This window comes from Tachypleus tridentatus, chromosome 8, assembly GCF_004210375.1.
Source record: "Tachypleus tridentatus isolate NWPU-2018 chromosome 8, ASM421037v1, whole genome shotgun sequence".
NCBI classification, from domain to species: domain Eukaryota; kingdom Metazoa; phylum Arthropoda; class Merostomata; order Xiphosura; family Limulidae; genus Tachypleus; species Tachypleus tridentatus.
In genome coordinates, this window is record NC_134832.1 from 83,148,709 (window position 1) to 83,203,671 (window position 54,963).

General features: G+C 32.3%; 1 protein-coding gene across 1 annotated transcript; it reads left to right on the forward strand.

The window, feature by feature from the left end:
• The first annotated feature begins 25,786 nt into the window (after positions 1–25,786).
• Positions 25,787–52,426, forward strand: LOC143224201 (uncharacterized). The gene is made up of 5 exons (XM_076452633.1): positions 25,787–26,054; positions 42,356–42,453; positions 44,659–44,800; positions 49,167–49,478; positions 51,116–52,426. Exons 1-5 carry the CDS (start codon positions 26,006–26,008, stop codon positions 51,328–51,330), a joined length of 816 nt encoding a protein of 271 aa, XP_076308748.1. The 5' UTR covers positions 25,787–26,005; the 3' UTR covers positions 51,331–52,426.
• The last annotated feature ends 2,537 nt before the right edge of the window (positions 52,427–54,963 follow it).

The following is a 54,963-nucleotide window of genomic DNA, read 5'->3' on the forward strand; positions in this document are numbered from 1 at the left end:
GTTATAATGTTACGGTCAATCCCACTATTCGTTGGTAAAAGAGTAGCCCAAGAGTTGGCGGTGGGTGGTGATGACTAGCTGCCTTCCCTCTAGTCTTACACTGCTAAATTAGGGACGGCTAGCACAGATAGCCCTCGAATAGCTTTGTGCGAAATTCAAAAACAAACAAACACACTAACAGCGTTGTTAGAACTATTCACACCTAGTGGCACACATTAAAGTTATTTCACTATGATGTCACAAGTAATGTTACTTGATTCACTAATCAACGTCCAGCATCCTATATGAATGTAAATTTGTTATGTAGAATGCCACCAGAGGGAGTCCCAGATGTCAGCATGTCTCAGTCTGTTGCTACGTGTTATAATAATCCTAGACGAGTCTCCGATTTATTTTGTAACGTACTGCTATTTCAAATAGCCGGAAATTTTATTTTAATTGAGAAGTTAATTGCATATCGATATGTATGAAATTTATGATATTTACCAACAATATTGTTACCCACAATTTTCTTTCTTAACACAAACAACAATAAAACTTATAATAAGAGTTATTACAAATACTTATTACAACTCATTAGTTGTAATAAATCATTATTTATATACAAAAGTTTTGCAAACTTATAAACAGTACTGAGCCTTCTGTCTGATCTTGAACTTCTTTCATATCTTATCGACGGTTCACGAAGAACGAATTAATTTTATGTTGATATGTTTACACTTCGCTTAATGGCCACTTTCACGCCATTTAAAAGCTGACATTTTTTCCGACGAAAACATCTAATGCTCTCGTAGAAATTCTTACGTCCGAAGTTAATTCACTGAAGCTAAATGGCTTATAATAATCAAAATATTTAAACGTTCCTGCAGTTTCCGATTAATAAGCGTTTTTAACGATTAGATCTTCCAAGGTTTATTACTTTGGTTTGTTTGTTTTGAATTTTTATCCTATTCTTATCTCTTATCCTACTGGATGAGAGAATAAATGTAATAATAAACATTGTTATTTCCTTCGAGATACAAGATTTAATGTAATAATATACATTGGTATATCCTATTGAATACAAGATTAAATGTAGTAGTATATATTTTTATATCCAACTGTATTGACGATTAATTGTAATACCATACTTTGTAATATCCTACTTAATGCAAGATTAAATGTAATAATATGCATTCTTATATCCTACTGAATACAAGATTAAATGTAATAATATACAGTTTTATATCCTACTGGATACAAGATTAAATGTTATAATATACATTGTTATATCCTACTGGACACAAGTTTAAATGTAATATAGATTGTTTTATCCTACTGAATGAGAGATTAAATATAATAATATACAATGTTTTATCCTAGTGGATGAGAGATTAAATATAATAATATACATTGTTACATTCTACTGGAAAAAAATATTAAATGTAATAATATACATTGTTATATCCTACTGGATACGTTTTAAATATGCTATAGATTGTTGTATCGTACTGGGTGAGAGATTAAGTGAAATAACATACTCCGTTATATCCTACGGGATACAAGAGTAAATGTAATATAGGTTGTTACGGCCTACCGTATGCAAGATTAAATGTAGTCATATATATTTTCATTTCCTACTAGAAGAGAGATTAAAAGTAAAATATTTATAGCTATATCCTACTGCATACAAGATTAAATGCAATATAGATTGTTGCATTCTACTGTATTCAAGATTAAATGTAATAATATACTTTGTTATATCCTACTGGATATAAGATTAAATGTAATAATATGCATTGATATATCCTTCTGGATTCAAGATTAAATGTATTATAGGTTGGTATACCCTACTGGATAAAATATGAAATATAATAATATAAATTGTTATATTTTATTGGACGCATGATTGAAAGTAACAATATACATTGGTATATTCTACCGGATACAACATTCAATTTAATAATATACATTGTTATATCTTACTTTATAAAAAATTAAATATAATAATATATTTACTACCTACTGGTAGTCTTACTTAACTATAGCACTGTGTGATGTATTCACGATGTATTATTAGGGTATTGATGTTAATACTGTCACCGAATGAACCAGCTTTAGATTGTGAGGGACTATATGTGTAACTTAAGACTGTCACATTTTAAGTGAACCAAAGTGTGTCTCAGTGCTCAGCTTTGAACTTTAAAAATTGTGACGTCAGATAAATACAAAGCCCACATCATGTAATGTTTAACATTAAAAATTTATGTTAACTTAACTGGACAAGGGATCACTAAAATATTAGTGTCTAAGTAGCACCTGAGCGTCCAAGATCCCGAAAAGGATCCTCATCTCAAACAAAATGAGTATTCATAGTGCCATCTGTCTGTGCTTTGTGCAGTCTTTTGAGAAATATTCATATAAAATTCTTGATCTACAAAATCTCTCATCCAGTAGGGTGTAACAATGTATATTATTAGGTTTAATCTTGTATCCAGTAGGATATAACAATGTATGTTACTACATTTAATATCTCATCCAGTGGAATATAACAATATATGTTATTACTTTTAATCTTGCATTCAGTAAGATATAACAACCTATATTACATTTAAACTAGTATCCAGTAGGATATAACAATGTATATTATTACATTTAATCATCCATCTAATAGGATATAACAATATATATTATTACACTGAATCATTCATCCAGTAGGATATATCAATGTATATTTTTACATTTAATCTTGCATCCAGTAGGATATAACAATATGTGTTATTTCAATTATTTTTTATTCCAGTAGAATAAAACAGTGTATACCATTAGATTTAATCTCTCATCCAGTAGGATATAACGATCTATATTACATTCAATCTTGTATCCAGTTGGATGTAACAATGTATATTATTACATTTCATCTCTCATCCAGTTGATCACATGTTTTAAGGCGGTTGTGTAATTGAGTGTAGGAATGTAGAGGGTGTGCTTAAATGTTGGATTATATTTATTAAAAGGGATATAAAGATGTTCTTATGTATTGGTTTAATTTGAGTTTGAGTTGTTGTACAAGTAAGGCTTCTTTAATTTTGCGTTTGTTTATGTTTGTTTCTTTATTTAGTGTTTGAATGTTTTCTATGATTATGTTGTGATATTTGATTTGCAGTGTTCGAAAACGTGTGAAGATGACTTTTTGTGTTCTTTGAATCTGGTTTCCATTTTTATACTTGTTTTTTCCAATGTAGAAGTCGTGGCAGTTATCACATTCTATTTTATAAATAATGTTTGTGTGGTGTTTGTTAGTGTAGGTTTAACACAGTAAAGACCTTAGTTTTGTGCCTGTTTTTTGAATAAATCTGGTATTAACTGGAATATCATATTTTGTTACTAGTTTTTGCCTAATTATTTACATTGTTATATTTTACTGCATACAACATGAAATGCAATAATATACATTGTTGTATTATATTGGATATAAGATTAAATGTAATATAGGTTGTTATATCCTACTGGATAAAAGATTAAATGTAATAATATTCATTGTTATATCCTACTAGATGAGAGATTAGGAGTAATAATATACATTGTTATATCCTAATAAATACAAAATTAAATGTGTTATAGATTGTTATATCCTACTGGATGAGAGGTTAAATGTAACAGTATACATATTTATCTCCTTCTGGATGAGATATTAAACATAATAATATGCATTATGATATCCTACTGGATACAACATTAAATGTAATAATACACATTGTTATATCCTACTGGATGCAAGATTAAATATAATAATATACATTGTTATATCCTACTGGATACAACATTAAATGTAATAATATACATTGTTATATCCTACTGCACAAAAGATTGAATGTAATATAGATTATTATATCCTACTGGATGCAAGACTAAATGTAATATAGATTGTTATATCCTACTGGATGAGAGATTAAATATAACAGGTGGATCGCCTGAGGAGCACGGTTCAAAATCCGGATCAGTTTCACTGTTTCCTGTCACCAGGTACAAAAATTTCTGTTTTTCGAAGCCACCAAGATGATATAATCAAATTCTTTGCACAAGTTGACAGTTTCTGTTTCTGTGTTGACATCGAAGGATTGTTCTCTGCTTTGAGTTGTGACTATGGCCCGCAAGAGTGGCGTCTATTTATTGATTCATCAATGTTAAGCCTCAAAACTGTTCTGTTACACAATGACAACGTTCACCCTTCAATACCTGCAGCACACATAAAAGAAACCTACGAGAACATGGAAATGTTGCTGAAGAGCATCCAGTACAGCAAGTACAACTGGAATATCTGTGGAGATCTGAAAGTCATTGCTCTGTTACTGGGACTGCAGCTCGGTTATACAAAGTGCTGTTGTTTCATCTCTGAATGGGACAGTCGTGCCAAAGAGTCACGTTATTCTATACAGAGCTGGCAACTCCGTAAAAAGTTAGTTCCAGGATAGAAAAATATGGTGCGTGAACCGCTTCTCGAACCACCAAAGATTTTTTTTTTGCCTCCTCTTCACATAAAATCGGGACTTACGAAGAATTTCGTGAAAACAATGAACAAATAAGGCGAAGGTTTTCGTTATTTAAGACAGATGTTCCCAAGAATAACTGAGGTCAAGACCAAAGAGGGCATTTTTGTTGGCCCTTAGATCAGACATGTTATGAGTGACAAGGGGTTCGAAGATCTGTTAGTTGGGCTGAAAAAGATTGCCTGGAAAGCTTTCAAAGACGTTGTTGACAATTTTCTTGACAATTACAGAGCCCCACATTACATTCAGCTGGTAGACAAACTTCTCAAGCCATACAAAACAATGAAGTGCAACATGTCACTCAAGATTTATTTACTCCACTCACACTTGGACACGGTAAAAGGTTTCACCAGGACATCGCTACAATGGAAAAACAATATCAGGGCAACTGAAATCAATACTTGCTGGCTACTGTTGGACACTGCAACGTGATGCACTGGACATTGAATACGAACGAAAATCAGGAGCAAAACACTTTTAATTGTGTTGAACTTAATAGCGTATTAGAAACATAAACGCAATTAAATACGTTATTGCCGGTAAACAGTTAACTGTCTATTTCTCAGAGTTCCTATGTGATGAAGCAAAACCAAAACTATATTTCTGCATATTCACCAGATATCTGTCATAATCAGCAAAAACTTTTCAGGAAGCAAAACTTTTCAACAAATTGTTGTGCAGTGTAATACATCGTGAATACATCATACAAATGATATAGTTAAGTAAGACTACCAGTAGGTTGATGTTTGCTATACTTATAGTACGTATTGACAGGGAAGATGAATTATTTTCTATTATATATGATATAGCTATCTAGTAAATAATACTAGTTCGTTTTTTGTTTGAAGTTTAGCATTCTCAACATGAATCAAGTGGCACTCTAAATTCGTGTCTTATAACCTGCAAGGTATCAGTTCCCCTTTACATTTTTTCATTGTCGGTATTTAGGCCTTATAGACGTGGGATGTGTCAGGTACATTTGACTTCTTCCTCCTAAACTGGTACCTGATTTCTGAAGAATATTAATTGAATTACTATACAAGGACCAGAATATCCACTACTTACTTCGACTCCTTTTTAAGGCAATGTCCTTATAGGTAATTAGTATAACATTCTTTTTTATAAACTTATTGTCTCTTCATTCCTTCTCGTGAAAGCTCTACGCATGACGAACAGTTCCACGTGTATTTATTCTTGTCACTAATTTCTAAACTCCTCGAGAACATTTCACATAAATACCCTATTAGAGCTGTCACAGTTACTTAAAACTATACTAATATAGGTTTATTCGTCTATCGGTGTGTGACCCTATTAAATGTTTATTTTTAAAAAAGAGATACTTAGAAATATCCTCATCATATATTTAGTAACAATTTAATTCAAATAGTAGGTCTTTGTTTTCCTAATTTTGCGCGAAATAATTTAGTGAATTATATGGGAATCTATCGTATAGTGTTTACATATTTACAGATTTGGGCATAACTTTGGTTGAAGTAGATCTGGGTATTTTGTGGGTTGTAGTTAGTAACGAATTTTGTTTTGCTTATAATTTATCGATAAACTTTGGTGCTGTTATAATCCACCACCGGCATGCCTATCCAGTCAGCGAACGTGTTTATATTTTGTAAAGTTTGTAGGTTTAAGTTCCGTTGTTTTGCCCGTTAGGATCTTAACATAGTACGTACGTTGCTAGGATATTATTTATATGTTTAGCCAACGTTAATTTAGAAACGTAGGTTAATCTTAGGAATTTGGCTAATGGCTGATTTGCACGAGGAGTATCTGCACTACCTGACCCTAATGACAGACCGTTGACCCACTTTTCTACCTGCAAATAATGGAATTGACCCTAACGTTATAACGTCTTAATGAACACATTTGATGACCTGGATTCAAACCCACGACCATCAGATTGCGAGTTAATCGCTTAACCATCATGTCTCGTGACAAAAGGACTTTTATTACTGATGATAATTATAACTGAATGTGCTCAGCTGGAGCATTACGTTATCGGTAGTATAGATTATATATTATAGTATTAAATTATATATTAATTTGTGTGATTAATATCGCCATGGGTTGATATTAAACTTCTAAGTAACAATAACTTAAAGTTATCTATTGAAACAAATATTTAAACAATTTCGTGCCAACTATGGTGAATTGCAGTCTTTATTCAAATCAATAAAAACTTTAAGTAAATCCTATACAAAGACTCGTTACGTCGACAAAATACGGTTTCACTGTACAAACTGTGAGATAGACATTTTCAAGAAACCGAGTGATCCTCTCAGACATAACAAAGAATGGGCATAGCCGATATAACTAATCCTACAGTAATTAGATGAAGTATTTACTTACTGGTATGAAGTTATTTTCTAATTATCTTTAAATTCTTCCACTTAGAGATAATAAATAACACTATAAGATAAGACCTAAAACTCCGTAAACTCATGACGAATTCTAAAACAGAATTTACTGTCCCAACCTTTTTTGAAAGTTATTTTTTGCTACATGCAATGAAACAGAAACTTCTGAAAACATGTAATCGTGGTGTTAAAAATTAAATGGTGACGTTATTCTACACGTCATAGAGCACAAGTGTCTGAATTACAAAACGTAGTCATCACTCTTGTCGTACTAATAAAATGAAACTTATGGAGATTCATTCTATTAATCTTTAAATTCCATAATGCAGCACATTACGGAAGGACATATGCCTGAATGGACTGGTGAAATATTTACCATTCACCAGAGAACTGATAGAAAGTTCCTTGTGCAAAAATATCTTGGAAACATTTTAAGTGGAACACTTGCTGAAGCTAAACCACAACTAGTAGCCAAAGGCCACAACGAAATGTTTGTTATGAAAGAAGGGCTAAAACCCAGTATTTTATAGAATATAAAAGTTTTCTATTCAAGTTTAACAACTACGTATCATAAGTAGATACGAGTAGTTTATAAACATTAAGTTTATAGTATAACTCGTCTAATCTTTATTAACTTATCGTGGATGAATCGTCTGTAACGCCACCAAGTAGTAATATAAGGAATTGTGTCATTCAGCTTCCGAAAAGTATCGACCTTAATAATTCGCAGGAAATGTCCTTGGATGAAATACAGTAATCACATAACTTGCGTAATGTGGAATTCTTTCTTCTGAAACTCTCAATTTACTATAGTAATCAAACAACCCTGAAGATGTAATTTGGCACCTAAATACAGTAGAATACATACTTCCTAAGGTCACAACAAACCTACGTTTTTACGATTCATTAAACAGAAAAGTCAGTGTGAACATGAATAAGTTAGGATTAATATAGAAATTACTTATTCTGACTGAGTTTCATTGTCAAAAGTATCAGTATCAGAGTATCATATGTTGTTTCAGTCGTCTACAACAAATACTACGTCTATACATTGGGACATAAATTATTTTATTATAAAGTGTGTTCGGAAAGTCACTATGCACTTTTATATTTATTAACAGACAAATCTGCACAGTGACTTTCCGAACACTGTTTTTTTTTGGGAATTTCGCACAAAGCTACTCGAGGGCTATCTGTGCTAGCCGTCCCTAATTTAGCAGTGTAAGACTAGAGGGAAGGCAGCTAGTCATCACCACCCACCAAAACTCTTGGGCTACTCTTTTACCAACGAATAGTGGGATTGACCGTCACATTATACGCCCCCACGGCTGGGAGGGCGAGCATGTTTAGCGCGACGCGGGCGCGAACCCGCGACCCTCGGATTACGAGTCGCACGCCTTACGCGCTAGGCCATGCCGGGCCATTTTCCGAACACCCTGTATTAAAAGTCTGCGACAACAAGGCAGTAAAATAGGCAATGTGTTGATTCATTTGTTTTGTTCAACTATTTAATTTTGATATGAGGAGTTTTATCTCTCAACAAAAAGTTGGTTTTTTTTTTACTCTGGTATAAATTTAACATCCAAGATATATATAGAATATCATTTGTCGAAGCTGGAAAGCACGAGTCATATAAGGTGACTAGGGTTTTGTTCATGATGTTAAACAGGTTGTGAAACGTTCTGTTCATCCTAGGAAAAGAAATAAAATATCCCAAAACCTCAAAATATAAAATCTTGACTTTTACGAAAAGTCAATTCAGATCATTGACTCCGAGCTTGACCTACATTCTCTTCAATAAACACAGACCGTGATATAAAGTGAACAACAGACTAAATACTGCACATTAACTTCAGTGACTGACAAAATAACTATTAATTTCCTATATTAATGTGGAGAATGAATACTTACGTCTTTTAAATAGCTACGTACAAAAACTGTCCAGACTGATGGAAATGATATACGAAGGAGGAGGATATATAAGTTTCTTTCTTCATCCTTTGGTCTTCCGTGTAAATGATAAATTCGTTTATTGTTATTATATCGGCATCTGTATAAATACAAAGCCTACGTAGAAACTTAAGTTTCAGTATTGAAGCTAAGAGATGTAAGCTCTTCTCTGTGGTTAAGGATGATCCTAGCTGTAATTAATTAGAGAAGGAAAGGATCAAACACTGATACATAGAAACAAGGGATATCCACACAATAAAAAAAATCGGTTGTCTGTTCTCATATGTATAATATTTTTGCAGAATAATTTATTACCTGATAGTTTGATGTAAAGATTTATTCTGCATTACGCCCGATGATTAAACCAAATTCAAAGTATTTTTTCTGTGTATGTAAACACCAGTCTTTGCATTATTCTGGTCATGACAAAGTATTTCAGGAAGATCTGGTTAGATAACTATTTACATACATATAACTTAAATCATTTTCCGTTCCACTTCAAAACATAAAGTCTACTACTGATAACTTATTTTTAGATTAAATATCTACACATCCAGTTACAGGAATTTTATAGGCATTAGTTAAAGAAACATATCATCTCCATTTTAAACATTACAATATCAGATTTATGGTTATCAACATGGTTGGCAAACGTATTTCTTCTCGACGTTTACAAATTAATGTTAATGTTCACCAGTGAGGACAAAAACTACTTTAGTACGTTTAGTGCAATGGGGCAACAGTTTATACTGACCCAAAATGGCGGCAACTGGTGTGTCTTCCAATCATGACTCATTTGGTAATATAAAAAATGTCTCAAAATAGCCTTTATCCTTCTGGATTAGATGCTGGGTAAATCGGATCAGGGAAATACGCCATCTACCTTCTGAGGCTAAAATGAAATTGACGAAGCACAAAAAGACAGATTTTTCAATAACTTGTCCTCACAGGTTAGAATTGATGAAACAATTGACACAAGTTACAGTGTCTTGTGTGAATTTCTCGACAGTTTCACTCTATTGTGAATACAGAACAGAGTGAAACCTTTTTGACTGAATCTAAGATTAATTGTTAGATACTAAATTATTCTAATAAAGTTTTTCACTGATTTTGATATTATCGTAATAGAATCATAATCCGGGTTTTAGAGATCAAACAGTTTCCTGAAGCATTATGTTATTTCTCCATAAAGATTATATTCTTCATGAGCTTATGAAAGTCATAATAAATTATCCATTTATGTGCTTAAGTTTGTTGAATGCAATTAATTCAATTTTAAATAGACATAATTAAAGATGCAGATACATTGGAAGCATGTTGTACAAGCCACAACACAATAAGTACACAATTGGCAACAGAAAATACATTATTTCTAGACATATTTTTCTCTCATTGTTTAAAAAAAACTAAAACGTGTATTTCTTATGTTGGTTTTTTACTTCATTAGTGATATGAATATTTTTTAAGATGCCTAAGGTTGTTGTATACCCACAGTCTCACAGCGGTTAAAACACTAACTTTTATGAAATGGGCTCTACTCTAATGTCTTCTCAGTGTTCTTATTGACCTTTTATTGTAAGATACAAATTCAAATCTCGGAGGTATCAAAAATGGTTATTAAACAAATTTTACTTAGACGTTAAGCTATTGTACATCATAGTATTAATGAATTATATGGGTGTATTAGGTTTGATAAATAAAGAAATACATGTTATTAAGACAAAAAAATTACAACTTTTATTAAATCGATTACTCTCTTATTTATTTCTTTGACACTCGTGTTGTTCATACCTTAACTTTTCATAGACTTACACATACATCAAACGAGTTTCATCCTCCGGTGGGTTGACGGTTTATAATGCTAAAATTTGTGTTTCGAATCCCCTTAGTAGGAAAAAGTGCAAATGGTTCGTCCACTACATTGCTTTGGGCTTGACAATTAACCAACATGACCCCAGCGACATAGCGGTATGTCTGTGGACTCACACCTCTAGAAACAGGGGGTTCGATTTCCGTGGTGGGCAGAGCACAGCTTACCCGTTGGGTAGCTAGTGTTTAATTCCAGATAAATCGACAAACGTTAAGCGAGCTTATCTCTCACACGTGCTGCCATATGTTATGCACATCTCGTAATATGAATAATGTCAACATATTTATCTTGCTGTTCAAGAAATGCTTATTTTCGGACGTTTCTCATTATGCAAAGTGCAAGAAAATAATAACTGGATCGGTAGGATTAAGGATTAAAGAATTCTTTATTAAGATTTATTTTAATTTCCATAAATATTTCTAGTATTAATAGTTCTACTTACAGTTTACATTAAAATGATTTCAATATTTTACGTTTTGCAGTCCACTTAAGTGAAACCAATATGAACAAAACAAACTTTGAAGAAGAAACAGGAATAAGCAAAATATATCAGAAATAAATATATGCTCATGAGAGGGATATCACGCTGTTATACATATATCACTAGGTACGATTGTTGAAATTATTATTTTTTTTTTCACAAGCTTTCTCTTATAATTTCAAAAGGTGCTGGTCATAAAGAAAAGATGGAGAATTTAGACCCTGAACTTTATTTTTTAACATCCATAAATTTTACATTTTACATTTTAAAAATTATTTTACTGAAATGTTTAGATATTAGCATAAAGTTAATCTAGAGTTATCTGCGTTAACGTTATCGATAATATTCAACTGATACACTAGAGTGAAGGCAGCTGATCGGCAACACACACCTCCAGCTATTAGGTTAATTTAAACGAATCGTAGGATTCGATTGTCGGTCTTACTGTCATCACTCCAAAGTCATAACGTAATTTTACGACAAAGGGATTCGAGTATTAAGCTGGTGTATTAATATTCTGGCTTGCTAGACGCACTAAGCTACGTCCACCGTTTCGGTTTTTCTGGACTGACCTCTCGTGACTCAAATGCTCAACACGTTGTTACTTATACGGTTCTATTACTTATTCACTGTTGCCTAATTATAGACGATCCGATGTGGCACATAAAAAAAACACGAAATGTTCAAATTTGATTGTTATACACTCAGTAGGATTAATAATTATTTTCTTTGGTTTTATTTTTCTCCAGAGTTAATATTTCTACTTTTAAATGTTTTGAAACCTTTAAGTTGAAAAGAAAAAAAGTTTTGTAAACCGAGTAGTCAAATAATTGTACAAGTAAAATTACGTTGTTGTTGTTTTTAAGTTACACTTACCCTTAAACGTAAAAGCTGTGAATTTTGGTAGTTTTAACCGATTTGAAAAAGTAGAGTGCCAAAATTGAATGATAAAAAACCGGGGCGCCCCTGGTGTAATTAAAACTAAGCATTCAACGTAATTTAGCGATAGAATGTAGTTTCGTTCAATCAAATTTCACATTATATATATGTTTAATTGATCGAAATGACAAATATAATATGTTAAACACACTATAGTTTACAGTTGTTGTTTTTTACAAAATGATAGGGAATAATCGTTTCTAGTGTTTTTCAGTATTGGTTGTCCGTCTAATTCATAGTCGTCATTACACAAAATAAATTGCTTATTTAACTTAAACCAACTTTTGACATTGCAAAGATAGTATCTAAAATATACCGATAGATGGCAGTTGTTTCTCCAAGCATGTTTGTTTGAAGTTGAGCACATGAGTCATGTATTATGAGTAGCAGTTATTTATCAAATACAATAATCAAAAAACGTAACATATGTTAATGACATCGTCTTGAATAGTGTTTGCTGTTTCGATATAAAATATTTTTTTGTATCTATTGCTATTCAAGTTAGTGAAATTTCGATATAAACTGATATTTATCACTGCCCGTTAAAATTATTATCGAGTGTTATATCCTGTAACGTCTCTCATTGTCCACTCAGGGGTCAGTTAATCGTCCCCCGTTTAAAAACAAATTAAAATGAATCGTGTTCCTCACTTTAAGTTCATGGATACATTAAAAGAGTGACAGTCAAATCCTCCTATTTGATTAGAGTAAACCAAGGGTTTTAGAAGTGCTAACGTTGAAGTTCATTTATTAGCTGTCTTCTTTCTAGTTTTTCCCATCAATATTAGGGTCGAATAGTACGCATACGCTATGCAGTGTTTGTGTAAATATTCGAAGAAGGTCAAACAAAACGAAAGACCTCAAAATGAAGAAAAACAAAACTCAAGCAGTAAATTTCCAAAGCTACTTGTTAATCTACTAAAATGAATATTTTGTTTATCAAATTAAATTTCTAAGACATGAATTATAGCACCATAATAATTTAATATGATAATATAACTCATTCGTTTACGCTAACTCTCAAAGAGATATGAAATAAGCCCCCTAGTGGCACAGCTGGATGTCTGCGGACTCACACCTCTAGAATCCAGGTTTAAATACCCGTGGTAGGCAGAGCACAGGTAGCCCATTGTGTAGCTTTGTGCTTAATTGCAAACAAATAAACCATAAAATAATTTCAAGTGTTTGCTTAGAGGTAAAACTTGCGAATCATATTTGTATATCATTCACCCTTTAATAGTTTTTAAGCCTAATTTTGAATAAATTTTGTTCTTTAAGACTTTTGAAAAATAATGTTTTGTTTTGTTTTTAATTTGAAAACGTTATTAAATAAAGAGAAAGGAGAAAAGTTTTATGTGATTTATTTTATACAAGCTGAGGTACCCGTCCTTTGTCCAGATTATGAACTTAGAAATAAAATGCGTGAGTTGATGCTATAATAAACAACAGACAAGGCCAAACATTCACACAATTTATTTATAACATAAGATATTATTACATTTCCCTTTATAATCTCACCAAAACTGTCTATAAGCTATGATAACTCAATATGTGTATCTTTAAACAAGGTATACACTGTGCGATAGTCAGTGTGACTTTGTAGGAAGTAGTGGCCAAAGTTTTGCCGGTAGGTGCGGTTTCTTTCAACACCGAGACCTCAATGTTCTTTCACAGTGTTTCATGTAATTAATTAGTACAGGTCATTGGCTGAAGAAGTGTCTTACGGACCGAAGTTGAAAGGTCACGGATCAAAAAAGGTAGTTACCGTGTTTCTCCAAAAATAAGACAGGGCTTATATTAATTTTCACTCCAAAATATGACACTAGGGCTTATTTTCGGGGGATGTCTTATTTTGATATATTAAAAAAATGAAGTTACAAAGTAAAACTATTAAACTAACCATTTAAAATAAACTATTATTAAACTATTAAACTAACTGATTAATACTTAAACAAACTAATTAACTAACTATTAAACTAATTAATAAATTATCTTTTTTTATTTCTTTCCTCTTCCTGCCACTCTTAACTAGGGCTTATTTTAAGGGTAGGGCTTGTATTAAAACTATCCCCAAAAATCACACTAGGTCGTATTTTATGGGTAGGTCTTATTATCGGAGAAACACGGTAATATACCTCAAAGGCTATTCTTATCAGCATTGTTGTGGCTGTTCAAGCAGAAATTTCAGTTCAGTTCACGTATTATTGTGATAACGATGGCCATTTTTTTCCATTTAATTCCTCCACAGATGATGCTAGAGCACTGTCCGAGACATATAAGACGTTTATACGGCCTTCCATACACTGCATGTATGATGTGTTATAGAAAATTTAATATTCTTTATTTTGTATTTGGTTATATATAAGACGTGGCGCCATCTATGAATATAGTTGACGTTAACGTACATCAAAAGTTGCTGGTCTGAATTCCCGTCACACCAAATATATGGGCGTTATAACGTGACGATCAATCCCCCTATTTATTGGTAAAAGAGTAGCACAAAAGTTTATGGTGGTAGTGATGACTAGCTACCTTCCCTCTAGTCTTACACTGCTATATTACGAACGAATAGCGTGTAGCTTTGGCGAAATTCAAAAAACAAATAAACAACTATTAAAATAATAACCAATCTTTAAAGGTGCTTGTCATGAATTTTGAGTGCTCTTAAACCCAATTACTTATTTGCTTACTTATTCAATTCGTATTTCAAAGGTTGTGAGTTGAGATATGTTATTGTATATTAGTCTAAATGAATACGTTTGTTTTAAATCAAAATCACATTGGGCTGCTTGCAGCGTCCTCTGCAGGGAATCTGCCCCCGGATTTTAGTGTTTTACGTACTAAAACTCATGGTTGTATGTTATTTTTACATTATTAGTCTATATACAGTGTAAGTGTTCTTCTCTTCACGGAAAACATTCTGAAAATCTTATTGGAATTAAACTCCTATTGTTGTCTCTTCTTTCAATAAAGTAATTTTAATGTGAGTGGTGATAGCAAACTAGGGCTAAGTATTATGAAATGTGTCATTTTTTTGTGGTATATTTTCTCAGAAACTTAGAATTAAACGCAATTTTGCGTTGAATATGAAACTTCCGTCAGATGATCTAATTTTTAAGATGAATCAGAAACATTTTAATCGAAAACTAATATCCTGCACTTTAAAAAGTGAAATGTTAATTTTAGGTACACAAAGCAGAAAGAGATGTCGTTCCAAATTGTCATATTTGTTTCTTTATTATTTTCCTATCCTTTAGGACAGTTGTTCTAATAATGTAAATCATACTAGTCAAATAAAACAACGTTAAGTCTTTTAACTCATGTTTGTTTTTGTACTTCGTGCAAAGCTACTCGAGGGAAGGCAGCTAGTTATCACCCCCAGCTCTTGGGCTACTCTTTTACCAACAGATAGTGGGATTGACCGTAACATTATAATGCCCCCACGCCTCAAAAGGCGAGCATGTTTAGTGCGACGGGGATACAAACGCGCGACTCTTGGATTACGAGTCACACGCCTTAACACGCTTGGCCATGCCGGGTCCCAACTATAATAAAAAAAATCAAATCGTCTAAATTATTAAATGTTATGAGCTTATGATACGATCCTCCACAAATTTAGTTTCGTTTTTATGGACCTCAGATGTTTAGATATGACTCGAAATATGCTTTCTTATTGTAACTTTTATTTGTTCTACAGGTTAAGGTAGACTTTTGTTTTGTTTTTTCGTTTCCAAAATCAAAATGCAAAGTCAAAACATTAGTAGCAAATTAGTCAAATTTGAATTTGATAGAATATTTCATGATATTTTTACAAATATTTCTTCCTTGAACACAACTAAATTCGTAGAAGCATAATGAATTTCTAGATATTTTTAACCCAAAATGTATTGGCCCGAAGTGTTATTAGTAGTCATGTCATATCATAGTTTATAAAGAATTAACCTTATTTCTTTAGTCGAAAACGAGAATTATTTTTAAATTTGTTTGATATTTATTAATATTTATAGATATGCATAACTTCATATAAACAAGATAAACATTTTCTACAAGAATTATTTACCACATATAAACATGTGTAACATGATCATTTACCGTATACCAACACACATTAGAGGATCATTTACCACATGTAAACATGTATAAGAGAATCATCCATTATATGTAAACGTGTGTAAGAGTATCATTTAGCACATGTAAACATGTTTAACAGAGACATTACACTTGTTTAAAAGATAATCAACGTAACATTTTCTTCTTTAATTAAGAAAAAAACACTATAACTACTTACAATTTGTATTATAACAATGATTAACTTCAGTAATGAACTCCTTCACATGTTTTTGTCCACTTTTCCACTTTTACTATCTGCACTGTTTAACTGGATAAGTTAACAAGTCGAACACCGACATGTGATGAAAAAGAGGAAAAGGTAAACATATTTTGATTTATTTTCAGACGTTTTCCTCGTTAGGTTGTTAAAAGTTTCAGTCATGAAATCAGATAAATGTAGTTTCATGTTGAACAGTTCCCTCCCATCCAATGGTTTAGTGACAAGTCTAAACGCTTATAATTCTATATTCGGGTTTCGATGCCCTCGATAGACAGAGTAAAGACGGTTTACTGTGTAGATTTGAAGTTAACATCAAACAAACAAATTATGTGTTTTAAAAAGGCAAGATGTTAATTGAAATACTAAGCAAAGCCTTACTAACAGTGGGCGGATCAAACTAGTACTAAGTTAATGTTCAGTGACAAGTGTTTTGATGAGTTAGAGCTGATCGAAGTTTTAAAATTTAAATAAAAATTCTTCTAGATCCTAAATTTATTTTAAAAATACTTAAAAGTTGTAAAATTGACATCTGCATACATGTTTAACCTATTGGCATAAAATGAATTTGATAATGTCTAACTACTGTTTTTTGGTTATATGAAGGTGAATTTGATCACATAGTTTGATCAGACACTCATTCCATCAATTTGATCATAATTATTGCCATAAACATAAAATATACCTTTATTGCAGTCAACTATATAAGATTTAAATGACACATTTAGGTTAGCCATTTACAATAATAGAACAAGAATTCAACTAAGTAAATAAATAGATTTTTTTTTTCCATTATTAAGAAATTATTATTCTGCTGTAAAAGTTGTAGATGGAATAATTCTTGATTAAAATAATAGTATATGTAAATAAAACTTGTAATAAACTGTTAAAGCTAAGATAGTTTCAAAAATTCTATGTTAAAAGGTAGTTTTATATGAATAATCAATTTCTCAGTAAGTTTTAATAAGGATTATATATCTTGTCTTTAACCAAAAGTTGGAGCGACATATTTAATTTTAAGAAAATTTAAATGTCGATATCTCAATTCATAAATAAGTTTGTCATATGGTATCAATAGTTCCACTTCATAAAAGCCATCAGTTATAAGGTGATAATACAGTCAAGTAAAGTCTGAAATTATCATTCTAGGTAGTAGAAATTAGTATTAAAAATATTATTAAATTATTCAGAGGACAGTATGTCTACAGCTTTGAAACACTAGATAGTGAGTATCAATATAGGTGGTGGGCAAACTACAAATATCTCCTTTTATAGCTCTGTGCTTAACTACAAACAAGCCACCAAAATTATCTAATTTCTGAAGTTTATGCAATCGGTTTCATCTGCAGAACCTTTAGAAATTTACAAGTCACAATTATCTATTTTTCTTTACTTTGTTTGTTTGTAGCTAAACACAAAGCTTCACAATGTTGTTCTCAGTACGGGTATCGAAACCCGATTTTAACGTTATAAGTCCATAGACTTACTGCTGTGTTTTCTTCTGTTACGTTTACCTTCCAACATTGCAAGATAAATTAAGACTAACACCTCTACCTGAACCAACATGTGTAACAAATGTCATAGAAAGGTGTCACGATATTTCTCTGTCATAATAAATGACTGCCGGTGCAAATAATTATGTTCTGAAAACAAAACACTTTCTTGTACAACAAACGAGTTTATTCTAAAAAAAATTACAAAAATGTAATTGAATAAATAAAGTAACTGAGTAATACTGCTGGCAAAACAAGTCTATCGATCTATGACAAGTAAGTACACTATTATTATTTACTTACACTTTTATTTACGTACACTATTATTATTTACGTATACTATTATTATTTACGTACAATATTGTTATTTACGTACACTATTATTATTTACGTACACTTTTATTTACGTATACTATTATTATTTACGTACAATATTGTTATTTACGTACACTATTATTATTTACGTACACTATTATTATTTACGTACACTTATTATTTACGTACACTATTGTTATTTACGTACACTATTATTATTTACGTACACTATTATTATTTACGTACACTTATTATTTACATACACTATTATTATTGACGTACAATATTGTTATTTACGTACACTATTATTATTTACGTACACTTTTATTTACGTATACTATTATTATTTACGTACAATATTGTTATTTACGTACACTATTATTATTTACGTACACTATTATTATTTACGTACACTTATTATTTACGTACACTATTGTTATTTACGTACACTATTATTATTTACGTACACTTATTATTTACATACACTATTATTATTTACGTACACTTATTATTTACGTACACTATTGTTAGTTACGTTTGTAGGGGTAGCAATTTTATGACGTAATTTTCTTGTTCAAGGTTTTTGACAAGATAATAGTTGCTTTCATAATATTCCCATAATATCATTCCTATATTTACAAAAACCCTTATAATGGAATGATTATTATGGCATATTTTTGCCGGTAGTAAAAATGCACTGGCAGTCATATGTCAACTGTCAAATGAACAGCAGTAGAATTTAGTAGAACCTTAAGCAAGCACCGACTGCTATAAAAATGGCCTAACGGTTAGCGTATTAGACTAAAGCATGTTGTCTAAGTCCATTATTTCACTAGAGTAACCCAAGCGTTGGCGGTGAGTTCTGCTCATTGTATGTTTTCCCTAATTTTGAAATGGTCGACCAGAATTAAAGCACATAACTTTACATAATTTTGAGAGAATTTTCGAAATATACGCTTTACGAAGTTGAAACGAAGTGTACGAGATTACAGATTAGGTATGCTACGGGTGTTCTTATGACAGTTATTTTTCTGAGGTAATTTGTTTTTTAGAACACGTTAAGTAAAAATCTGTAGATACTCCTTGATACTCATGCCTAATACCTACGTATTCTCCTTGAATAAGTAAATTATGCTCTTTTTAACTTTCTGTAAGCATTGCTGTTAATTTAAGAAATGTTGTATCACTCTAAATAATGTCTTTTTTTCTCTACTTGTGTGATTTTTCCAACGTAACGTGTTATTTTGTCAGGTTTTTGTTACTTGGATTTTTCGGCACCTGAGTTTCCATTTTATTCAGTTTTCAAAACACGTGCGATGGGTTAAGAATACTAAACTGAGTCGAGGTTATTTCGCTTGTTTGAATTATAACATCACAAAAGACACGTCTGCTTCTAAATCTTTGTAACAATAACATCATATTTTAATTGTTTAGGTAAATGAAGTTTCACGTTCTGTTTCACTTAACGTACTAAAGTTCTTTATACGTCCATGACCTTGTTGTTTACGGGTCCACAATAGCATTTGGATAACACACACGAGAAAATAACATAAACTGTTAATTAATGTCACTGATATCCTTAGTTCACCTAGAACAATAATGACTCAGTTCCTTAGTCAGTTCGTGAACCACCGCCCATAATGATAGGTTTCAAATAAAATTGATAATTTGAGAGTTAGAGATGAAAACTATAATAATACATTAAGGTTCCCAATGTGAATCATTAGTATCAATAATTTATTAGAGTGAACTTTAACCAATGGCCTATGTTTGCGTAAAAGTTATTATAGATTCGGTTTTTATGGAAGCTATTTCTTGTAGAAAGCTGAACTAAATGAAACCTGCACTTTGTGCTAGAAAGTGTACTTTCAGGATAATAAGAAAACAAGTGCAATATATTGGAGTTGCTGGACCAGATTCAAGAACCATCTTAAAAGGTTCTATTAGTGTTTCAGAATGAGCCTTAGTTTGTAGCCCAGGCCTTACGAGTGACTCTTCCGCTTCGATTCAGCCGAGAGGGTCGACAGTCATTTGAAGGCGTCAATGTTTGAATACTGTCTGCTATATTTTGACCTGTAGGGCGGTGTAATGCGAATAAAGCTAAGCAGAGTTTCTATATATAGAAGTTTTATTTTAATTTTGTGTAAACTGTCAAACTGGCCTGAGGCAGGTGTTTATTTTATTATATGCAAAACCTTATATATTATGTCCTCTTTATTTCATAAAGTTAAACCTAATTGGATAATAAATAAGGATATTCCATTAAAACCTACCTCATTATTAGTTTAAAATATCTATGGTAATCAATAAGATATTAAGCTTAAATTAGGCCATTTAAGTGTTGATTCCATGCATTGTAACGTTATATGTAGTTTTCATAATGCTTTCTTATTAACATTCAATGTTTCGTATATATTTTCGAACATGAACTTCGCTGCAGTATATACATATCTTAGATGTTTACTGCTGCTTAAGAAAATTCAAATGAAGAATGAACAAAAGCACAACTTGATACCGTCGTTCTAAACGAATCCTAGAATATAAGATTAGCTATTCTTTATCTTATCGGTTACGAGTTGTGATATAATGATAAGTGTATTTCGAAATCATAGCCATAAGTTTAACTTACCGATTAGATATAATCTTATATCTTTTCAGCTGAATATGGACCAACAATGTTACTGGCATTTTCCGATAATGTAACACTAAATAACTCGTTTATTATAAAAAACTTTATTTCATTCGTACAATATTCACTTTTTTAATTTTTTTTTGCTTGAAACCTTTTAATACCGACAGTGAAATATTTACTAGTAGCGATTACATTTTTCATTTTATATTTGTTACTTGTATGCTTCCCAAAGCTGCGTAGAAACTGGTAAGAAATTTAAGCAAAATCGCGAACACTTGTTTCTATAACAAGCTCTATACAATGAATGTGATTTCTCTACTTTACGTTTTTCATCGTAAATCAGCCATCTATAATTTTGTCCGGTAAACTAGAACTCAGAAGGTCGTGTTTTTAGAATTCAGCACAAAGCTATGCCCACCACGAGTATCGAAACCCGGTTTTTAGCGGTATGAATCTGCAGGTGGCAACTTAGAAGAAAGACAGTTAGTCTGCACCACCTACCACCAGCTCTTGAAGCTATATTTTCTTTCTTTGGCGATTTTGGAGCTACAAGTCTCAGAAACGTTAACAGTACGCAGAACCCTAGTATATTTGGACACTGCTATGAGGATAAATTTATCAATTACCAGTTTAAACCACACACATTAACTACTTTAAAATATCGTTATTATGAAAGAATTTTGTAAACATTTAAAACTATAAAATCGTTTAGAAAAAAGATACAGAAGAGAGAAAAAATCGGTTACCACTCAAGAAAATAATAGATAAAACAATAAAATAATAAAAAATGTTAATTATTAGATGAATATTTTTTATAACCCGAGTAAAGCAGTCACCATTCAAATAGTATCAAAGTAATATCCTGATATTTATTTGATTTTCTATACATTCTATACAATATAAAATTATCTTTAGCTTCAGGAATTTAACTTAACCATAAACTTCCATGGTAGCTATACGACACAGTATCGATACTGTATATATACGATCTTGTTATAGAATAAGCTAGCAATCTGCACGTTAGCTTACCGTAGCCCCACTAGGGGCACAGAGTGATGAAAGTTATATTTACTGAAATTATCGATTAAATTGTATGAAAGTTTATTAGATGTGAAACCATGACAACAAGATACGTAACCATACTTTGTGCAGAAATTAATATTGATTCCATAGTAGTAAATGTGACCCGATTTTACACATCAGACTTAGAAAACAGATCACTGAATTTTATTATGGTAAATTCACAATTTCTTTTTCCATAAATACGCATTGTAGTTACAAACACATTTGATTAGCAGCATTACTATCTATCGTTTAGTTTCATAGGTACGGTAATATTATAATAACTGTAGCTACGTTTCCACGTTATATATATAGGGATACTTTTGTACCAACGGATAGTGAGATTGACCGTCACATTATAACGCCCACATGGCTCGGGGGGGGGGGGCGAGCATGTTTGGCGCGACTCGGGCGCGAACCCGCAGATTATGAAGCGCTCGCCTTAACGCGCTTGGCCAGGCCGGGCCCTTGAAATAACACTTAAATTTCATTATTCGATTAAAGAAATCCAAGAGTTTCCAGTGAGTGCTGGTTTTTGTTGTTGTTGCGTTTTTTTTTAATCTAACAACTCAAAATTGCAAGCACAGATACCTCTTGTGTAGTTTTTCACATATCCAAAAGAGACAAATAAAATATACGTTTGTATATTATTAGTAGTGCTAGTTGCCACCTAGCTATAGTTGGTAATCCAATACTTAAACAATGATAATTTGTAGTACACGCTCTACCAGATCGAGAAAAAAAGTGAAGATGACAATATAAAATTAAGTAATAGAAGTATGAGACGTAGACGTATCAGTGGTAAGAAATGAATATCAAAATGTAAATAATAAAGCTATTGGCTTTAATACGGTTCGAGTTTGTTTTACTGTCATACAACTTTGACGTAAAACAAAATTAAAAACGACAAATGCATTATTGGAGAAACACCTCATAAAGAAACAGGAAAACAGTATTTTAAGAATGAAAGTTTGAAATTGTGTTAGAGAAGGTTGTGATGTTCCAAGATAATTTATATCGTGCTGCAAAGAGTGATCAGATGGTGGAATACTTGGAAGTAATTTACTGGAATTTGTTCTTTTTGTATTCTGGCTCTATTTTAGCAGTTTCAAAAACTAATTATTTTCATACGTTACGTTTTAAAAAAATATGTTTATAATTTCTTCATGTAGCCGTGGCTACACTAAGTATGACAGTTAAATACATCAACAGATCAGTCAAGAGTAGTCTAAGAGTTTGGCGATACGTTCTGTTAGCTTATTGCCTTTTCAATGTTCTTTAATGTTCCGAGCCAAATGAACTTTCTGAAAAGACAAGGGTTGTAATAAACAATGATTTTGTTTTTCATTGAGGTTCAACTTTATTTATAATTTATCAATAGTATATATGTATGTAAAACATTTAATAGATTTTAGTATACTTCCCACCGTCAGCCTCAGTTGTTATTTTATTACATTTGTTTGCTCCAGATATTGTTCATGTTTTGCATTGTTTCTTGATGTAATTCCTCAAATTATTATAAATTAATTATTCTAAAAATTACACATATTTTATATAAACACATGTACTTACCACATTTAGCCATCAATGTGTTAGTTAATCCATCAGATATCAATATAATAGGGTTTGAGTAAAATGGTTGAGGTACTTTTTAACTTACAGACGATCACAACATGTACGGTTTGAAGGTCTGTTAACTGTGTTAATATTTGGTAACATAACGGAAAAACAAGTACGCCAAATTAATTTACTTAATTCATGCTATCGTAACTTAAAGATTCTAGCCTTTGGTCCGTGTTATTGGAGATGTGTGTGAACTTGCACAATTCTGGATACGGAAAACACCAGCTTACGATATTATAAGTGGGAGACACTGTTAGGGTGTCAAAAACACAAAAACTATTATTGTCACCAGCAAATGAGGCCGGACTTCCCTTTTATGTTGTCATTCTTTCGTGCTTCATCATTCTTCGTGCGACGATGAAAGCTGGAAAATGACCAAAATGGGCACCAAAAACGAGATCTATATGCAATAGCCTGCGATTTTATCGTCAGGCGAGCCGAGATCATAAACCCGGAAAGCAGCTAGTTGGCTCGGAACACGAACTGAAGCTACTCACAATCCAAATGTACCAGCAGAAGTTAATACCACCAACCGACAAACCGAATTCACCCTACTATGAAACCATGAATCCCGTGTCATAATATTTCTCTGTTGTTCGTGTGTGTATGTGTTTAAATAATTCTTGCTTATATAGTTAAGTTGGTAATGAATTTCTTGGCGAATTTTGCTTCGCAAGTCAAACAAAATGTGTAATTAAACAATGTAACATATGAAATGTTTCTGTCAGCTCTAGTCATTTCATTTTAGTTTAAAATTTTAGATAATATTTTAGTTTTACTGCAAAAATTCAAATAAAAAATAAAATGTTTACAGTGTTTTACGTCTATCTTTAGGCCCGGCATGGCAAAGCGTGTTAAGGCGTTCGACTCGTAATCCGAGGGTCGCGGGTTCGAATCCCGGTCGCCCCAAACATGCTCGCCCTCCCAGCCGTGGAGGCGTTATAATGTGACAGTCAATCCCACTATTTGTTGGTAAAAGAGTAGCCCAAGAGTTGGCGGTAGGTGGTGATGACTAGCTGCCTTCCCTCTGGTCTTACACTGCTAAATTAGGAACAGCTAGCGCAGATAGCCCTCGAGTAGCTTTGCATGAAATTAAAAAAAAAAACAATTGAACCTAACATTACCTTCACCAGTCTTTAGAATAAATCTATAACTTCTGAGTCATTACACTTTAAAGCAAGTTGAAAATCTGTTGGTCAAACAACTTAAAACAATCATTGTTTACTCTAGAATTAAATCTGGTCTCAACATTTTGGCCCCCCGCTAGTACAGCGGTATGTCTCTCGATTTACAACGCTAAAATCAGGGGTTCGATTCCCCTGGGTGGGCTAAGCAGATAGCCTGATGTGGCTTTGCTATAAGAAAAAATACACCCAACATTTTGAAAAGTCGATAATGTTGTATAATTACTTTGATATAGCAGATTGTAGTTTTATTTTGTTACGTTTTGGTTACCATTAATTTTGTACTTTTTCTATCGTGTAGTTAAACTATGAATTTTTAGTTAAGTTAAAGTGCTAACTCACTTTCTAGATACAGCACGTTAATTTTGAGTTTGCATGTATTATGACAAGTTCCCCTAGCGGTGACGTACAGATATTAATGTTGTGAAAGGTTATGTCGATTTATGGTAATAACTAATCACATGAGATGCAACTTCGTGGTCTAATCAGTAGATAGAAATAGCTAAACGAGATAGTTGAAAAGAATTATTGCTAAATATTATTACTGATATAAGAAATGGTTCATTTTGGGGATTATGTTATTCTCTGGTTCTTTTTACTTTTGTTTTCTTCTTCTAATTCCTTTGATATTTGTTGATATTAATCTAACAGACATATATACACCTAGACCTGGCCAGATACTGGCTTACTAACTGTTGTTTTGTAGACAATAAAATTCGGATGCTAGTTGTTCTGGTTATCTGTTGTTATAATTTAATAAAATGTTGTTATTTTACCCCAGTTGAGCGGCGTTTTGGTTAATTACATTTTGAATTGATTCTCTGGCTAAATTATGACGAGAAAGATGGGTTTCTACATAAAATGGTAAATAATTAAACTCACTTACAAACCCAATGAATAGATAGGAACTAGAGCACGTGACTGAGTCTACCAATGATAGATTGGAATCGCACAACAAAATGAAAGTGCTAGAAGCTAGTTCTTTATTATCACACCTGGACAACATAGACTTCACCTGACGGATCGATGAATGAACCAACATTTATAAGAGCAGTCAATTTTTTTTAAAAAACAATATTTTACTGTTTAAACTTTTGCTGAAGCTATCGTCCCACGTGGCTTGACGTCATTGACGCGTAAACTGCTCTACAACCTTCAATAACGAGAAAATACACGGTGAAACTTTCACATTCCAAATCTTATTATATCGTGACTGACTTTAACATCTTGTATGTATGACTGGATATTTCTGTTGTTTTTGGCAACCCTGCAGGTTCCACGTAAGTAAACTAACACTCTTTTTACGAATTACTTAAATCTTATGTAATTACATGCTTATTAACACTATTAATTTTTTTATTTCATGCTTTCGGAATGACACTTAGCGGTAATTTAAATATCAACATTTAACAATAAGTTTTTAATTGAGTTAAGGCAAATTAAGCAATGACCTCATTCGCTAAAATAAAGGTGCATATTAAAACGTAAATATTTTTAATAAATATCAAGTTATTTTGTACTTCTGGTTAAGTGCTAAGGTAACTTCGGTCATTAGGTTCATAAAACCAACATAACATGTAAACAATCAGGCATCTGTCTAAGCTTCTGAGGAATATACAGCCAAAAGGAATCTTTGTGGCTAACGTTTGTACTTGTGAAACAGAAAAGCATGGAAGCTGTAAGTTTTGTATGTTTGTGCATAACACGTGTAATTGTTTAAATGTCTGTTAAAATTAATTCAATTTCCTTCCAATACTGAGTGCATACAAATATTAATATTCTTAGGTTTTCATATTTAGATAAAAATACATATCTAACTGAACTTTTGTGTTATGCATTTATTCAGATTTTGTTTTACTTTATGATATTCTGGATCATAACACGATAAAAAAAGACATTTTTTTTCAAAATAAATAGGATGGAAACTTTTAATGTAATTATGAATGATGTAGCATTTGTAACAACAAATATAAACTAGTTTATCATTTATTGTAAGAAAAAGAGCGATTTTTAGTGTTAATTATAAACAGTAACAAACAAAAGGGTAATGAACCCATTTCCTTTTAGTCCTTCATATTTTGTTCCTGTAATCTGCCTTCAGTAACTGTATCGTATAAAAGGAATAAGGATTTTATCCACTTCCTTTTTGTCTCTCATTCTTTGTTTTTCTAGTCTGTCTTCAGTAGTCCTATATGTCTGTGGACTCAGACCGATAATAAATCGGTTTTTGTAGTGGCAAGAAACCCACTTGAAGTTAAAATGTAAGAAAGTCGAAACGTTGTTCTCCGCTTTATTTTGGTAAAAGTGTTAACACCATACCAGCCGTCCTGAAACCGGTTTTCGATATCCGTGGTGGTCAGAGCATAAGCAAACAGTAGTCCTATCGTGTAAAAGTAATATGTTCTGAAACATTTTCAATACACATCCTGAAGAAAATGACGTTTCATAAGTAAATATTTATTTTTTCTTACTGAATACATTCAAAGTAAACTTTCAGTTTTTCTTTTATCCTTTCTTGAGGTTAATTATTTTTATAATTAAGCAGAAATCACAAACTCAGAGTTAAATTTTTAAAGGTTTTCAGAATCTAAATGCAAATAATACATGATATGTGTTATATGATATTGTTTATTCTCTGACTGTTAGGACGTAAGTGTCTTTTCTAATCTAGCAAAGTGTGAATTTAATTAAACGCACTCTTCACAAAAGATGTAATATTAAAAGTACGTTAGGCCTAATACTACCGTCTTGCGACCAATATATTTAATTAAACTCATGTTTTGCTGGCTCAGAAAAAAAGTTCAAAATTAAACTGTCCTGTATAGATAATATAATAAATATAAAAGTAAATAATTATGCTGTCCTTATAACTGACTTAGAATTAACTAATTAAAATCTCCAAAGTTGTTGATATGCAACGAGGCTAATTAATCATATTTCTTGATTAAATTATCAACAACGTTGTTCAAAAACTTTTATATTAATTAGTCCACGAATAAATAATCTTTTCAAAGTGTATCTTTATTCAAAGGTTTTAAATAATTCGTGTTTACTTTAAAATCTAATAAAAAACACCTTAAGTGGGAAAAAAAGGTGTAGCCAAAAATGGATTGAGCGTGCGAATTAAAGAAATCAAATCAAATTTGGAGGCCAAATTTGTAGCTACATTTATGCCATTGAATAATAATTTTACAGCTAATATTCGTTCGTTAGTCAGTTTGGCCGCGTATTATATTTTATGTGTTTTGTTTTACTCACCATCACGCCCAAAGCTGAACGAAAATCGCAGAATGGCTAACTAATGAATGTATGTTGGCTGTAAAATTGTTATCAATGATGTAAATGTACCTACAAGTTTATCCGCCACTGGTGACTTTATTTAATACTTTTCAACCGCACCTTCTTTTCACACCTAAGGTGTGTTTGATTGGATATCAATATACACTAACGAACCACACCAAATTAGAGAGTGACACTTTATAACTTTAGAATCGCAACCCTATTATATGGAAGAAATTTATATTTTACAGAACCAACCAATTTCTTTAAAATATATAGGGATAATGTTTCTCTTTTATAACAGTGTTAATGACTTCCTTTATAGTAACGCCATAGAATACAGATTAATAATTTATTGTCATAAACCGTATGTACTCGGTACAACCGTACCAAACAGCGTCATTTACGCTTATTGTTCTATAATTAGGACAATTTTATAAAATTGAGCAAATCTGTGCTTAAACGGTGGCAAAAAATAATAACTTTTCACTCTTAAGATTTTTTTTTAAACTTCAGCTAGTAACGTTTAAACAATACTAATACTTACTATATTATTTAAACAAAACTAATATTTACAATATTATTTTAACAATGCTAATATTTATTATATTATTCAAACAATGCTAATATTTACTATATTATTCAAACAATACTAATATTTACTATATTATTTCAACAATACTAATATTTATTATATTATTTCAACAAAACTAATATTTTTATATAACATTACGTGACATGAAAGTATTTCATATTTGAGAAAAACGTTCCTAATGTGTAGATATTCCTTTTCCAAAACATAAGAAAAAGCTTTAAGTACTCTCAATGTATTGCTTTGTAGTTCAAATAATAGAAAAAGGTTCTTTCAGTCGTATTTCAAGTTTAATTATTTCCTTTTATTTTTTAGAAAAAAGAGGAAAGTCCCTCTCTATTTTAAGTTTAGTTTGTTTGTCTTTTCGCAGAAAGACGTATCTTAAAGTACTTAGCGTTTATATCAAGAGATTGAGCGCAAAAACGTTTTCTTCTCTTAAAGTTATAAACTTCCTAAGTTAATTACTGTCAGTGAACTTAATGGTGTTCCAAAGACAAACCAAAGGCTTAAATGCGGCAAATATTAAAAAAGAAGTTCTCAAACTAAAACTTAAAAGCGATACTGCAGTAAAACCATAATTTTCGAGTAAACATGGATGTTAAATATTCATTTAATATGCTTTTATAACAAATTTTTCTCTAAGGTTTAATTTTACACATTAACTTTTGATGGAAAACTCCGTACAAATAAGTGGATAGGAACATAGCTAAATAAATTTAGGAAAAGGATATTGCTACTAACATATTAAAATGCATAAATCGGTCAAAATATAATTATTATTGTACTTTCTACTTGAATAGAGTAAGATAGAAATTAACGTATGGATCTTAACCATATTACATTTCATATATAGATAACATAGACTAAACTCTAAACACACAATCAGGTTATGTTTCATAACGAGATTTTAGGAATTTATTCAGTATGTAACATGTATAAATAAATTTGTTCAAATGAGCATGAAATTCCTAGGATTGATAGGGTTCATGTTACAGCATTATTTTCTGAAATCGAGTTCAAGTATGAACATTTACCTATCAACATAAAAACTTGATTTAATTTTAGGTTTCGTCCAAGACGTTTTTTATTAATTCTTTAGTCGTTCCACCAAAGTCGTTCATCATCATTATTAGGTTTGATTCTTTCACTGGAATTTTAAATTTATTATTGTCATATTTAGGTTATTTTTTCGAATAAACGGTACTGTTAGGCGTAGAGTTCCATAGCTAAAGTCTACATGGTGCATCAGTCCCTAAGCGTACTTTCAAAATAGGAGAAGCATATTAAAGTTAATTAACAGAGCTTTAAAGATTCTGTGTGTGAATTATTTTCAAAGATTATAACTGGTTGTAGGGTTAACTATTAACAGAATGTGTACACGTCATCATTACGTTTCTCATTTTTCGAAAGTCTTGAACAAAATTCATTCAAAATTAGGCTAAAAACTGTTATAGGGTAAATGATATACAAATATGATTCGCAGTTTTTACCTCTAAGGAAACACTTAATATTATTTTATGGTTTATTTGTTTGCAATTAATCAAAAGCTACACAGTGGGCTATCTGACCTTTGCCCACCACAGGTATCGAAACCCGGTTTTAGCGCTGTGAGTCCGTAGACATACCGCTGTGGCACTGGGAGGCTTACTTTTATTCTTCGTGTTATATTAAGAATACAACCTATAGTTTACTACTATAGCTCTTTCATCTGTTTAGTAGAAATTAATGATAAATAAACATTAATAAACAATATTGCTGACTTACAAAACGCTTACAAAACAAGTATATGTCTCATAACTGTTCTTTCCTTCACTTCACACGATTTTAATATTTATATAATACGACAGTAATTATTCTCTCTCGAGACTCTTGTGATTATATTTAACTTATTTTGAACATAATGTAATAAAGAAATATATTTTAAAAACGATTTTTTATTATTATTCTGCAGCAGAAATTTATACAATGAGATATTTTGCCAACTTCAATACCAGCAGGGAAGCTTAGGACTAAAGTTTAGTTCAAAGGCTGTTCAGGATAAACTTATATAAAAAGTTTTGGTTCATTAAAATTAGAAAGTGAACTATTGCTGTTCTTTTCGTTATCTGTATAAAATTTTCTAAAATCGTTTAAGAAGGAGTTTGTTTCCGACTGTTAAAAAAATGTTATGACAAAACGAATTTACTGAATGATGCAAAGATAGTTCTAACAAACACATAGACTCGGCACATTTTTATTTTAGATACAAATCCACAGAACTGTTATTTAAATGATTATGGTTCATCCTATATAAGTAGTTAATGTTGTGTAATTCGAAACAAGTACGTGTGTTACAAAAGTCCTATGATCAAGGTTAAAACCCCGGTTTTTAAGTAAACTCTGATTTGTTTGAGCACAAGCGAATAAGTTAAATTTCTACCCATCAACCAAATGAATGACTGAAATAATTTGAATAAATTATCTTGCTCAAGAACACAACAAAAAAATATTAAACTTGCACTATCCGACTACAATTCCAAAGGACAAAAACAAATAAGTCACAATGCCACCATATTTATTTTATTTAAAATCAGATATATAACACACAGTCATAAAGTATTGATTATATTTAATAGACAGTACTATCAAGTAAACGTTATTTTGAGGGTGTTATTTTAACATTAGTCTCTCCATTGGTGTATTAGCAGTATATGATGACCAATTGCAGTGGTTGTTTCATCTAACTAAATCTTTCATTTAAATCTAAAGGTTTACCTGAGGTTGGATACGTTATTTTAAAGCGATTTGGGAGCCTTAATATATAGTTGTTGTTCACGTCGCCACGTTCAGTCACACTTTATATAACGACTGTGAATGTTAGCGATAGTCCTACACCTTAATTTCATTGCAAATGTTCAAAGCACACTACTCCTTACTGAATGCTTTCTACAATCTAGTAGTATACGAAGGCTACGGTCTCCTTTTTTGTATTCGATAGCATGGATATTCATGTCATTATCCAGCAACTTGAGACATGCGATGTCCACATTTTCTTGAATTCGTTTTTATTTTAGTGTTTCCTATTTATCTTCTATGATAAAAAATTTCTGATTTATTAGAAAAAGAATACAGATTTTTTTTCTTAACCCCTTTGTAACCGGCACACTGTATACAAAGTACAAAGGTTTAGGGTGTTTTATTTTTTATCATGCTTCGACACACATGATTAACTTCATGTTCAAAAGAAATAAAGTATTCCTGCTCATCTCAATCTGTATTGTATAATCAGAGATGTTGCTAACGTCAATGTTTCTTTACAATGAATATGTTTGGTTGTTTGACTATTTGTTTTAGAGCAAGGTTACATTGAGCTATCTGCTTTGTCCACCGCGATTCGCCGAATCGCGGATTATAGTGTTCTAATAAATCAAGATGAAAACGTTTAGCTTTAAACTGGTTACATTACAAAGATAAAAACAGTGTTAAAATTTGAAAGTGTCATAGCATATGTGACTTATAACATCGCAATTACAACATGAATACAGTGATATATTTTCATAAGAATAACTTGCAGTAAGAGCTGATACATGTATATAAGTTGTAAACATATATGTTATTATATAAAGATACTAAGGTTTCTATGCTTTACACAATTCACTGTAGTTGTCTTTGGATACATTAAAATTTCAAAGTTTAAAAACTCATGACAAATAACTTCCAATGCTGTAGCTTAAAGCCCGAAAGAAAACATAATTTTCCATATACCTACATGTATAACGTTCTAAAGTGACTATTAGCAATCTTTTCAGGATTAACCTCATGTTATTCTTATCTATACAATACTTAAAAAGTAATAGCTCACTAAGCTTAAGTGTGTACTAATTTTATCTCTAAGCTCGTTTTCCTTGTCCAACAAGTGAGAACAGTGTAAATATACCCATTATAACAATGTAGCTGATATCAGACAATGCTTGAATATTGTTTGTACACTAGGCTTAAGAATACATGTAGAAAACCTAAGAGTGAACGTACTGTGTTCATTACTTAAGGATCCTATTCTAACTAGTGACTCTATACAAGTTTAGAACTCTTATTAACTGACAATAATAGGTTTGACGTTTTCCGTAAGTCAGTACAAGTGTGGGTTACAAAGGTAACGTTTCATCTAGCAAAAATTCCAGTCGTTCTCTCTCATGTCATTGTTAATATTTTATAAAACAAACACCTAATCGCTGACGTTGCGAAGGTATAGTGTATAGGAAACAGGCGTTAATGTGCTTATATTATTAATGTTGTTTACGAAGAAAGAAGGCATTAAAGTTTTGATATTATCAAGCGTTTAATACGTAAGCGTGAGGAAATTAAAGGTGTTCGCATCATAAAATATATGATGAAAGAATTACCAACCACTAACATGTTGACATATTAAGAGCAGATACGTGAGAAAAAAGGCAACAATACGTTAATTTTACCAAACGTCTGATATTTGAGAAACTGACCTTTAGTGTATTAATATTTTCAAGGGTATTCACAGGAGAAACTGTTCGTTTCTAACGTACTAATGATTAAAAAAAAAAATTAAACATTAAACATTATTAACCAAATAATGTGGCCCGGCATGGCCAGGTGGGTTAAGGCATGCGACTCGTAATTTAAAGGTCGCGGGTTCGCATCCCCGTCGCGCCAAACATGCTCGCCCTTTCAGCCGTGGAGGCGTTATAATATTCGGTCAATCCCACTATTCGTTGGTAAAAGAGTAGCCCAAGAGTTGGCGGTGGGTGGTGATAACTAGCTGCCTTCCGTGTAGTCTTACACTACTAAACTAGGGACGGCTAGTGCAGATAGCCCTCGAGTAGCTTTGCGCGAAATTCAAAAACAAACAAACAAAAAATAACCAAAGAATTGACTTAAATGATTATAAAATAAAACTACATTTAATCTGATCGAACTTGTAACACTGGCACTTAGTGTATATAGTTTATTTAACTGGAATTAGTATTCATATCAAATCAGTTTGTACTAGCATCGATAGATGTGGTTACATCAAATAGTCAAGGCAACTAAACCACAATCTTAAGTTTATATAGTGCTAAGTATTTGATGAATTAAGGGAAAACACGAACAAACCTGACTTGTGAAAAATCACCATACCTGATTATGCAGTAGTTGAAAACATTGATTCTGTAGCAAATGTGAAAAATAATAATTCCTTAGTTAGCAAGGCCGCGTTTTTTGGTACAGCCAAATCCATCATCGTAATTTACACTTATTGCTTGTACAGCCAAATCAACCATCGTTATTTACACTTGTTGCGTGTACAGCCAAATCAACCATCGTAATTTACACTTATTGCTTGTACATCCAAATCAACCATCGTAATTTACACTTATTGCTTGTACAGCCAAATCAACCATCGTACTTTACACTCATTGCTTGTACAGCCAAATCAACCATCGTAATTTACACTCATTGCTTGTACAGCCAAATCAACCATCGTTATTTATACTTGTTGCTTGTACAGCCAAATCAACCATCGTAATTTACACTTATTGCTTGTACAGCCAAATCAACCATCGTAATTTACACTCATTACTTGTACAGCCAATTCAACCATCGTTATTTACACTTATTGCTTGTACAGCCGAATCAGCCATCGTTATTTACAACTTGAGGTAATATCACATGATGCTGAACACTCTTTAATTATAATAAGTTTATAAACTCTAGAATATTCGTGCTGGAAAAGTGGCAATGAATAGTCAATAACAAAAAGAACAACAATGACATCACTGGTTATGTATTTGCACGTGCTTTCACTCTATACTTTACTGTTTTAAACTAATCGTCCTTAGTCCGAATGACAAAAAACAATAAAAGAGAGGTTTACCTTTACTCTAAAGTGAAGCTGTAGTAAAACTTTGAACTGATAGATTATGTAAATTTTTGCGTAGGCGTGTAAAAAGTGATGGTAAAAACTGTGTGTTTTTTGTTGAATACATTTGCATTTGTAGCTTATATTTAGACTAATTTTTTATACCATAAAAATTTCCCTACTTTAATCAAAATTAAGGATTTATATCTTGCAAATTTCTTAGTAGATTTCCTTGAAATTTGGTATAAAAAGTACGAATACAAAAGTACATGTTCAGGGAGAATGTTAGATAGTTTGAATTACCAAAGTCCGTGCTACAGAAAGTTGAAAAATCGTAAGTTTTGTAGAATGGACAGGAACTGCCTGTTTTGGAGACACAAATGTAAAGGACGACGTTTCGAAAGTCTTCCGCCTTTTGAAACGTCGTCCTCTACACTTGTGTCTTTATAACAGGCAGTTGCCGTCCATTCTACATAGTTTCATCTATCAAAGAAAAATCGTAAATTATCTCTCTTTATAAGGTTGTTTTGGCTGCATGACACACTATTGTGTGTCTTGATAAAAGAAACAAAAAAGACGTGATGTGAGGAGGTTTGATAAGCTTTACTGAAATAATTAAGGCGAGTTAAACAATGTTGGGCACAAACAAGTCGAAACTGATCGTTTGTCTTGGATAATTATGGAATATTTATAACATGTTTCATAATTCAGTGATATTACAATAAATTAGAATCACTAGGATATAGGTCTAGCTTATCTCTTAAAAGTATGGACTGAAGTGGACCTCTCTTGAACTTAAGCTTCTAAATTAAACAATTTTCGGAATACTAAGTTTATTCGTTATGAAATATGTCGTTAAAGTTTAGAGTTTATAAGTGACCCATCATCATCAGAAACCCTAAAGTTAATGGGTTAGCTACGTGAGCTTTCTTCTTCACCTATCCCTGTATCTCTTTTTCAAATCGTGACAGTAACTTAGCCACTCTTCTACATTTCATTAACAACAGCCATTATACCCTTCAATGATTACATGTCTATAGCTCCAAGCTGTTAAACTTGTAATCCGTGCAGTTATTATGGATGCAATACTGATGGACCTAATGATCTATTGTTAAGGCAAATTCATTTATGGAAGCCCAACATGAATTGGTGCTAGAAAAGGTGGCGGTGACTTCTTGTAAGTCAGAAGGGTCAGGAAAAGAGTCTCGAACACATAATAGTAAAAGATCGTATAACGTGATCAAAAACAAAATAAACAGTCAGTGTGTTTGTTATGATTACTTTTAAGTTGGTGAGAACATTTTGAAATGCTATGTCTCTTTGACTGCTTACAAGTCTTGCCTGAAATGTGTTACCATCATACAGAATGCATATTTTGATACAGCAGTCAGTTACAGGAGTTTCTTCTTTCTTTACCTGCTATCCCCAAAACAGTAAGTACTACGCTTCTGATTGAGGGAAGGGTTATGTGTTTAATGCATTTCTAACGAGAGAGGCACTTACTAGAACCAATACTTCCGCAATGCAGCGTTGATCATATTCGACTCTAAGTAGAAAATGTCTCCATGTGTCTGTCTTTAATAACCAGATAAGAACCATTTTTGATATTACAAAGAGGAATAAGATTCTAAAAATTCCCACCACTATTCATCAAAATGTGACTATTCTGACTCATAGAGCGAAAATAACGTAAAAAATCGATCCCCACGTTAATATATCTTTTTTTTTGTATTTTCGTGACCTTAACCCTACAAAAACTAGTCACTGTTAAGTTAGATCATAATCTAGATGTTTTCCAACCCTCGATTAAGTGCAATCGGCCGCTTTTGAGAAATTTAACTGACAGGCACACTCATACACGCAGGGCTGAAAACATAACCTCTGTCCATATGAAGTAGTTGTACTCATAAACTTTTTATTGTTTGGGTTTTGCTTTTCTAGTTTCACGGAAAGCTACACAGGAGCTATTTGAGCTAGCCGTCCTTAATTTAGCAGTATAAGACTAGAGAGAACGCAGCTCGTCATGGCCAGTTCTTGGACTACTCTTTCACCAGCGAATAGTTGGATTGACCGTAGCTGATACAAAGAGCATGTTTAGTGTGACGGGTATTCGAACTCAGGACCGTAAGATTATGAATCGCGCGCAATAACCATTTGGGCATGCTGGGCCAACATTTTATATATCATCGTTAAATCTATGATCTACATGATATGAAATTCTCAAGACAAAACTTTATAATTATAAAATGTAATAATAACACCGTAATTTAAAAGGTAGATTCACATTTTTAATACTTAAATAGTAACAAAATAGCAATTTATTTTTGAAAATAAATCCAACAACACAAAACTTTCTGCAAATACTTTATTCTTATCCGATCAATGAAAATACGTTTCTGAGTTTGAAATTCTTTTTCCAAACGTCTTCAGTTTTTAACCAGATCATCTTCCTGTTTCACTTTTATATCAAGAAGTTGAAAGGAAGGTTGAACTTTAGAAAATTGTTTCCGCTAGAATTCTGGAATGTATTACATTTCTGGAATGTTTCGTGAGATCCGAATTCATCAAAACATAAATTTTCCTCAGTTCTGAGACACTAACCTTGTCTGCATTATTATCATCTCTATTTATTTATTTTTTTACGACATTCGTCATTGATATGTTTGTTTGTTTTTGAATTTCGCTCAAAGCTACTCGAGGGCTATCTGCGCTAGCCGTCCTTAATTTAGCAGTGTACAACTAGAGGGAAGGCAGTTAGTCATCACAACCCACCGCCAACTTCTGGGCTACTCTTTTTCCAACGAATAGTAGGATTGCCCATCACATTATAACGCCCCCACGGCTGGGAGGTCGAGCATGTTTGGTGTGACTGGGATTTAAACCCGCGACCCTTGGATTACGAGTCGAACGCCTTAACACACTTGGCCATGCCGGGCCTCGTCATTGATATCTTAATACATTTAATCAGCGGGATTGCAGAACGTTATTTCTTCTAAACCTCTTGTTTGGTATAACAGCTTCTATTGCTTTCAATGAAGAATTTTCCTTTTATCATCCAATTTTTCAAGCTTTAGAATACTCCATCATTGTAGGTTGACGGTTTAAAAACTTTGCTTATAAAATTCTTTAAGAACACTTAGAGAAGAACCGTGTGGCCCGGCATGGTCAAGTGGGTTAAGATATGTGAATCCTATCGTCGCGGGTTCGAATCCCGATCATACCAAACATGTTTGCCCTTCCAGTCGTGGGGACGTTATAATGTGACGGTCAATCCCACTATTCATTGGCAAAATAGTAGTCCAAGAGTTGGCGGCGGGTGGGGATGCCTTCCTCTAGTCTCACACTGTTAAATTAGAGACGGCTAGCGTAGATAGCCTTCGTGTAGTTTTGCGCAAAATTCAAAAAAAGAGAAGAATCGTATAATTTCTCGATGTTTCTTCTGATACAGAACTACGAGTTTCATATTATTATTCTTTGTTATCTAAATATAATTGTAGAACATCAACTACAAGTTCTGATAATATACAATAATCATTCAATGCCAGTTACTGAAAGTCACTAATAAAGGCTTGAATGGATAACATATAACTTTTTTTACAAGTTTAACATAGTAACAATAATATAAAGATTTTACATCTGTCCCTATATTAAACTATTAATAAATTATTTTTCGTTGCCCATTTAAGCCTTCCCCACACGCCATCAGTCACAGTTGTATATTTTGTACGATTTATTCAGTAATAGCACTTCAAAAAGTAGTTATGTTAAATGGTGTAACACATGATTATTTGCTCTCCAAGTATGATAAGTTTTATTAAGAATACGTACGTCAAAAGAATATCTTTAATTATGTTAATAGCGTTCATCCTTTCAAAACTTCACATACTTGTAATGCTAATGATAAACATGATAAAATAAAAATATATATCATACTGCATCAGGTATAAGTAATTTAACCATCTCATAACTGTTGTTTGTTATTAAACACAAAGCTAAACAATGTGCTATCTGCGATCTGTTTCATAGAAGTGGAGGAATTACTATCTTGTTTATTTATATTAGTTTTGATAACGAATCACATTACTCCCTACCAAAACAAAAACAGTATATACACGTAATACGGCTTTTATATTTGTTTGTTTTATTAACAGCTGATAATGGTTTAGTCTTATTATCAAATATATATATATATAGGACTATAAAAAATATTGCACTTATTTTTGGAGCACTGTAAGTTAAGGAAGTTTTCGTTCCTTAGGATAAAGCAAAAGTTCACAATTTAAAGTTCCAGGTATAATGGTTAGCTGAGTTTAGGTATAAGTTCAGAAGATGTTTAAGGAATACTGGGTGTTAAAACCAGAAGTAAATTACGAGCTAATTAGATTTTACATTTTTATGTTGTAAGGTGAGGCCATTGTTTCATAATTGTGTTCATTACCCCTCTTCGTGCATTGTTATATAAATCAAGGTCCTCCATGATTCGTCATGTAAAGCGAAATGCAAATTCATGGTCATTCAGTCTGCTCTCATAAGTGGACCTTATAATTTGACATTTTATGTCGGAGTGGAATGCGATCACAATGAAGAATTAAAATAGCCTGATACCAATGTGGTATTTTTAAAATTAAAGAGATGATAAGGTCCTGCTGTATCCTCAACCATTTCTCTGAAAGAACCGTTTTTACGAGAAGAAGTGGTGCTTGTCACAACAGTATCTTATGTCTATAGATACTGGTAGGTACCGATGTTTGTAAAGTATCCAAGCTATTCTACTGTCAATCCCTGGTCTTTAGAGTTGAAGTCAGAGTCATTTCCGCCACCCACCGTGTGGACTTAAATGACATAAAAACGAAATCTAAACATCTAACTTACGATATTCTAAAGTCTGATACCTCTTTCTTATTCACTGCTTATTTTGTTACTGAATCAATTGAAATAACTAACATTGTAAATTGTTGTGGATTAAAGAACTTTTCACGAAGGTTCTCTCTTCATGCGTGCATGCATAATAAAATGAACAGGCAACAAGAAATTTTTCTAAGGCAAATTTGTCTATATTTTCAACACAAACATGTTCCTGTTAACTTGTTTACACATAGATCATAAGTATGTCGCCCAGGGTATCAGCCTCTATTCCGTTAACATTCTTGACTGCAAATTTACGTTTATCATGTGTTAAAATTAATAACAATATCTTCAGATGGCAAAATATTTTTTTACCAAATACAAATTTATACATTTATATCGACTTCCGTGTTTCTTTATTTCTGTTTAATATCAACCTGGTTCATTCAAACGTATTAGTTCCTGTGTTTGTTTCAATAGCTTTTAAATCTATCTTTTCAACAACTCTGTGTTTTAAATTTCCAATATTAAGTTTTACTTAGGAGCTATATGAATAAAGATTTAATTCAATAAGAAACAAGAAGGAATTCTATACGCCATTTGAATTCCTTAGAGTAAATTATGCTAAGAAATTTTTTTCTTCTTTGTTAGACACATTTTTGTGCGCTAGCAGTACCAAACTTTGGGCACGATTCATGTTTATTACTTATCAGGTTCTATACCATTTTACACTCAAACTGAAATGTATTTAGGCAGGATTAGCCTCTCGGATCTGGAGTGTGATCAAATAAATTATTCTTAAGGGCTTGACCGCCTGAGTTAAAAACAACTCAGAGTCGTTGTATGAGCCACTATGCCGCGGCTGAAAATGCTGCTACAACATAAAGGCTTTGGGCTCTTAAGAATTTAAACTTCATAGCAGAAGTACAGTATTAATTATTTATTATAATAATGTAATCCCTACAATAATTATAAAATAAATAATAGGCTATCCTGGTTTTTATTCTTATAAATATCACCTACTATCCTATGTAGCAAATACTGGTTAACATATTTTGTCATTATTCGACTGCAGAATAAAACTAGTAAACAAATCAAATATGCTGTCTTCAACCAAAGAAGACTTTTATTTAGTTATTATTTGTTTTAATCTACTCATATTCTTAAGTTTCTTCATAATGTTACTTTCCTGAGTCTGCAAACACCTTAAAGGCTCAGATTTGAAACTTTCCTGGAACTTTTAGTTTTTATACGTTGTTAAGTGAGAATGATTAATTTATATGATGTATGTTTTTACAATATATGCTGTTGTTTTCATAACCTAACACAATAAGTATTGGTCAAATTTTCCAAATTCTTGCTTGGAAACAACTCCACCCAACAAAAATAGATTGCTATGGTACTCTGTTATGCTTCGCTATGTTCTTTATTGTATATTCTTGTATTTTGTGATATATATAGTTTTCAAATTATCTCTACCAATATAAAAGAGCAAAACACAGTTTTATTGCAGTTCAATAAGTAAACAACGTAAAAATATAAAAAAACATTACATCCCTGCTGGTTCGATTCCCCTCGGTGGGCTCAGCAGATAGCCCGATGTGGCTTTGCTATAAGAAAACACACATACACACACATCCTGCTGGTTAACAGCTTTTGGCTATACCCACAAGACATTAGAAGTAGTCATTATTGCTAGGTTTCACTATCTGTGCTCAAAAAAGTAATAACTGTAAAATATTTCATGTTAATAAAAAAACATTACAAATACGAATTTAGGATAAATATTAGTTTTAAGTCTTGTTCTGAAGTACATCATCTGACACTGGTTTTCTTTTCTCCTGTGTTCTATTAAAGAATATTTAACTGGAATGAAAAGTCGGCCATCAGTATTGATTATTGAGCTCATTTGTCAATCTTCTCTAGTGAGCAACTTGCTAAAAACCTCGTTATTATATATAATGAATACGTTCCCGTTTAAAAAGGTACCATAACCTAATCTTTTTACGCTACACTCGAGTAATGTTTTAGCCTGAATCGTTCGTTTAAACCACATATATCTACATTAATCGACATGACAGCACCAGCCTATATTTTGTTTTGTAATACATACATCTACTTGACTTTAGCATTGCATTATTGTTGGGAACAGTATTGTATATCTCTTCTTGGCAGCAGTAATTCTTGAAGTAACAAATATTAAACGTGTAGATATCAAACAAAATATTATATTTCATCAAAGAACCATTACGAATAGCAACAGCACCTTTCTTAAAATCTTTACCAGGGCCCGGTATGGCCAGTTGGGTTAAGGCTTGCGCCTCGCAATCTGAGGGTCGCGGGTTTGCATCTCCGTCGTGCCAAACATGTTCGCCCTTTCAGCCATGGGGGCGTTATAATGTTACGGTCAATCCCACTATTCGTTAGCAAAAGAGTAGCCCAAGAGTTGGCGATGGGTGGTGATGACTAGCTTCCTTCCCTCTAGTCTTACACTGCAAAATTAAGGACGGCTAGCGCAGATAACCCTCGTGTAGCTTTGTGCGAAATTCAAAAACAAACAAACAAAATATTTACCAATAGCTTGAGATACTAAAATAATAAGATACCCGTAGTAGGTAGAACACAGATAATCCATGATGCAGGTTTTTGCTTAATTACAAAAACGAAATCCGAAAGCAGCCAATCTATTTAAAGTTTTATCTCCAAAATGACAGCCATGGTTATTCAGAAGTGTAACAATTGGTACTTAGTTCACGAACTTTAAATTATGAGTGTAAGTTCCAATTACTCCTACTATACTGTGTGAACAAACGAAACAGAGGGTGAATTTCATCTAGTCCTACAATTTTAAGTTTGTTATAGATGTAGGAGGGCACAGCCCTCCTTAACCATAATGTTTATGTTTATTTACCTAAGAGTTGCTTTAAGCATGATTTCATGAATATCTTAATGAGTTTATAACTTGTTATTATAATGATCTAACTTAAACATTTTTTTTTCTTTTCTGAGACCAGAGTCGTGCCCTTTACCTATCAATAGTTCATCTATATCTCAACCAGTAAGTCCGGATTTTGCGGAAGTCATTTGTAAAGAAGGAAAACGGATTATTTCGGTAAGATTTCCCCCTTAAGCTAGTATGTAAATATTAAAACACTCTACTAAGAATCATAAAGAACATTCTGTCCATAAACGTATTTTTAACGTAAAGATATTTTTGAGAAGCAATTTTTTTAAAATAAACGTTAACTTTTGTTCAATGAATCTAAACCAAGTGGATGTACTTTGTTTAAGCCTTGTTTGTCGAATACTCCAGAATATAACACACATGAATTTTAATTCCATCAGGTATAATCTATTATTTCTACACATACATATTAAGACATTTATCTCATACCCCAACCCCAGTGGCAAAGCGGTATGTCTGCGGATTTACAACGATAAAAACCGGTTTTCGATACATTAATGACCAAAATTCAAGAAGCCCATTGTGTAGCTTTGTGCTAAATTACAAAAATACAACCATAACTATAGAAAATAAATGGAAATTATAAAATATTTTTATGTCAATATGTCATTATAAAAGTGATGTAGTATAGACGGAACTATAATTTTTATTTGGTTAAATCACTCATTTATCGACATTTCTTTTAGCAAACCTGATTTTGGATTAATAAATCTTGACCTTAGATAACAAATTTGATCTTGGATAACAAATATGGTCTAAGATTAAGAAATTTGATCTTGGATTAATAAAACTGATCGTAGGTAACAAATCTGATCTTGGTTAAAAAACTGATATTAAATGACAAATCTGATCTTGGATAATAAAACCTGATCTTGTAAGCCGATGATGTTGCAATTACGAAGTATTATCAAGTGAACATCGAACGAAATATTTTGATAATTAGTTCAAATTCATATCAGGCTGAATTTAAAAAAAACAAAAACTTATATAGCTCAATGTACCTTCTATTAGTAGAATATTTTTGTTAGAAAACCACTTAAGATCTTATTTGATAAAACACAAAGTAACCTGAGCTTTGGAATATATCCGATTAATAAAATATATTTTTGTACAACACAAGTTGAAACACAAGCAATTAACACAGCATTACGTCCACCACTATACTGGTACAGATATGTAGATGACACGATTGCGGGATTCAAATCTGCAGAACACATACTTAATTTTTTCAATACATTAACTCTATACATCCCAACATTAACTTCACATGTGAACAGGAAGAAAGCAATCAAATATCATTTCTTAACCTCAACATTACAAGAATCGTTACACAATTTAAAACAGGAATCCACCCAAAATTCACCCATACTGGACTATACATTCCTTGGGTCTCAACACATGAAACAAAACAAAAACTCAACATACTAAGAAACCAAATAAACACAGCCATAAAACTATGCTCACCGGATAAAATTAACGACGAATTAGACAAAATAAAACAATACTTCATCAACATCAATAAGTTTCCTCCACAAACCGTAGAAAAATTATACGCGCATACTTAGACAAAAAGCAAAATTCAACTAACAAAAGTAAATATACCACACGATTTAATAAATTACGAAACCATATACTGCTGCATACCATATATTCTTGACATCAGCAGAAAAATAACCAACGTTTGACAAAAACTAGCGACAAAATGTGACATCCCAGTTAATACCAAATTTATTCAAAAAGCAGGCAAAAACCAGAGAGAGCCTGAAGTACCATTAGCGATAAAAGAGGTCATCAAGTACCTTTATTAACTGCAGAGGACCTGAAGTATGGTTATCAACCATAGAGTTCCAAAAGTACCATTATTAACTATAGAGGTCCTGAAATATCATTATTAACCATAGAGAGTATGATGTAACCATAGAGGACCTATAGTTTATGTTTTATAACATGAAACATCTTCTGAATTTGCATATACAAATGTAAAACAAACACATATTGGTAAAATTAAAAATATTAATTAACTATCCGATTTAATTTGGCAGTAAGATGATATTATGATTTTAGAAAAAAATTCGAAACATTAAATCTTTCGCCAAGTGTATTTTCGTGATGTAAGTAATATCTACAATAAATAGGAAGACAAGTTCCGAGAAATTTGTTCCGAGTACTGACATATAGTATGTTGAAATGACTAACAGATCAGTACCCATTCTCATTTAAGATACATTGAGACATATCATACAAAGCCTGATACCTATTGATCAGTAGAAATGAAAGTATTTTGTAGAAAATACAGTTATATCCTATATTAGAATGTTTTATTAATTTGTTTTTCTTGTTTTTCTATTACAGGGAACATGGCTTAGACATCGAAGCACTGTCAAAGACGTGTTACTTCCTAATCCCAAAAGTGTGGTAGCAAAGGGTGGTTCTTGTTGTTCATTGTGTTTTTCAATCGTGAGGAAAGACTCTAGAGTGTGTGTGCTAACAGAAGGTAACAATATTACATACACTGTGCAAATTCTACTTCATGTTACATGTAAAAACCCAACAATATTTTCACATTAAAGAGTCGTAACTTAAGAGACGTTTTACACTTACAAGTTTCGTATTACAACAAAATTAATAATCGGTATTACAATATCCACTTCATGAAAGGGTAGGAAGTTGCCTTCTGGCTAAAGGATCGGACCGTGGACCTGAGAGTCCCTGGTACATGTTCCGTTTCCACAAAATCACACGCCGTCCTTTCAACCACAGAGTGCTTAATAAGAACGACTGTTAAATCCCACTGTTCCATTTTAGGTGGTGTCCATTAATCTCCTTAATAGTTTTCAGTCCCAAATTAGGGCATGTTCGTTCATATGGCTCCTTGTGTGAGCTTGAGAGAATATCCGTGGCAAATAAATAAACACTTCTAAACCTCTTATTGTGTAGCTTTGTGCTTAATTATAAACAATCTTACTAGAAGTATGACTATACAGATATATATATATATATATATATTATTGGTATCAGTATTATTGGAACTTACCCAATATTCAGAGAAGTACAGACTTTTATACGATATTTATTTCAACAGGTAATAAAATATATCTTAATTATCGTCTATACATTGCTTTTCTCTACATGTAAATTATCAACAGAATTCATTGTATTAATACAGTCTTTCTTTTTTTAGGATGTTTAACAGCATTACTAGGGTTCACCACTGAACTCAATATAACTAGAAAGAGGACAGTGTCATTCTACAGCAGGAAATGTAGACCCGGCATGGCCAGGTGGGTTAAGGCGTTCGACTCGTAATTTTAGAGTCGCGGGTTCGAATCCCCGTCGTACCAAACATGCTCGTTCTTTCAGCTGTGGGGGCATTATCATGTTACGTCAATCTCATTGTTCGTTGGTAAAAGAGTAGCCCAAAAGTTGGCGGTAGGTGGTGGTGACTAGCTGCCTTCTCTCTAGTCTTACACTACTAAATTAGAGACGACTAGCGCAGATAGCCCTCGCGTAGCTTTGCGCGAAATTCAAAACAAATAAATACTAGGAAATGCGCTCTTGAAATGCGAAATGTGAGCAAAAGACAACTGATTCATGAAAACTAGCCATTTTAAAGGTGAAAATAAATCATGTTTTAAAGTTGAGCTACCCTACTTAGGTTTGGAATTTAGTGTCAAGTTTAAAATTTGAAAACTTTGTTTTTCCAACATTTGTAAAATTAATCGTGTTGCGTATTTTTGTTTTTTAAGTTTCACTTAACTGTTTGTCTTCCATTTTGTACTGCTCAGGTTTCGTTTGTTGGTTTATATTTCACCAAATACGCATACACTAACCAGTTAGTAAATGTTATTTTAGCTTTACCTTCGTCAAATAGTTAAATTTCAAAACTTATCTCTTGAATAAATAATTATTTCGTGTTAAAAGTACAGTTTGAACAACAATGGCTCTGTACCGGGCACTCTTCTGTGAAATAAAGGACGTGGAAATAATCAAAAGGGGCCCTGCCATGGCCAAGTGGTTAAGACACTCGACTCGTAATCCGAGGGTCATGGGTTCGAATCCTCGTCACACCAAGCATGCTCGACCTTCCAGCCTTGGGGGCATTATAATATTACGGTCAATCCCAGTATTCGTTGGTAAAAGAGTAGCCGAAGAATTGGCGATGGGTGGTGATGACTAGCTGCTTTCCCTCTAGTCCTACACTGCAAAAGTAGGGACGGCAAGCACAGATAGCCCTCGTGTAGCTTTTCGCAAAATTCAAAATAAACCAAACCAAATAAATAAAAGGTTAAGGTTACATGGATAGGTTGTTAATAAGGTTTTGCTAATTTTTCATTTGTTGTGTATTAAGAAAATAAACTTAACAATATTTTCTGATGACGAGAAATCCACGTGAAATAAAAATGTATCTCAGAACAGCTGTTATGGGTTTTAACACTGTTCTCTCCTCATCAATAACAGTATTAATAACAATAACAGCCGTTCTGAGATACAAACTTAACAACACATATTTACTTGTAAATTTCAACAGTTAAAAAGCGTTTGTTGTTACTTCAATCAAGTCTGCAACAACTACTAATCATAAATAGGTGTACAGTCAGACTTTTACGACTGAACGTCGCTTCAGCATGCTCTTTAGTAAAATCTTTTGTTTACTTAAAGTGCTATTTTACGTATTATTAATTTATGTAACAAATTAGCTATCTCATTTTACATTTTATTTTGTTTAATCTAAAAGCATTGATTGCTGTAGAGCGGCACTTTAAAACTTAGTTATTGGAGATCTCGAAGAGCCATAGTAGAAATTTACTTTCGATGCCAAACTTGGAAATCAAATAACAGCAGAAAAGAAAATATTCTTTCTCTAACTCCCGCCAGAGAAACTGCAACTTACTATGTCTCTGGAAATTCCCAAACCCTGTTTCTGATGGTACATATATATTACAACTGATCACATGTACACTCTAAGTAAAAAACTCATTTCAACTCGTACGAAAGTATGATGCTATACGAGATAAATTCGAATGATCTCGTAAGTACTTCAAGGCTTTTAAACAACCAGCCAGAATACTTTCTATGTATTAAATATTGATTTTTGACTTGAGAAATCAAAAACGTTTTATGATAATATACAACAGAGTTGCTTTAGAAAGCCTTTTCATGGAATTATTGAGGTTTGGTTTGTTTTATGTGACTGTAAATTACTTACAGGAATAGACCCTGATATTATCAGTTTGTTTGTTTGTTATTTAAACATCAATTAGAAGAAAAGTAAATTATATAAGTATAGACAGCCTGCATATTTTTTTTCTGTTAAACCTATAAATTCATTCTATCTGTTCATTCTATGTTACACTATCTTAGTTTCGTCGCAACTAGCAACATAACGCACAGAGTAAGTGCCTGTTATGGAAGTGATATCCATCTGATATCTAGTGTGTTTTTAAAAAGTAATTTAAATTTTCTGAAATACTCGAATATAAGATTACAAAGCAAGGTGAAGAGTTTATGAACACATAACAACATGCACTGACACATAACAACATACATTTAGTCTTACAGTGCTAAATTAAGGACGGCTAGCGCAAATAGCCCTCGTCTAGCTTTGCGCGAAATTCAAAAACAAACAGTACAGTGAACTGTTTAGTTCAAATTGACACATTATTTAAATTATTGTGCCAAAGACTATAGTCGACAACGATCTATCTTCACTAGTCTTACATGGCATAAAGGGTTTCTGATAAGCATTAGCTAGATAAATTGTTCTTATACACAAAATTACAATGATCTGCGAAAGCAGCGATGGATTTTGTAAAAATTCTAAATGATTCAGTTTTTTCTTCTTTCAATGCACTTTGTAACTTTAAACTTCCTATGTTACTATAGGTCACGTATATATCGATCCATATCGACTGGAGTTAAGAGAGAGGTGAGAAAGCAGTTAGGTTTTCGCAGATCATTGTAATTTTGTGTATAAGAACAACTTATCTACCTAATGCTTATCAGAAACCCTTTATGTCATGTAAGACTAGTGAAGATAGATCGTTGTCGACTATAGTCTTTGGCACAATAATTTAAATAATATGTCAGTTTGAACTAAATAGTTCGCTGTACTGTTTGTTTTTGAATTTCGCACAAAGCTAGACGAGGGCTATTTGCGCTAGCCGTCCTTAATTTAGCACTGTAAGACTAGAGGGAAGGCAACTAGTCATCACCACCCACCACCAACTCTTGGGCTACTCTTTTTTTCCAACGAATGCCCGTCACATTATAACGCCCCCACAGCTAAAAGGGGCTCGTTTGGTGGGGGTGGGATTCGAACCTGCGACCCTCAGATTACGAGTCGAGCACCTTAACCACCTGACCAGGCCGGGATCGCTGTACTGAGTTTGATGGTTGCCAAAAATGCACTAGTTAATCGGTTGCCATTCACACAATAATTGCAAAAGTTTTATTTAAATGCATTATTTATTGTGTGTAAACTTGGATAAATCAACCAGAAAAGAAAGTTAGAGTGTAAGCAAAAATTAGATGTTATGAAGTGAAGATGCAATAGTTTGCTTTAAAAACTCTAAGTTCATTTCTATATTTTTATAAATTATTAAGCTTAGTTTTAAATTAGTTTTACGTATCTACAGAATGCCAATGTTCTTTTAATACAGCAGAAGTTTGCAGAAATAGAATATTAATATTAATATTAGTCGTGGAATGAAAATATGTTTCAGCAAATTATTCTATATCATGATAATATCAAGGTTAAATGAAAATTCTCTGGTTTTCAGCTATTACTCAATTTGGTCAATACTTTAAAATGTTTTCAACAGTTTTGTTTACTGTTTGTTTTTGGTCTCTTAATGATATAGCTCTGCCTTCGAACTCAATGCCAAATAGTGAAATTAACGTAACCATTGAAGCAGATTGGATTCTACAATGCATTGTGGAAAGGTTTCCTGTTCCGGATGTTTTGGGGTTCAAAGATAATACTACATTTGATAAAAAAGTATATCCATATTATAATAGGTCAATAGAAAAGATCGAAAATTGTACAGTATTTGTTACGTTAAAAGCAATCTTAAGTTTGACAACCGAAACCATAAATAATATCACTTATGAAAATTACACTTGCGAAGCCACCAATAAATATGGCACCGTTCTCACCTATCTTCAATTAATTGGTAAGTGGACGTAACATTCCATTAATAATTATTGTTTCTTGCCACCTAAAAACTTTCGAATTTAATATGTGACCACTAAATGAGTCTATCTTTTCCTGTTTTCCAAATTTTTTTCGCACCGTGGTAACACAGTTGTATGCCTGTACATTTACAACGCTAAAATCCGGGTTTCGATACCCGTGGTGGGAAGAACACAAATAATCAATTATACAGCTATGTGTTAATTACAAACAAACCTAATTTTTAGTACTTTTTTCTCTTACCTTCATTTGCAAAAATCATGTAACATCACATATTTTTACAATACACAAACAAAATTAAAAAATACAAAAATGTTATCAGAGAAATCAGTAATTGTGTTTTTATAGTAAAGCCATACTAGGCTATCGGCAGAGTCCACCAGGGGGAATCGGATCCCTGAAATTAGGGTTGTAAATCCGTAGACTTACCGCTGTACCAGCGGGCACTGAATAATTACATCTTACGGTTTTAAAACTGAATCAACCATTTTGACTTGTGTACCGCTAGTCTTATATTTAAAACTGAATCAACCATTTTGACTTGTGTACCGCTAGTCTTATATCTACATATTATCGTTATTTTTGAACATTTTTAATATGCTTGATAAATAACGAAAATATAATATTCTAGCAGTATTTAATTATATATATACATATACATAAATATAAAAAATCACGAGCAAACAATAGCAAATAATTTAGCAAAATATTAAACTTATTTCTTCTTAAATAATCCCAAATAGTTTATCCTATGAACTTTGAAGTTTAATTAATATATATTTACTTCACGTTTCTCATCCTTTTCAAAATCTATTTATAATAGGATATCTTAAAACAAAAGATAAATCGTATTACAGTAATTACATAATTACTTACTCTTTTTTAAATTCTAAAAAAAACAAAATAATTATCAAACTTATGTGGTTCTTTTTAACCTAGAAGCCTAATAGTTTAATTATTTTATATAAATAAATGATATATCATAAACGTTGGGCCTTACAGTCTCCAATTTACTAAAAAATATATCACAAAACACTTCTGCCACTCTATAGATGGTTATAAAGTGTGTTAGATAGTTACAAATAAATTTCAAAGAAATATATAATCATTTCTTACCCATTCTGCTTGATAAAAGGGTTTGTATGACTCTTCAAACGGCCCGGCATGGCCAAGTGGGTTAAGATGTACGACTCCTAATCTGAGGTTCGCGGGTGCGCATCCCCGTTGTGGGGGCGTTATAATGTGACGGCCAATCCCACTATTTGTAGGTAAAAGAGTAGCTGAAGAATTGGTGGTGGGTGGTACTGAGTAGCTGCCTTCCCTCTAGTCTTACACTATTAAATTAGGGACGGCTCGAGTTGCTTTGCCAGGCCTCTTTTGTTTACCAAAACAATTCTACACTCTCAGACAGTATGCTCATTTGACATGTTATTGTTAACGTAAGTATAATTCCAATACGAATTTGAACAAAGAAAGTTTGTTGTTGTTGTTGTTGTTGTTTTTCATTTACAGACCTTCGACTGTCTAAGCTATATCCTGATACAATAGTTAAAAATATAAAACTAGAACTAACTTTAATATTGCTTTGTTCATAAAGCTTTTTCTCTTCTTCTTCAGATATGGATGGGGTAATTTCTAACATGACAGTTAGAACTACAGACGAAAAGACGAAACCTGATCAATTCAACGTGACAGGGTTCATCGTTGGAATGTTACCTCCTCTTTTTATTTCATTTTACATCATCTTGAAGCTTGGAAATCGATCTCGTTATGCTGAGGAGCGCGCTGAGGAGCAGGGTATACGTGAGGAGCCGTTTTTTGTTAGTTACTAAAGGCGTGAGTTCAAAAATACAGTTGTGCTCTCATTAAAGATAATAACCGATTGACACAACTCAGACGTTTGAAAGTGAAGAAAGGCATCGGAATTGGAGAAACAATAAAAATGCCAATATTTGTGTCGTATATTACATACTCTTTCTATGAAATGTATTATCGGAGAAATAATAGCTAACGTGATTATCAATAGGAGGCGGTGCGTTTCAAATTCAATAGGTAAGATTTTGTATAATATTTAATCGTGGGCTTTAGGAGCATTAGTTTTTAAACTGAAAATTGTCATCTGAATTATAATTTAAATATCTTTGGTTATGACTGTTTCACCAAATTAAAAAATATATATAAGTAAAACGCCACCTAAGTGCTCTTAAATTAAAAATGCACGTGTTATAAACTAGGAGCCTACTTGTATTTACAAGTATGAAACTGTTTTGAAAAACGTACTAGGTTAAAGTTGATCAAAGTTTATCTTTGAGTGTTCATAAACCAAATTTGCTAAAACTAACTTATGATCGGAAGAAACTGAAAGTTATCTTAATCAGCAGTACAGTTAACTAAACATACTGAAAGAGTAATTGTTAATATTATTTATACAGGATTATTAAAGTTTAGAATTCCACTAGAATAGAAAATCAATATCATATTGCTAAAGATGGAGTTTTATAGAAATTTAACTCGAAAGGCTCACAATAATTTACAAATGTTTATGAACAATTCTTTTAGAAGAAAAACACAAATATGGTTTGACTGCTTAACACATAAGGCATGTTATAATTTAAAATTAATAATAGTAAATTATTAAATCAAACATGAAAATTAGTTTGTTATGTTTGCTATTTATTATATTTGATAATATAATACTTTTCGATGCAAAGACATTTAACACATATTTTGAAATTTCATTATTTTCATCGCTATGTAGTAATACAATCACCTTTACTGTTTTTTATTTGATTATTTACAACAATATTATCATTTTGAGGCTATCGCGGGTATTGATGACTGTTTTAGTTAACCTTGGTATGATTCCAGCATATTAAATGATAAAACATCACTGTGTAAATAACTTCCTAATTTATAATAAACTTTCATTCTTCCTCTATATTTTATGTCTGTTTAATTAAGAGACAAAAGTTACTTGCTTGCTTTAGCAAGACCAACGAACCGGACAAACTTTTTTTAGTATGGTGAAAAGTCTCAACGTTAATGTGCCCAACAAATCTGGTACAAATCCAAGTATACTTTACAGAGTTATTAACCTAAAACTGCGAAAATGCGTTATCTTCGCATTACAAAAGATGTTTCAAAGTTATTCAGAGTCCATATCTGACAATGGATCCAGATCAAATATGGAAACAGCAATCCCTTACTGACTTCACACCTTGTGTAATGTTTACTAAGTACATTGGTCGGTTAGTTTTCAAGATACGCACGCTGAAACACAGACACTCACACATACATATGGACCCGATTGCAAACAAAACAAACAAAAAGTAACGGTACAGAAACAGTATCTCGATTTTTTATGTTAATATCTACACTATATATTGATAAAGCTAAGTTACAAAAATAATGGCCTACGATGTCACAAAATAATCCCAAAATAAGATGTGAGTGCGTTCTAAGAGTGGTAGTTAGTGTGAATTTTGGGCAACAAACTGCTTACGACTCTATGCTAAACAAATTATTTGGTAAAAGTATGTGTGTGTTTTTCTTGTTATATTTTTGTAACTGGCGATTTTGTTTGTTTTTGAATTTCATGCAAAACTACACGAGGGTTAGCAGTGTAAGACTAGATGGAAAGCAGCTAGTCATCACCACCCACCGCCAACTCTTGGGCTACTCTTTTACCAACGAATAGTTGGATTGACCGACACATTATAAATGCCCCCATATCTGAAAGTGCGAGTATATTTGGTGTGACGGCGAATCGAACTCACGACTCTCAGATTATGAGTTTGAGCGTCCTAACCACCTGGTCAACGTAACTGACGAGCCTCTAGAAATACTGTTATAATATAATACATGTATTATGTCTAATAATTAATTTACAATCTGAGAGCCCCAAGTTTGAGTCCGCATACCACTAAACATGTTTGCCCAAACATGTTTTATCATGTCAATCCCACTATTCGTTAGCGGTGGGTGGTGATGACTAACTGCCTTCCCTCTATTCTTACACTGCTAAATTAGGGACGGCTGGCGCAGATAGCCCTCAAGTAGGTTTCGCTAAAATCAAAACAAATAAACAAAGACATGCCTGGTAGATTTACATCTAACTCCGCCAAAAGAACACTTTCAAAAAATTATTGTGGAACATATATTGCATTAATGCTGTGATAGTTTTGGTTTTAATTTCCCGCAAAACTACACGAGGACTATTTGCGCTAGCTGTCCATAATTTAGTAGTAAAAGTCTAGAAGGAAAACAACTCGTCATCACCACCCACCGACAACTAAAAAATAAAAGATTCTGTTTGTTTTGAAATTAAGCACAACGCTACGTAGTTGATTATCTCTGATCTATCCACCATTGAAGCGCATGTGCGAACATAATTTGGGGTTATATTATACCAGGGTTTTTTTAAAGATATTTCAGATTTGTTTTACTTCGAGAGTAGATATAATAGCTCATTATGTTTCACTGTGCAGAGAAAGATAGTAAATTTTAGAGCTTAATACAAAACAAAAAGTGCTTTCAGTGTTAGAAAGTGTAAAACAATTGAAAGTGATTTAACGGCCTGCTGCCACCTACCAGTGGAAAAGTGTAACATATTAACAAAATATCCACAATTTTCTCGACTTGTCACAATTTTTATAAACGTAAGTACCTGAAATAAATGTTAGACTTTATAGCCAGTCATTTTTGTTCTTAAATAAATGGTCTCCATGAAATGTCTACGCAGGAAAACAATTTGAAACCACTCATAATGACAGCAACAGGGTTGTAAAATGTTTAGAAATATAGTATTAGAAAAATATTAACCTCATTAATTAGTGAAATCGTGCAAAATCATTTTAACTACATACTTGTTTTTGAATAAAACATTTTACAGAAATTAAATAGTTGGACATACTTTTTAATTTTTACCTTCCAAAATGTTGCTAGACAGCGAGGTTTTGCTGGAGTTTCCTGTTTTCTTAAGTAAATGCAGTAGAAAGATATTTGAGTTTAAAATTTATGGAGAAGGAAACCAAGGAAATTAAAGGCTCTAACGGTAAATATCGGCAAAACTCCAATGAATATTTGAAACGAAATATGTATTTTACAAAGCAATTCCATCTGATTTATATGATTTTACAATAAAACTAAGTAAACGTAATTTTTTTTCGATCTTATGTATCAATAATAAATGGGGAGGGGTTCCCCGGTTTTGAATTTGAATATTTTATTTGTGTATATTTTTAAAATGTAGTTAAAGTCAAATAAAATAAAGTTTATAATGAAACAGTTGATTAAATGTACAGGTAGATAACGTACAGGAAGGTAATGTACAGGTAAGAATTGTACACGTAGATAATGTACAGGTAGGAATTGTACACGTAGATAATGTACAAGTAGGAATTGTATAGGTAGGTATTTACGTACAGGTAGATACTGTAAAGGTAGGTAATAATGTACAATGTAGG

Excerpts from the sequence above, each read along its gene's own strand:
- LOC143224201 (XM_076452633.1), top strand. The coding sequence starts at position 26,006 with ATGTATGACTGGATATTTCTGTTGTTTTTGGCAACCCTGCAGGTTCCA. Across the intron at positions 26,055-42,355 it reads GGCAACCCTGCAGGTTCCAC|AGTCGTGCCCTTTACCTATC; the intron begins GTAAGTAAACTA and ends TTCTGAGACCAG. Across the intron at positions 42,454-44,658 it reads AAGGAAAACGGATTATTTCG|GGAACATGGCTTAGACATCG; the intron begins GTAAGATTTCCC and ends TTTCTATTACAG.